Raw genomic sequence first — 60,948 nt, forward strand, 5'->3', positions numbered from 1 at the left:
TGGGAGTGGGACACTGGGCACTGTAGTGGGAAAATGTACTTCTATTATTTCCTTGATATTCTCTAGGTCTATGTATGTACTCTGCTCTGGGGGCTACTTTAATTATAAATTTTTAATGCATTTATGTCCGAGGGGTTACTTCAATCAAGCATTGTCTTCTCATGATTTCATTCAGCCACTGTCTTCTAGGATATTCAATCAGCTGAAACAGTCAAACAGTATAGAGATGGTGTGTTTTGGGGCACATGTATTTGGTTAAAGACTTGCAACAATGTCTTTAAACATCTGTTGCCTAATAAAGCTGATCATCACCAATCAACTCATCGAACACTTCAACAACAGTAACACACTTAGGTCTGGGTTAATTATTATGTATGTGGTAAACCATTTTGTACAGCTGTATTTTAATGAGATGTAAACACTTCTGACAGAGAAGACTGTAACCCATTGTCTCTGAAGATACAAAAAGGCTTCTCCAGCTCACATCCTTACTTCTTTTATTCACTTCATGTGAGGGGAGAGCTCCGGGTTTACCTGTATTTGTTTTCTGTAATAAACTTGTTGCTACTTCATCGGTGTACCCTGGGATTTACTAAAACCACTACAGCACAGTCTGCTGGCGCCCGCAGTCCTGCCTGAGCGGCTCAGTCTCTGCCACCTGCACTTTGCCCACAGCGGGCTCTTCGGGCTGCTCTCATGCACAAGTAAGACACTCTACTGACGCGCACGGCTGCATTGTGCTGTGTGTTACAAGGACAGCGCTGATAACGGCAGCAGCATCTTCCTCTGTCTTTGTCTCTCGGGTGTCCTGAAGACGCAGCAGGAGCAGCGCAGCGCCTTTCTGGGGAGAAGCGCCGATGTTCAGGAGGCCGAGCCTTGGTGTCGTGTGCCGTGTTGTCCTTGATTTAAAGAGCTGTGTGTTCAGTGTGATGCTCGTGTTGTTGGTGCTCCAGTGAGGCTCTATGGACCCCCTGCGAGGCTGTGCCCCCCCACGCCCTGCTGCTCTGAGGAGGCGCTGCACTCGCGTCCTGGGGCTGGACGGACACACTGTCAGACACATGCACTGCTGTAGTTTTTTCAGTTATTTTCAATGTATTTGACTTTTATGTTGGTGAGCAGTTTTGCTTTAATCACGTTTGTTTTGTTGTTTTGTGCACATGTTTATTTAAAGTTACGTTTTTTTTGTTCTTAATTTTGTTAAATCACAAAGATTTTAAAGTTTTTAATCATAAGTATTAAAAATTTGAATCGTTTTTTTTATGTAATGTAAAATACTATACACAATAAAACAGTAGTCTGTGTGTGTCACACTGAGATGGGCACAGAAAATACACATCTTTACATATGGAATCTAATGTCCTCAGAAATGTAGTGTGTGTATTAAACTACCATTATGTATACTCTAGTATCATGGTGCATTTATATTGTTTGTGTATATATAGACATACATTTTATATATGCACTATAGTCATTACTACTACAATATGTAGTACTATGGATATACATTACTATTATATGTATATTGAAGTATAGTAGCATCTATACTGTTCATTATAATAGTATATACACAATTGTAGTATAAATCTATATATATGCACACACTTGGATTATTATATACACTGGATTGTTGTATTAGTGTATAAACTATTATAATATTCTTAGTGTAACATACACTATTGTAGTATTACTATACAGAGACTACATTTTATAATGTATATTCACATGGTATATTATAGTAGTGTATATATACATTATAGTAGGATTAGTATGTAATAAAGTATATATATTACTGTATTAGTACATGCATTGACTTATATATGGACTACTAGTTTAATGAGAATATTATATGTACTATAGTAGTATTGAGATGTACTGTGGTGTATATAATACTACTACTAATCAATATTGATTACACAGTATAATGTTACTAGTTACTAAAAATGCATTAATATACTAGTGTATATAACATGGTTGTAATACTATTACAGTACATTGAAGTTATTGCTACTAGAATTATACATATATTAAGAGCACACTATAATATGCATATATAATTGATGTGTGTATTAGTAATACTACATCTCCAGTACTATGTACATATATATACACACACACTAATCCTATGATGAGATGTACACAGTCCTATTATATATACACATACACACTATTAGAAAAGAGTATAGTAGCTATGCACTGTAGTATATTCACTGCTATACAAGATATATATATATACACTAATAAAGTGGGTATATACAATGTAGAGCTATACACTATCATCTATAACTGGTATAATAGTAGTATCTGGATGTTTTAAGTGTATGTATACTAGTAGCAGGATACATATACTAGTATAAAATTGTGTGTGTATTTGTGTATATATAGAGAGAAACGCTACTATGCAAAATATATATACAATCTATTGTATTGTTTATGTATTTAATAGTATTGTTATAATACACTACATTTCTGAGGACATTAGATTCCATATGTAAAGATGTGTGTATTTTCTGTGCCCATCTCAGTGTGACACACACACTACAGCAGTGTATGTGTCTGACAGTGTGTCCGTCCAGCCCCAGGACGCGAGTGCAGCGCCTCCTCAGAGCAGCAGGGCGTGGGGGGGCACAGCCTCGCAGGGGGTCCATAGAGCCTCACTGGAGCACCAACAACACGAGCATCACACTGAACACACAGCTCTTTAAATCAAGGACAACACGGCACACGACACCAAGGCTCGGCCTCCTGAACATCGGCGCTTCTCCCCAGAAAGGCGCTGCGCTGCTCCTGCTGCGTCTTCAGGACACCCGAGAGACAAAGACAGAGGAAGATGCTGCTGCCGTTATCAGCGCTGTCCTTGTAACACACAGCACAATGCAGCCGTGCGCGTCAGTAGAGTGTCTTACTTGTGCATGAGAGCAGCCCGAAGAGCCCGCTGTGGGCAAAGTGCAGGTGGCAGAGACTGAGCCGCTCAGGCAGGACTGCGGGCGCCAGCAGACTGTGCTGTAGTGGTTTTAGTAAATCCCAGGGTACACCGATGAAGTAGCAACAAGTTTATTACAGAAAACAAATACAGGTAAACCCGGAGCTCTCCCCTCACATGAAGTGAATAAAAGAAGTAAGGATGTGAGCTGGAGAAGCCTTTTTGTATCTTCAGAGACAATGGGTTACAGTCTTCTCTGTCAGAAGTGTTTACATCTCATTAAAATACAGCTGTACAAAATGGTTTACCACATACATAATAATTAACCCAGACCTAAGTGTGTTACTGTTGTTGAAGTGTTCGATGAGTTGATTGGTGATGATCAGCTTTATTAGGCAACAGATGTTTAAAGACATTGTTGCAAGTCTTTAACCAAATACATGTGCCCCAAAACACACCATCTCTATACTGTTTGACTGTTTCAGCTGATTGAATATCCTAGAAGACAGTGGCTGAATGAAATCATGAGAAGACAATGCTTGATTGAAGTAACCCCTCGGACATAAATGCATTAAAAATTTATAATTAAAGTAGCCCCCAGAGCAGAGTACATACATAGACCTAGAGAATATCAAGGAAATAATAGAAGTACATTTTCCCACTACAGTGCCCAGTGTCCCACTCCCACCTTCCGGCGAGCAGAGGGGCTCGGTCTGCTGCCACGGGGCCCCAGGGCTGGTGTGGCTGGGAAATGAGCCTCCATCCATGGGATGGATATACATTAGTATAGGAGATAAGAACATAAGAAAGTTTACAAACGAAGGAGGCCATTCGACCCATCGTGCTCGTTTGGTGTCCATTAATAACTAAGTGATCCAAGGATATACATTAATATAGAGATACATACCAAGGTGTACATATTATTTGGGTAGAACCAAGGTGACTCACATTCATATAGTTTATCAGCAAAACAAAGAATATGTGAATGTTATTATATAATTAAGTGATCTACTGCACCCTTTGATTGTACCAGGAGCAAAGGGAACTCGCTTTAATCCCACTCAGATCCCTTCCACAATAAATGGGAGAATAACTTCAACACGGGCGTGCATAGAGGATGTTCTGCCCTATCACAGGCAAGGGTCTTTATTATAAAATACAGACAAAAACAAAATCATTTACTGGTTACTAAAAACACAAAGTTAACGTCTGCCAATCGCTGTGAAATAAACTCCTTCCCGATAGCACCCAGAGAGATACGCCATCAAAGGCGGCACTGCTCCCGAATAAAACGCGCTGAAAAGAAACCAATACAAATACATTTAAAGTGTTTCACAGAAAATAGGTAAAGTGTAGAAAATCTTGAACTTCATTATAAAGACACATCAAAAATACCACACCAAAAACGGGGCAGTGACACCCGAGAAGAGATTCTAACACTTGGGCTATAGATTACATTATATTCGTATCGCAAAAATGCAAAACGTTATACACAAGGGTAGATATTATTTCAGTTCACAAAGCGATATATAGTCAATTAAAAAAGCAGCGCAAAAGAATAAGACCGTTAAAAAGAAACCAACAAAACTAAAGTGGAAACAAAACAGTGGCCAACGCGTTTCCTGTAGAAGAAAGAAAAACAAGCGTGACCACCAACATCGTTTTAAACAATACCAAAACCATAACACACAATCAAACATACAGAACCTCGGGTCAAGCACAACGAAATAAAACCAGATCCAGTGTAGCGAAAGCAATGCAGTGCTGCGGAGTCCATCCGTATGTGAACAAACACAAACACACGCCTTATCAGCCCAGACGGAAACACAAGTACAATGCAAGATCAAACAGAAATCGCATTAAACACGTAACGTTTCCAACTTAATTAAAGTGGTCTGTTTAAAGCTTATTCTTATAAAGCAAAGTGAATGGCAAATGACCCAAAAGAGCGCACTTACCGTGAGACGCGTTGTTGTCCGAGTCGACAGTTGCTTTTCACGCAGCGCACACAATGGCAGCACCGTTCTGCACATGCGCACTAAACGCGTCTCAGCGCAGCCGCTGCTGCTCAGACAGACTCCGCTTTAATGACAGTGTCTGATGTGAACAAACTGCGCCGTTTCTCTGCGCCGATCGGTGCGAGTCCGTCTGACTGAGTGCAGCGCGCCTGCGCCGTGACGCCACCGCCGTCTGCCTTCCTCAGACACGTCCACGGTGCTGCTGTCAGCTAGGGGTGCGCCAATTAGCGGCTAATGAGCCAATTAGCGGCTGATGAGCCAATTAGCGGCTGACGCAGGAGAGCTTGACACGGGAAGAGGCGCGTCTCTCTCTGCTGGCGTGGTGGCTCAGCGGGCTACGCGTAGCTTCAACCCCAGGGCTCGCAGTTAGAGCCTCTAGTCCCTGTGGCCCCTGGCCTCTCCATGAGAATCCAGATCGAGGCCCAGGCGGGGGTCTGGCTTCTGATGGGGCGAGTTTCGGTGGCGGTCGTTCTCTGCCACGTCGGCTGATTTTGGGGGATCGCCGTTTTCGGGCGGTTCCCCAAAAGCTGGGCTTCAAATGGGTTTTCAAAGTGGGTTCAACAAAATCAGCTCAATTGTAAAAACTGGCGCCTTTTATCCCTGGGGAAGCGGATGGCCGCTGTGCGCTGGAGGGACTCGAGTCAACAGGGGGTGTGGACAGTATGAACACAACAAATCACCCAGTGCAATGTACCGATTTTCAGAAAGACCCTTTGATGTCAGAGCTGAGGTTCGAGCCGCTGCGCTGACGCTGGGGGGCTATAATGTACAGACTACAGGTATAAGGTGTCTGCCAAGAAATAAATCATGTAGATGTCTGACATGACATGACTAGGCTATACAGGATATCTAAATCAAAAAGGCACAAACAAGAATAAAAAGGTACATAATATCCACACGTACATTCCTTAAATAATTCATAAAAGGCAATATATTAAAATGGCAAAAGCTGTTCTGTTCTGTCCTGTCCTGTCTTGTCTGTGTTATAAAACCAGTAGACAATGTGCAACACACCTGAGATGGAAGAGCTGACCATCGCACTCCCGCTACACAACCATTAACTAACACACAATCAGACATGCACGCAATTGCACTTTATTAAATATAACATACAAGGCGACAATCAGGGTAACAGGAGTCGAGACCTGCAATTGATACGGTCATCGGGGATTTGTTTCCGACAGCAGAGGTGAAACCTTAAACCCGCAGGTCCAATAGATGCGCACTGCTGTTATTGGGTGTGAAGAGACATGGAGTAATAATCGGTGCTGCTTCACTGGAGTGCTTTACTGCAGGCGGACAGTCTGCTCACTCATTGGTCGTAGCTGTGGAAGAAAGACCGGAGCGCTGGGGCAATATTAGGGTTTCATTAGCCTTACCCACTGTGACCCGCAGCCAGGATCGTAAGTGAGAAAACAGCGCCCTCTGCTGGGCAGATGGGTCTATGGCATTTTGCCTTTGTATAAGAACAGCGTCTGCCCAGGCGTAACAAATTAAAAGCTTTATAGTGGGGAAGTGAGGGAGTGGCAGACCCGGGACGTCGACCTGTCCCCTCTCCAACACGGGCGCTGTACAGGTCCCGTAACAGAGAGCCGGTGTGGAATGACAACCAGACGAGATGTGTAGCTGGGGCAGACACTAACCCCACTACTGTGCCATCGTGATGTAAATTTGGCGTTTCATTGTATTGGATGGTGTTGTTACCACACCCATGGAATGGAACCTCATATCCAATTGTTTTTAATAATTATCATCATACAAAGTCCAGTAAGCCTCTATCTACCCAGTAAAAATCACATTAAAAACAGCCTACTTGTATTAAGCTGGAAAAGTCACGTTTCAAGTGTATACTTATAAAGCAAAGTGAATGGCAAATGAGCCAAAAGAGCGCACTTTACAGTTGCTTTTCACGCAGCACCGTTCTGCACATGCGCACTAAGCGCGTCTCAGCGCAGCCGCTGCTGCTCAACAGACTCCGCTTTGATGTCAGTGTCATTACTACACGTTTGAACACAACAGACCAATAGGACACGGCGGCGTCACACACACTAGACGCCGGGAGCGCACGATGTATCCAGCGGATTCATTCCCGAACATCACTACCATCACCCGCCGCAGAGCCTCCGTGTCCCTACAGTGACAACAGCCGCAGATCTGCAGTGTATACGCTCCCCTCACCCGCATCATGTAGCCAATTATACCGCCTTGAGTTTTTGTGGGAATAAGGTGTCATTTTACAGAGTTGTTGTGTAAACATTGTCAGGGGGACATTTTCCTCATCAGGGATCAGACAGTGAACGGAACGATGGATAATCAGCTCCAGTTTAACGTGATTTATCTTGATATTCAAGAGTAGACATGACAACTAAATATCCAAGTTCATACTCACAGCCCTCAATTGTGATTTCCTTCTCCACCTTCCTCGTCTGTAAGGAACGGTAATTCAAATTGGCCTAATTACATTTAAATAGGCTGTAAGCAAGATCAATCACATTACATATTCCAACAGTCTATACATAACATAGACAGCTAGGCTATATTATAAATATTTCAATACACTGTTGGCCAGTGTTGCACTTTATGAATGAAGAAAACGTAGTCCACCCCAGTGCAACACATGTATTGTTCCTGTAAACACAATCAAATCACTGTATCGATCGCATACAACAACGTAACGAAAATAAAAAACGAAAATGGTCGTAAAGATGTTTAATTAGATTATAGAAAAGTATATAAATGACAGCTTACCTGTAAGCACCGCACTGATATCTCACGTCTTCTATTGACTTGCTTACTAATGCGTCAGTGACGTACTCCAGTGAAAGCAGAAGTAACTATCGCCACCTGCTGGTCGGAAGCTACTATACAAATGATACATTATACACATGGATTATACACATTTTAAGATGTACCATGGGGGTGCAATGTCATTGTGTTCAGCTTACACAGTGCCAAAGAAGCATATGACTCTGTGTAAAATCTGCATAAGTCTGAGATCAATTATATTGAACACCACCACATGGATGAAGTGGGAATTTTGCCCAGAGTGAGCATACGTGGGAGGAGCTCACAGAGCCACAGTCAGTGAGGTGGGATATTGTCATGTGTGCAGCATGTCAAGAGAAGGTGTTCTTTACTGCTGACCCATACAATACAGCACACCTAACTGCATTCCCGACCTCTTGCACAATAGAATTGTACACCCTGAAGAGAGAGAGCTGTTGAGGCCTGATATGCCAAAGTTTGAACCAAAGTTTGCTTTTTATATGTAATTCGTTTTTTTGTCATAACCAGCTTGGTCCTGAGTATCTTCAGAGGACTTGATTCATATTTACTGTAAAATATTTCCAGTTTCATTTGATGTATCAATAACATTACTGTAACTGAATATAGTAAACATTTTTACTATATTAACATTGCTGTTGAGTGAAATTGTTTCTGAGTCACCCAAGGAACATCAGCTCATTCTGGGGAGAAATGTCTACTGACCATTTACACTTTATTTTACAAACAAGCAGAAGAAGACAAAGAGAGTAAACAGGGCTGACCATGTCATATTGATGCTCATTGTTTGTGTGTATTGTGCCATTGTGGCTGATACAAAGAACGCATGTTAATTGGTTTGAAAAAGTTAATTCTGTTTGGAGAAATTTGTTAAGTTAGTAAGTCTTTATTATATATAGTATTCGATAAAATGATGACAGCTGAGCAAAATTAAATTGAGAGCTGACATGGCGTTTAGTTTGAAACACAGTTCGAACACACTTAAGTATGTTTGGGGTCAGACTTGTGTCAGACTTGTTCTGCAGCATTTCAAACATCTGTCCCATGAGCTGGGCAGGAGTCACAACACTGCTGAAGGCCCGCGGTGCTTTATCTCTTGCCCCCCAGGTGCTGAAGGTTATTGGCAACAGAACTGAGCAATGACTGGATTCTGCATGGATGTGCAGGTTGCAGCTCCGCCCAGCTCAGCTGCTGCCTGGGGAGTACATAAGAAGTGGAAATTGGCATTCAAAGCAATTTTTATTGAAGCGAAGGTTAACTTCTCTCTCTCTTTCTCCCTCTTCATCTTTCTACCCCTGTGCTGTGCGGCGCTGGAGACGCAGGTGTTGGTGGCACCAGGGTCAGGGTCCTGCTGTTCATGAGTCCTCAGAGTGGATCAGAGCGTGGGAGGAGCACAGGCAGATGGGAAATCCCCACTAACAGCATGTCCACCTGGGTTTGTCTGCTGTGCCTGGCTGTGCTGTCTATGGCAGCGGTCTCCGTAGCAAGGCCACCATTCATCACTGCAGAGGACACCACATTGTCAGGGGTTCGATTTTTGAGACAGAAAGATAAAATTGTGTTCTGTTTGCATTTGCTAAAGTACCTGCAAACAACTTGGGCAGCGCATGTGATGGATTTTTGCAGGTTGTTGATAAAACCACGGTAAAGACACATTGCTCAAGATGTTTTGTGATCAGCCCATTATAAATCAGTGTGTGTGTGTGTGTGTGTGTGATCTTGTTGCCACCAACACCAACTGTTGAGAATAAATGCAGCCCACAAGTTTTTTCAGCCTTAGTGAAATCAAAGTGGCCTCTGTTTGGCCTCTGTTTAAAGGTACTGTGTGAGATTCAGATTGTCAGATTTGTCCAGTGTTTCTCAATTCTGTTGAGAGTGCTGGTGCTTTAAGTGGTGTCCTCCCCATGCAGGAACTGAGCCCCAGAAGGGTCTGCTTCCATTCCACAGGCTGTCAACTCCTCACTGGTCACTACGGTTGTGTTTATATATTTTTATATATTAACTAACAGGATGCCTGTTGTGTCCACTCATGTCCACTCATGTCGCTACAGAAACAATCTCAGACCAAGCAGGAGGGACCACAGCTTGAGCAAAGCCTTGGGAATTGAGGCAGGAACAGAGCCAGAACAGACGGGGGGATATTAGAGTGGTCGAGGGGTGACTGTCAGCATGGAGACCCAGCCTGCTGTAAGAGGGGGCTGCACAGTTTAGATGAGGCACTTCCATGAGTCATAGGTCAGGATGAAGACGTACGAACAGAAGAAAAGGGCAGGAGGCCATACTGAATTGTCTAGTTTGTTTGTCATGTGTTCATGTGTCGTGAGTGTCTCTCATATCTTTCCATGTGTTACGTAGCTCTGGCTGTACTTTGCAGTGAGTGTGTAGTGTGCAGTGTGCAGCGTCCCAAGTGTCTCTGCTCTGACTGCTCCTTTCTGTCTGCAGGGGCGCCATACTGGATGATGCCAGAGAAGATGGAAAGGACGCTCAGTGTTCCCGCGGCCAATACAGCGAAGTTCCGGTGCGCGGCGGGGGGGATCCCGCCACATGAGGTGGCTGAAAAATGGCATGGATCTCCAGCTGCAGGATCGCATGGGTGGCTATAAGGTAAAGGCACTGCCCACTGACCCTGGCACAGCAGTCACTGACCTTTGAATGTTCTTGCCTCAATTGTTTTCATCTTTGCTCAGCTGTATTCTTGATTTTAATTTAATCAAACAATTAATTAAATAATTAAGAATGAATACATTGTAGGAACCATAGTCGAAAACAAAGTGAACTCACCACAATTAGGATGAAAGTTGATCAATGTGAACAGATGACTCACAGACACTTTATATATACACTCCTACTAACATACGAGGACATGTAAATCCTATTTTTAGAAACGGGGATGTTTTCTTTAAAATATACAGTACATATATTATATAAATTTACCCGGGGGGCGAAACAGATACAGGTATTTGAGACCTCACTTGTTAAAGAGAATTCACAGTTAAAAAGGTCAAATTTCAATGTTCAATGTTTTGATATGTTTTGACTCTACTTCGGTCTATGAACTTCAAATAGGTCAGTTAAATTCCACACAAACCTGGACTACAAACAATCTTCCAAGCCCTTATCTGCTGAATTTGCTCAAACACCAATACAGTCAACACTGTCCTGTTTGTATTTAATGGCAGAAGAGCTTGTTACCTCCCAGAAGAAAATTCTCTCTCTGTTGCAGCCCAAGGGACTCACCTGCACTACTACTTCTCTCTCCTTTTGGCTCCAGCCACTCAATTTTTATAACCAGCAAAGATCATTAAGCAAAAGAGGATGCAGGTGAGGGCAGTCTACAGCGGGAAACACGGACAGCGCCCCAACCCAGCACAAGTGGGCGTTTCTCCAGTGTGCAGCGCAGCTATGAAGAAAACATGGGATTCATCAAACAACTCAAAATCATAAAGAAAAATATAATCAAGTGGAAAAATCCCAAACCATAATAGGAGAAACTATTTAAAAATAACCAAAAGCTAAAAGAATAGTGAATAATCAATAAAAGAAACAAAAGTAAAAATGAACACTGAGTGAACATTAAAATACCACCTATTTTGATGGCACCAGTAGCTGATTATTTGCTTGTATGCATGCTACAATGATGGGCAGGCAACAAGCTCTTCTTCCATGAGATGCAGACAGGACAGTGTTGACTGTATCTGTGTTTGAGGAAATTCAGCAGATAAACAAGGGAAGGATGGAGAAGTCAGTAATGGTAAGAAGAGGAATACATTCTGACAATATACAAACAAGACAGTGTTGACTCTATCTGTGTTTGAGCAAATTCTTCAGATAATGGCTATTCCAGGTTTTTGTGCAATTAAACTGACCTATTTGAAGTTCATAGTCCACAGTTATACAAGAACAAGGTATAGTCAAAATACTGTCCCAGCTTCTAAAAATATGGTTGACATGGCCTCATGTCTTGGTGAAAAGGGTTAGGTATCTAATGTTAAATATACAATGTACATTGAGTGTATAAAATGGGGTTTAAGATTATTAAGAAATATCCTTGCTTTTGTAGGGATGCATAACAGAAAATACATGCATGACTGTAAACAAAATGTACTATTCAAAAATCCCAGGTGGGGGCACTGCTGTTGTACCCTTGAGCAAGGTACTTTACCTAGATTGCTCCAGTAAATGCCCAGCTGTATAAATGGGTAAATGTATTAAAAATAATGTGATATGTTGTAACAATTGTAAGTCACCCTAGATATGGGTGTCTGCAAAGAAATCAAGTAATAATTATAATAGTACACCACTGGTAATAAAGTAATTTCTAAACTAAAGTGGTTTCTTGTCTTTAGTAGTTTCCCTGTTCAAATGCTTAACAACCTGTAAACAAATGGAACTGTGGTTCACATTATTTTAAAGGCATATTTAATCATAACTAACTATTTATAAATACGGCTATTAACAAATAACAAATATCCTATTAACTATTAACAGGCAAGTAACTGGAGTTTACGGATACGTTTACTACTAGTTTGTTAATGGTTAATGCAGATGTATTCATGGGTTTACTCCATATGTTTATATCAAACTAGGTTTATTTTTGAAACTGAGAAAAGTTATACATCAAGTAACAAACAGTATATTAACTATTTACAAACTGTTAATATGCTAGTAACTAATGTATATTAATTTCCTAGTGACAAATAATATATTAACTGATAATTAACTGTTAACTAGTGTTTATTAATACAATAAATTGTATTAATGTCATACGATAAAATATATTTTGCAATGAAGGCTACATATATGGTACGTTACGGTATATTTTGAAATATGTACACTCACCTAAAGGATTATTAGGAACACCTGTTCAATTTCTCATTAATGCAATTATCTAACCAACCAATCACATGGCAGTTGCTTCAATGCATTTAGGGGTGTGGTCCTGGTCAAGACAATCTCCTGAACTCCAAACTGAATGTCTGAATGGGAAAGAAAGGTGATTTAAGCAATTTTGAGCGTGGCATGGTTGTTGGTGCCAGACAGGCCGGTTTGAGTATTTCACAATCTGCTCAGTTACTGGGATTTTCACGCACAACCATTTCTAGGGTTTACAAAGAATGGTGTGAAAAGAGAAAAACATCCAGTATGCGGCAGTCCTGTGGACGAAAATGCCTTGTTGATGCTAGAGGTCAGAGGAGAATGGGCCGACTGATTCAAGCTGATAGAAGAGCAACTTTGACTGAAATAACCACTCGTTACAACCGAGGTATGCAGCAAAGCATTTGTGAAGCCACAACACGTACAACCTTGAGGCGGATGGGCTACAACAGCAGAAGACCCCACCGGGTACCACTCATCTCCACTACAAATAGGAAAAAGAGGCAACAATTTGCACAAGCTCACCAAAATTGGACAGTTGAAGACTGGAAAAATGTTGCCTGGTCTGATGAGTCTCGATTTCTGTTAAGACATTCAGATGGTAGAGTCAGAATTTGGCGTAAACAGAATGAGAACATGGATCCATCATGCCTTGTTACCACTGTGCAGGCTGGTGGTGGTGGTGTAATGGTGTGGGGGATGTTTTCTTGGCACACTTTAGGCCCCTTAGTGCCAATTGGGCATCGTTTAAATGCCACGGCCTACCTGAGCATTGTTTCTGACCATGTCCATCCCTTTATGACCACCATGTACCCATCCTCTGATGGCTACTTCCAGCAGGATAATGCACCATGTCACAAAGGTCGAATCATTTCAAATTGGTTTCTTGAACATGACAATGAGTTCACTGTACTAAACTGGCCCCCACAGTCACCAGATCTCAACCCAATAGAGCATCTTTGGGATGTGGTGGAACGGGAGCTTCGTGCCCTGGATGTGCATCCCACAAATCTCCATCAACTGCAAGATGCTATCCTATCAATATGGGCCAACATTTCTAAAGAATGCTTTCAGCACCTTGTTGAATCAATGCCACGTAGAATTAAGGCAGTTCTGAAGGCGAAAGGGGGTCAAACACAGTATTAGTATGGTGTTCCTAATAATCCTTTAGGTGAGTGTATGTATATTGTCAAATCATATATAAACACCTACAAGTAATCCAAAGAGGCTATATTGTCACACAGGATACAATAAGGAAGATTCTATGTGGTATTGATCCAATACTACAAAGAATGTATAACATTACTATATAAGCCATTCAGGTTATACATTTTGGAGTTGTGTAAGACACTTTGCACATTTTTTTGCACAGTCAGTTTTGTGTTTTAAGGAGAAAGTTTGAGATTCAAAGTACAAATGTTAAGATTTCAAGTAGAAATTTTGAGAATTTAAGTTGAAAATTTTGAGTTTTAAAGGATTTTGCCTATAAGCCCATACCTATAAGCTCATAGTAGTAATAACAGTAATTTGTATTATTATTATTATTATTATTATTATTATTACTATGACTCCTGCTCCTACTCCTACTCCAACTGTTAAAATAAATGCAAAGACAAAGTTGAACTTTTGGAAATTTTAAAAACATTTTTAATTAAATCAACAATATAAACTTGAAACTGCAGTGGATTCACAATAATTAAACAGGACTCAGGCCCAGGGCAGTATTTTAAAAGTGGCATTCTTGCCCAGGCGGAAGGCAGCATACAGAGGCTCAGAAAAGCTGGTAGTGAAGGTGTGGAGGAGGGTTTTTGCATCTGAGATGTTGTAAAATGACAGCATACCACCCCCTTTATTGAGGTGTACCCCTATTTTAGCTGAGGGGGGGATACGGACGGGGGTTTTCTTATTGTTGTGCATGGCTTCACAATTGGACTGAGTGCAGTGCAGGGCCCAGGATTGCGACCCTCCCAGTTGGCTTTCAGGTCCATCTCCCTTCCTCATGATGCTGCCATAGGTAACGCCAATCCAGATGTCTGTCCCGCTCCACTCGATGGCCCAGCTCAGGTTGTCATCTTTTAACTTCTCCCGACAGAGGACCTGAGGAAGTTTATTGAATCGTGCCGGATTCTGAGAGTAATGCTGGTCAGTGTCACTCATCATGGCTTCATTTTCTGACTCCATCTTGATTAATTTGAAGGCAGTGTTTTCATTCAGACTGAGATGGAGCATGTCTGATCAGAAAGAGGAAGGGAAACGACAGAGAAAGAACATCAGGGAAGACAGGGATGAGGGAGGGAAGATTTCTGATACATTTAAAACTTCCCTTAATTAAAATATCTGACCCGGTGTAGCAAAATGAGATGTAAATATTTTTTTAAATAAAAAACTATAATAAATTTAACACTAATTAATCATTATCATTGTAACTTGCAGAGTTCAATTCATGCTTCACACAAAGTACGAATAATTGCGCTATAAGAGATTCAGCCAATAAGGATGCTGCAAGTGTAACAGTCTTGGCAGTCTTTTCATATGGCAAGGTCACAGCAGTGAGTCTCCATTAATACATTGTGATCGTATAGTGATGGCTATCGTATTAGTTGTTTAGAAATAATCAGTTCACATAAAACAGTATGCAATCTGTTTAAATCAATTAGTGACATTACCATTACTAAATCAGAAATAACTACTCTCAAGAAGGTAATACTTAAGTAAGTAAAAATAAGCAGCGAGTCTCCAGTAAACTGCTGCCGATTTACAGAAGTAACACAAAATGGATGCCGCACAGGAACGTAACCCTTTAAATGCCAGGTTGCATTTAATAACTTTTAAACACTAATTTCAGCATTTATTTAATACCATTTGGATGCCCTAGGTTAATACCCTATTAACTCTGTTACACAAGCAAGGGATACCAGACCTAGATAGCTATGAAAGGCTGTATCCCAATGATGGTGTCCCAGGGCACCCTTCACCAGGTGAAGTTCACCAAGTTTATTTACCCACTGCAGTGTCCACCAATAACACACAAAACAGTGCAGGTATTTACAATGAAAAATACTAAAATAAATAAAGAAACAAATAACTGTCCCCTTTTCTGTATTGAAAATTACAATAAAATAACCAAAATAAGACTTTTCCTATTAAATATTAAATATTCAATACCATGAATGTGTTTGAAAAGCAAGATTGCAAAATGAAAAAAGGTACAATTCAATTTACTTAGAACCGCCAGAAGCAATGACATTGACAACTACATAGAAAACAATACTATTTTGCTTATGAAGTATAGTGTTTATTTATTTACATTCATCAGAAAATACTTAGATTTTATGTAACTAATTAAGTCAGTCTGCACCCATGAATGAACCAGAATGGGAAATATGGGTCTTGCAAAGTGGAAGGCACAGAAGTTTGTATGTTTTATCATACATTCAAAAACCGTTCTCAAAGGGATTACGTGATTACTTGACCCAAGGGAGAACTTTCAGAAATGGGGAGGATGTAAAGCCATGAGTGCGTATAGCAGCCAGTCATCCAATTAAATGAGGACCCTCACACAACAGAGGTGCAAGGGCTCCAAGATGGCATCCATGCACTTTGAAAATGTGTGGGGAGCAAGTGACAGTCTGAATGGGAGGACACAAAACTCAAACACTCTGCCCTAAAATGCAAGCAAAGACATATACAGTGACCAGGACGAATAGGGAAGTGAAAGTAAGCATCGTGAAACAACTGCCCAGTCAAATGGACAGAGAGATGGAGCGATGCATGAGCATTTTGTACCTGAAGGTAGCTATTCAGATGCCTCAGATCCTCTTGAAGGATGAGAATTTCTTGGAACAGGAAGTATTTGGAACAGAAGCCCTCGTGGAGGTCAGAGGAGGGCACTTTGTGAATGGTGCCCTTGGAGAGCCATTACCTCCGACAGGAGAGCAGAGCATTGGAGAGGGTGCTTCACTGTAGTCCACACCATTCTCCAAAAGCATGGCATGCAAATCAGAGATTGGAGAGAGTAAACATAATTTGGAGCACCTAGGAGTTGGTGGCCTGAGAGCTTCCCTGGAGGATCTGTCACTTCCTTGGTGACAATGAGACAGTGGCCTTGCCTGCAAATGCTGACGCATATTACATCTATGCCCCAGCCAGGTAGGACTTCTGTAGGCCACTCATGCTCCCCCTCAGACGCTCCCCCTCCAGAGGCACAGCATCAGGATGCCACAGGGGAGACCTAGCAGTCCACGAGAACAGGAACAGATGGCAGCCTACTGCACCGGGGACGAGAGCACCAGGGTTAACAACATGTTGCGCTGAAACCTCATGAACTCCACTACCTAGCTAGGCAAAGCTAAGCTGAAGGGGTGGGGTGTTAGGGGGACAGGAGCAATCCCGGGACTGACACCAGGAATGGTGATGCCTGAGTCGAGAATGACCACGGGGGCTCTCCACAGGCTCGAGCGTGCTGAGCCAGTCAAAGAAGAACTGTCTGAAGAGGTTCTGAACCCAAGTTTGCAGGTGAAGTGGTGGAGGAGCTTGCATTCTCTGCTGGGGAAGGTATCATGTACAGGTCCCAAGCACAAGACACAGAACTCACAAAGGTCTGCAGCTGGTAGCTAGGGAGGCAGTTGTAGGCTTCTAAGATGTTGATGATATCAATCATGTCAAGGAACTTGAGGGCATTGATTACATTGGGGATTTTTTTTTTTGAGTATATCAAGATCTGACTGACAAATCTTGAGAAAAAAAATAAATTAGACATCGGGCCTCAATGAAAATGCGTCAACATCGAGTGAACCTTAAGAGGAAGCTCAACAAATCGAGGGAAAACCAATGGAATGGACATCAGGAATCTCAACCTCAGTATGAGCAGAGCCTTGTTGAGTAAAAATGACTCAACATCAACGTCGGGAAAAGTTGTCAGACCGAGCACAAACATATTGGGGCAACTGTGCAGCCACACAGCAATCCATGCTCAAGGTCAATGGCACTCCCACAGATATGTGGAGGCATGCAGTAGACTGATAGACCCCTATCAGAATCCTCCACACACCAACAGAGTACTCAGACACAGACCCACAGTGGAGTTGGAGTGCTGTCATGTGTAAGCTCCACGGGCGGCGGCTAGGTGAAAATCGAGCCCGGTACCCCCAGTGACTGTGTCTGATTTCCCTGCAATAAAAAAGGACACTGGCAGAGACACATACAGTGGCACTCACCACTCCAGCAAAGCAAGGGAGGGGAATGGAAATCCAATACAATCTTATTAACCCTGAAAAAATATTATTACATTTTTTTCTGAAATTCGTCCTGAATTCTGCTCTTTTTACATTTTTCTATTCCTGTAGAGATATGTCCTGGCTTTTTCTTTCGGCCCAATACTAATGGAACACTTCACATAAGAAAGGGAAATAAGAAAGAAGAGAATAAGAAAAGAAAAGTCCACTAAAGTACATAATAATAATAATAATAATAATAATAATAATAATAATAATAATAATAACATATTAAATAATTTAAAAGATGAGACAATTAACATGTCTGTTAAATTAAGTTACTATGTTTAAGTGTTTTTTTATATAAATAAAATAAAGCTGTAGCGTTACAAAATTACAAATGAAACGTAAACCTGAGATTCCTTCTTCTTCCAAATGAATATTTATTTATTTATCTGGGGTGCAATTACATTATGGCTTGTTATATTTACAACTCTGTAATGCATGGACATTGATGACGATAATTATTATTTTATTTAATAATAATAATAACAATCACTTACTTCAATGTGTTTGGTCTCTTCAGATTTGGTTCAAGAGCTCAGAAGTCTTCTTCAGATAAGGATTGTTGTTCTTCCCAGAGAAACAGTCCTTTATATAGAGCGAAGAGGAATGATGATGAAACAACATTGTCATGCTTTGACCTTACTTTGGAATCACTACATGGTTCCAGGGGAAAACCTATTTTACTTCATAGCTGTTAATCAGATGGATTTCAAAACAGTTTCTTGCAGTTATTTTGAGGGCCATGTTCGTACTGGTTTTTGTATATAATAATTGGTGGCTTGGCAAGTGTTGCTTTATTATTAGATTTTTTTATATGAAATGACATTTTCTCTCTCTTTTGAACTAACATGTGAATTTAAAATATATATATTTCAAGGCATTACAGATATAACATGTTTACATATAATACATGGTAGATGTACTAGGATAAGGACTAATCATGTACTAAGACATAACAAAAGTAATGCATTTTACTGATCATATTGTGCATTTATTTGTCATACTTGTTTATACAGCTACTGTGCTCGAACTACCTGTCTGTAGGAATGTCTTTCCAGAGATGCTAAAATCCCACTTTACAGACATAAAACTGAAATATATCTAAAATAAATGCCTACATCTAGTAAGTGGAAAAACATTTCATAAAATCTACAGACCTTAAAATATTTAATATCCACAAGCCAGACAATAACCACCCTGCAGTTTACATGTTGAGACATCCACTACTTGCCTCGTCCCGCCAACACAGCAGTCCCTCCAAAGAGCTGATGAATACATTCCTCCTCACTATAAATACAGTGCCTCAGGCCATAACACTAAAAGACCTTCAAAGAGTAACTGCAGGTCTGTAATCTGAAAATTCCTGCCACATGCACAGCAGACCAAACCTACTCAAAGTCTTCTTCCCAATCCCGTAAGTTCTCACTGTATTACTGACAAGCGACATCATACTATGAGCCTCCCAGATTATTATTCCACCACCCCTTGCCCATGTACTGTATGTCACCAGGACATTGTCTAAACAAAACATCTTTTTAGAGGAAAAGGTCTGGTTTACTGGCATTGACAAGCAAGTTAAATATATGGTCAAATCCTTTATCCCTTGCAAGGTATGTTGTTGTTGTCAATGACAAATATTTCAGGTATCCATTGGTGGAATTTGTGACCTCCACATCAGCGATCACCATGCTTCTCGTGCTGGACAAGATCTTCTCCTCCTTCGGTACCCCACAAGAAGTCAAGAGTGATAATGACCCACCCTTCATGAGTGAGCAGCTCATCTTTTACTTGGGTTTCCACTATCACCAGATTACTCCATACTGACCTGAAGCCAACGCAATTGTTGAATGTTTCACGAGAGCCCTGCAAAAGACCACATCTGCTGCCATAGTTGTTGGTAAGGCTCAGAAACAGGAAACATACATTCCTGAGAAACTATTCTATAGAAACTATGTCATATCTCACAAAACCACTAATACCAGCTGAGTTACTTTTCGGTCGCCCACTCCACACTCAATTGCCAGAACTCATACCACCTGAAGATCACAGAGGACCCAGTCTACATGACTAACCTTCTGGAGAAATGCAAAACAAAGACATACATTGATTCTCACACTCATGCCAAGTTGTCTTCTATCAGACCCAGTGATGTTGTTCTTTGCCACCATAATGATGAAAAACTGTTCACCTTTTGACCACACACTTTTAAACTGTTATAATGACCAATGGCCACTGCTACCTTGAATGGCCACCAATTTATAGGCAAGTAATCTCTTTTCAAGCGCAGTCTACATTCCGGTTGTCCTGTCCTCCACCTGTTCGAAGACGACAGCAGCGGAGGATGATACTCCACCACCACTTCTGTGGCCAGGTGTCTTTTATACAGGTAACGAGCTGAGATTAGGAGCACTCTCTTAAAGGGAGTGCTCCTAATCTCAGCTCGTTACCTGTATAACAGACACCTGTCCACAGAAGCAATCAATCAATCAGATTCCAAACTCTCCACCATGGCCAAGACCAAAGAGCTGTCCAAGGATGTCAGGGACAAGATTGTAGACCTACACAAGGCTGGAATGGGCTACAAGACCATCGCCAAGCAGCTTGGTGAGAAGGTGACAACAGTTGGTGCGATTATTCGCTAATGGAAGAAACACAAAATAACTGTCAGTCTCCCTCGGTCTGGGGCTCCATGCAAGATCTCACCTCGTGGAGTTTCAATGATCATGAGAACGGTGAGAAATCAGCCCAGAACTACACGGGAGGATCTTGTTAATGATCTCAAGGCAGCTGGGACCATAGTCACCAAGAAAACAATTGGTAACACACTACGCCGTGAAGGACTGAAATCCTGCAGCGCCCGCAAGGTCCCCCTGCTCAAGAAAGCACATGTACAGGCCCGTCTGAAGTTTGCCAATGAACATCTGAATGATTAAGGGGAGAACTGGGTGAAAGTGTTGTGGTCAGATGAGACCAAAATCGAGCTCTTTGGCATCAACTCAACTCGCCGTGTTTGAAGGAGGAGGAATGACCCCAAGAACACCATCCCCACCGTCAAACATGGAGGTGGAAACATTATGCTTTGGGGGTGTTTTTCTGTAAGGGGACAGGACAACTGCACCGCATCAAAGGGACGATGGATGGGGCCATGTACCGTCAAATCTTGGGTGAGAACCTCCTTCCCTCAGCCAGGGCATTGAAAATGGGTCGTGGATGGGTATTCCAGCATGACAATGACCCAAAACACACAGCCAAGGCAACAAAGGAGTGGCTCAAGAAGAAGCACATTAAGGTCCTGGAGTGGCCTAGCCAGTCTCCAGACCTTAATCCCATAGAAAATCTGTGGAGGGAGCTGAAGGTTCGAGTTGCCAAACGTCAGCCTCGAAACCTTAATAACTTGGAGAGGATCTTCAAAAAGGAGGACACAATCCCTCCTGAGATGTGTGCAAACCTGGTGGCCAACTACAAGAAACGTCTGACATCTGAGATTGCCAACAAGTGTTTTGCCACCAAGTACTAAGTCGAAGGGGTCAAATACTTATTTCCCTCATTAACATGCAAATCAATGTATAACTTTTTTGAAATGCATTTTTCTGGATTTGTTTGTTGTTATTCTGTCTCTCACTGTTAAAATACACCTACCATTAAAATTATAGACTGATCATTCTTTGTCAGTGGGCAAACATACAAAATCAGCAGGGGATCAAATACTTTTTTCCCTCACTGTACATTAACAAATACATACTGTATTAAACAAAGGTTCAGGATTTACATTAAAGACAATGTAAAGCTGAAGTGAAGAGAAAAGTTTTGCATTGTCCTTTCTTTGAAAACCTGCATGGTTCCACTGAAAAAAAATATCAATGTCGTGTTCGTAAATCAGCTTGACATCAAAATAGTTTCTTCCAGTTCCAACTTAAGGCTCATGTTCGCACAGGTTTTTGCATAAGAATGATTGCTGCTTTGGCAAGTGTTATGATTAGCTTTCCATCATGAAGTTTCTCCTATGTGAAAAAAAAAAAAGATTCTTGAGCAAGAATTAGTGAAAGAAAAAACATCCTTTCATAGATTTTGTGTATATATATACACTACCGGTCAAAAGTTTTAGAACACCTCCATTATTGAAGTTTTTATTGAAATGCATGCAGTTTATTGTTTCAGTGTACTGTGAAATTAAAGCTTAGAACAAATAAATAATTGGAGATAAAATAGAAATCATGGAATCATTTTGTTTAACAAAATTTAACCCCTTAAGCTGACAAACCCCTCTGGTACCCTTAAAAGTGCATCAAATCCGTGTGCTTCTCTTTAATCCCATGTGTACTCTTTACTGTTGTATTGTTTGTCAAGTGTTTGGTATCCCATGAAAGCTGAGACTTACAGCTTTCTAATGACGTGAGGCATTCTTTGATGTTAAAAAGTGGGTTTTAATGCCCCCCGCCCCTCCCCCAATCTCTTTAATTTGAGAATAAAACATGGTGGTAGACAAGAGAATAAGCTTTCAAACGATGTGCACATTGTAGGAATACAGTGTCACTTCTATGCACAGGAGCTGCGTGTAACACTGCCAAATAATGCTTAAGAGGGTGTAGTAACAGCATTTTCAAATTAGATCTCTGAAATGTACATTATTTTTCAGTTTTTGGTAAGTCAAATAGCTACAATGGATCTGTTAATGGACATACTTTTGCAATATTTGTCCGTATTGAGAGTGTTCATATGACCTAGTGGGATTTATATACAGCTTGGATAGTTTGGGGATGTTTGAGGGTATTACCATGACAATACCATGAAAAATATCTTCCATAAATGTAGTAGAATAAGTGTACTAAGTCACCAAACTAAGGGAGATTTATCCTCCTTATTTTCCTGTATCCCAGAACATTTTACAATGGTTTTCATTTTACTAAGTAAGTAAACTAATTTCTGATGATTCACAAAGGTAAATGAAGCATGCAAGGACTGAATAGAACTGCATCGCTCAGCTATAATATGTGGGAATGTTTCAACACAGTATAATCATAAATCTCAAAAAAATACCCACATCTAAATCTTTTGTAGTAATTTGTGTATTACTTTAGTATAAATACATGTTAATTTGGATTCATATGTTGTTTTTTTCTGACTATGTGTACGAAAAGACACAAATTCGCCTGTTTTCTTATTGGAAATGATTAAATTTCAAAATATCACTGTCCTGGTTACAAAAGCAAGGTTTGTGGGGAATAATAGCCATTTTCTATACTTTGGAAGCATAAGCAATTAGGAAATTTCACTTACAACCCAGGAACAAAAATTGTGTTACATAGTGTAATTAGTGTCAGTTTTTTGTCCTTAATCAGTGAATTGACACACTTAAAGAAAGCTGAGACTGTAGTCCCTGTTTTAAGCAGCTGTTTTTAACACACTACTTTGTGTATTATTCTATAAATGTATCAAATCAATTATATATAGAAAAACAAGAACATTATTTTAGGTAGTTTAAACACATTTTTACATTTCCCCACTGCAATTTTAGTAATAGAAAAAAAAAATTGTACTATTATGTAAGTCATTTTTTAATTATTAATAAGATACATAGTGTTGGGCTTTTATTACTGACATGGTCATTTAAGTAATATGTTTCTACTAATCATTGTTTATATAAAGGTAAAATCACTGTGAGGGAATAAAGAACAAGTATAAAGTAACATGTATAATAATAATAATAATAATAATAATAATAATAATAATAATAATAATAACAACAACAACCATGAAAAACTAACATTTTTCCACATAAAGTTTCAGTAAAAAACAAAAACTCAAACTGACTTTTTCAAACATCAGGGGGTTTGAGAACTTCTTGTTACATTAGAGTACATTCCTATAGATACCTGGAAGGCTTCAATCAAATACTAACATGCTCCGGCTGGAGTTGCTATAATTGGCTCTCACTGCATTTGGAGGTATTTTGTTCATTCTCCTTATTTCAGTATAGAATGGTGATTATTGAATTTGCTGTCAACACAACAGAGCTTTCACAACAGTGAAGTGTAACATTCTTAGACATGTTAGCGCAAAGACATCATAAGACTTTTTTATTGGGCCTGTTAAGTCATACGACCTCATTTTGCCAAATGCATACTGTGAACGCCGGACACAAAGGGGAGTGAGAGAGAGTCTCAAGTTCCGGTAGTGTCCGGGCTTTATTAACATTCAGGTCCGTTCAGGGGACACAGACAGACAGGGGAAAAACAAAAGCAAAACAAAGACACAAACGTCCACAAAACAGGGTGCTCCGGGCAGTCAGGGGTTGTAGAAGTGTTCTCCTTCTCTCTGGTTAGCTGCCTCCGTCGGGGAGGGAGAAGGATTAAATAGACAGGGCACAGCTGCCGCTGATGTCACAATCGCCTCGGTGCTCATTGCCCGCAGCCGTGAGTCCACAGCCTGTTAGCGAGGGAGCGGACAACACAGCTGCGGCACATGAGCACCTAATCAGTGGACGTCAGCAGCAGCCATGCCGTGACAGACAGTGGCCTGTCACACATACATTTATAGACATTCCTCAATTCGAAATTTAGGCTTGTGATAAACAAGGTATCTTTGATGGGATACAGCTTTGAATCTCTGTGTTTTACAGTATATGTCTGCACTCACTAAAGCATGACAGATAACACTTCCATGCTGGTCTTCACAGACCCCAAAATAGCAAAATGAGCACAGAGCAGGAATCAGTCAGACAGATGCAATGCCCACCCTTCAAAGAGACTCCAACTGAAGTTTCAATATCAAGATTTTTTGTAACATACACTACTGCTCAAAAGTTTTAGAACACACCCATTTTTCCTGTTTTATAGAAATTTAAGCAGTTCAAGTCCAGTGAATAACCTGAAATGGTACAAAGGTCAGCGGTAAACTGCCAGAGGTTTAAAAAAAGTTTAGGTTACCAAAAACTGAAATATAATGTACATTTCAGAGTTAGATACTGTGTTACTACACCCTCTTAAGCATTAAGTGTCCTAAAACTTTTGACCGGTAGCATAGGTTTTCAAAATACTCACCATAATCCATAAACCAGGGAAACAAACCCAAATGCAAACTACAAACTAGTAACGCAAGCTATAGGTGTTTTCTTTTTGAGTTTGATAACAAACAAGAAAAGGTTACTTAAAACGAAATTAATGAAACTCACTTAATTCTAGCTCAAAACCAAAACATGGAGAGGTCATGTTTGGTCTTCAAAGAAAGACATAATGATAATTTGTTAAAAGGAATTATCATCATCTTAAATTATCCTCACCTAACATAGTCCTCAGACCAAAGTTTCTGGGGAATTTCCATAGAGCCAGTGGCAGAAAAAGGCTGCTAGGAGGTTTGATGATGTTTCTTAATCCAGAACTAAAGAGAGAAATAATTGCAGCTCAATCCTTACCTCAAAACAAGACAAAGTACTGCAATATGTCATCCCACTATCTATATTCAAATTGCAAAACAATAACTTCTCCACCAAGAACATCCTGGAACCCTGGTGACCAAGTCCTCACTACATTATTACACTACTGTAGAAAGGTGTATATGGGTGTAGAAGTATCTGCAGGTTAACAATCTCTGTACTTTGTCACATACTCTCCATACTTGCACATGTTCACCACAAGGGTGCGTACTGTCACCGCTTTTCTTCATTCTTCTCATTAATGACTGCCAGAGTGGCCGTAACAACTGCCATCTTGTCAAATTTGCAGATGACACAGCTCTCCTCTCACTCCTTACAAGGTCTGAGCAGGACCACGGCCCCACCCTTCTGGATTTCATGAGCTGGGGAGACAGTGCACTGCTGGGGCTGAATGTCTCAAAAACAAAAGAAAATATAATTGATTTCAAAAAGAAAACCCCACAGGATGTCCCCGGTCATCATCCATGGTGAGGAAGTGGACATTGTAGACCAGAACAAAGATCTTGGCACCATCTTCAATAGTACTCTGAAGTTTGATCAAAACACAGACGCCATCATCAAAAAGGCTCACCAGAGACTTTCTTAGGAAACTCATTCAGTGTCCATAAATCTATAATGCAAACTTCCTATAGTTATCTCATTGAGAGTATTCTGTGCTTTTTGATCACTTACTGGTTCACATCCCTTAGCCTCAAGAACAGGGACCACCTACAAGCCATCGTGAGCACTTGCTCCAAGATTACCGCTGTGCCTTTTAGGAGTCTGGCCTCTTTTCATGAGCTGCAGGTCAGGAAAAAGGCACATAACATCCTGGGGGACAGCACTCATCTTCTCCACCCCCAGTTCCAGCTGCTCCCCCTCCGTCTCAAGTGCTCCACTAACAGACACAGGGCATCGTTTGTCCCAGAGGCCATTCGTCTGGTTAATAGGGCTATGAAATATACTATAAGAGACCCAGTGGCATCCTCAGGACAAATTAGATCATTTTAGATATTTGAGCCCGTAATACTGCACTTTGCATTTCATACAGATGCCTCCAGAGTATCGACTATCGTTTTTTTTCACTTTCACTGTTATTATTACTTTTATATGCGCTGTGTTTTGCTGTGTTTATTTAGGTGTTATCTTGCTTTTGGTGGGTATATGCGGAATGTTGGCCTCTTTGAAGCAGCACTGTCAACTTAAAATGCAAATTATATTGTATTATATTGTATTGTACTCCCGATTGTATTGTACAACATGCAGGTAAGTACATTTCCGAGTACTCTTCAAAGGATTAGATGCATTATATTTGTCCAAACATGGGCTCTGATCTGCAGGAACGAGTACCATCATACCTTATTTATTCTCATGTTTGTGCCTGGAGGCAAAACACATTTTCTCTCTTTTAAAACTCAGCATCTCATCAATCCTGCATTTCTCTACTCTATCCTTACCAGTTGCATGTTCATCTGAAACAGCCTAATTTATGCCTCAATGGTTCTCAGTTTTGGTGCTGGGGCCCCCCTATGCCTTCCGGTGAAGTAAGAACATTTACAGTTGTGAGTGTGCATGTGTGTGTGTATGCATTTGGGCTTGTGAGAGAATGGGCTGCACTGACAGTTCCTTAAGTGTCTTCCATATAATATTAATGAGAGTGTGTTTACTTTAACATTAATAAGGAAAATATATTTGGAGGCCTTTGAGAAAAAGTATAAAACTGAATAATGAATAAATGTTTTTTCTTTATGGAGAAATCATTGTTTTGATTTATTTTAATGCATCTTTAAAGAAACATGTGGGAAGTGGTCACCCGACAATACAAGAGCGTGCACTCAGGGTGTCGGGTTTAAGACTTATTTATACATAGGACTGAAGACGCATGCTGTCTTAGCTGGTCTTGAAGATGCCAGAGACGATGTAGTCTTGGTGCGTCCCATCGATCAGGCCTGTCCCATTGTTGTGGACAAACCAACAGGCAACTTCCTCTCCGTTCTTCACGTCCGTGTGGAAGTCTTTCTGCCAGCCCCTGCAGGAATAACACAGCTGTAACAGCCTGGGGGTGCCAAAGAGAGGGAGAGGGGGCAGGTAGGTGTCCCTCTGTCTCTCTCTCGCTCTCTCACTCTCTATCTCTCTTTGTGTCTCTGTCTCTGTCTCTCTCTCTGTCTCTCTCTCTCCCCATCTCTCTTACTCTGCACCACAATAGTGAATGTGTTCACGCCCAGACCCTGCTGTACCATGATTGGTTTACCTGGTGACAGTGAGATGCTGTCCCTTCACCAGCATGGTGGCATCCGGCTTGTCAGACGTCTCTCCGGACCGCAGCTCACTGACCTGGAAACTCAGGCCGTGGTAGAACTGCCCTGCAGGGGGGAGGGGGGCGAGAGGAGACAGTGTTGAACTGACCCAAGCAGCTGCTGCCTGAGCATTGCTAACCCACACAAACACTTCATCACACACACAGGCACTCAGTCACACACACTCATACACACGGATGCTTTCCCAAAATATCTCGCACTCTCACACAAGCCTGGGTCGACAGGAGCAGCAGGGTCAGGGAGCGGCTTACCCAGCAGGCCGTGGGTGGCGGGGGAGAGCAGGTGGCTGTCCAGGGTATAGAAGCCCAGGTAGTCCCGATGGGTGGGGTGCTTACTCCAGACCTTATGCAGGATGACCACAAATTTCACCGAGTCCTTCAGGGACACAGTCAGGCTGCGCTCCTTGTCCATCTGCAGGTCGAAGCTGGAGGGAAAGACAGGGAGCAGGACACACATATTCAGGCTTGTGCACATACATATACCGTACATATACAAACAAACACACAGGCACACACACGCACACACACGTACACACACGTACACACACGTACACACACGTACACACACGCACACACACACACGCACACGCACACGCACACACACCAGGTCAGCAGGATTCCTGGTCCTGTACTCTACTGTCTCTCAGGACCAGGGCTGGAGACCCTGCTGGACTGGACTGGACTGGATTGTACTGTCTGTGGTGTTCTGGCCTGTACTGGACTCTACTGTCTGCTACAGTGGGCACCAGGCTGGACTCACTTGGGCTGCTTGAGTGTCAGGGACTCGTCCCAGGAGAGCTCCAGCCCGGTTTGCGCATCCAGAAGCTCGATGCCCTGTGTGGACACGTCCAGCCTGAGGCCCAGGCTCTGGCTCATGATGCCGAAGCGCCAGAAGTAGGTGCCCACCCTGCCACTGGGGTCCGGGTGCTTGTCCGCGATAGTCTGCCCATTCACCACCGTGCCTGCAGATAAAGCATCCATTTTCTCACCCACACTTTTTCACAGTCTAGGGGTCGTTACTTAAAAGTTACTAAAAGTAACAGTAAAATACAATATTACAAGGGGATATCAGACGTGAGCAGATGTGCAGGGCCTGCAGCCAATCAGATTATTGACCTGTGTGTGTATCAGTGTGTGTCTGTGGCTGTGTGCATGCATGTGTGTGTGTGTGTGTGTGTGTGTGTGTGTGTGTGCGTGTATGTGTGTGCGTGTGTATGTCATGCCCCTGGGAGAGCTCACCTGTCTGGGGGTCTCTGACCAGGTTTAAGATGACCCCTGGGCTCTCGTCAATGTTGAAGCACAGAGTGTCGTTTTGATTGGGCGGCTGCACGATGAAGTGAGGGTCACTGTCCACTGCACAGATACACACACATTAGACACACATTTACAGGTCAACTGGGCTCAGGAGAGAAGCAGTAAGCGTGCACACATAGACACACCTCTCTCAGGAAAAAACCTTTGACACAGTGTAGACAACCAGGCCCCAATCTATCTCCCACAACTGTCTCCTCAGGTTTAATCCAACTTCTAAGGGAATTCTACACAGACAGGACATGTGTGTGCATAGGGAAAAAAACTCTTTGTCATTCATAGATTCATACATTCATACATACATTCATTCTAAACAACTGCTTCCTCCAGAGCAGGGTCACAGTAAGCTGGAACCTGGTGCACACAGGGCCCAAGGCAGGGTTCTGAATGCCAGGTCATTGCAGAGCAGTACTAACACACAAACACATACGCACAACCACTAACTTTCTGATCTCCTTGCTACTGTAACAACCATATTGCCTGGAGGGGAGGCAACTATAACAATCTAACATCCATAAGTGTTTTAGTTTTTCTCTCCGCATACCTAATGGTTGATTTAATCTTGGTTTCTTTTGTGTTGGATAACTATTTTAAACTGTTGAAGGTTAATTCATTTATTTTATTTTTCATTTTTTTGTAGAATGTATGCTCTGTGGCTAACCTGCGAAGGGCGCTATACAAATAAAAATGGATTCATTCATTGATTTAATATCCACGGATAAACCCAGGGATGCAAATAATTAGGCTATATTCAGTTCTAACCTAATCAAATGAATATTGAAAATAAATATATATAACTGCAAAAAAATGTTGCTAATGAGAATGTCAAAATGCTTTATTATACTTTACATTAATTTATTATACAATATATTTTCATTAGATTTATCCTAGGCCTTAACTGAAGGACCCGATGGCACGCCACTGTAACACACACACACACACACACACACACACGCACGCACGCACGCACAAAATACACACAGGCAGACACCCAAGGCCAGAATCAAACATAAATACAGTACATATACATACAATAAGCATACATATAATAAACATACATACAATAAACAACCTTAAAAGGCAAACTGCAATCAGTGCATTATACACTCACCTAAAGGATTATTAGGAACACCATACTAATACTGTGTTTGACCCCCTTTCGCCTTCAGAACTGCCTTAATTCTACGTGGCATTGATTCAACAAGGTGCTGAAAGCATTCTTTAGAAATGTTGGCCCATATTGATAGGATAGCATCTTGCATTTGATGGAGATTTGTGGGATGCACATCCAGGGCACGAAGCTCCCGTTCCACCACATCCCAAAGATGCTCTATTGGGTTGAGATCTGGTGACTGTGGGGGCCAGTTTAGTACAGTGAACTCATTGTCATGTTCAAGAAACCAATTTGAAATGATTCGACCTTTGTGACATGGTGCATTAACCTGCTGGAAGTAGCCATCAGAGGATGGGTACATGGTGGTCATAAAGGGATGGACATGGTCACAAACAATGCTCAGGTAGGCCGTGGCATTTAAACGATGCCCAATTGGCACTAAGGGGCCTAAAGTGTGCCAAGAAAACATCCCCCACACCATTACACCACCACCACCAGCCTGCACAGTGGTAACAAGGCATGATGGATCCATGTTCTCATTCTGTTTACGCCAAATTCTGACTCTACCATCTGAATGTCTCAACAGAAATCGAGACTCATCAGACCAGGCAACATTTTTCCAGTCTTCAGCTGTCCAATTTTGGTGAGCTTGTGCAAATTGTAGCCTCTTTTTCCTATTTGTAGTGGAGATGAGTGGTACCCGGTGGGGTCTTCTGCTGTTGTAGCCCATCCGCCTCAAGGTTGTACGTGTTGTGGCTTCACAAATGCTTTGCTGCATACCTCGGTTGTAACGAGTGGTTATTTCAGTCAAAGTTGCTCTTCTATCAGCTTGAATCAGTCGGCCCATTCTCCTCTGACCTCTAGCATCAACAAGGCATTCTCGCCCACAGGACTGCCGCATACTGGATGTTTTTCCCTTTTCACACCATTCTTTGTAAACCCTAGAAAGGGTTGTGCGTGAAAATCCCAGTAACTGAGCAGATTGTGAAATACTCAGACCGGCCCGTCTGGCACCAACAACCATGCCACGCTCAAAATTGCTTAAATCACCTTTCTTTCCCATTCAGACATTCAGTTTGGAGTTCAGGAGATTGTCTTGACCAGGACCACACCCCTAAATGCATTGAAGCAACTGCCATGTGATTGGTTGGTTAGATAATTGCATTAATGAGAAATTGAACAGGTGTTCCTAATAATCCTTTAGGTGAGTGTATATAAATACATACATACATAGATAACTTACCAGCGGTGACTGATACTCGGGTGAGATGCCTGTAGCCAGTACCTGAAGCCAAGAAAAAAAACAAAGATCCCACAGATGTGCCCTTGTCAAAGTCGCTCAGATCCTTACGCTTGCCCATTTTTCCTGCTTCTAACACATCAGCTTTGAGGACAAAATGTTCACTTGCTGCCTAATATATCCCACCCACTGACAGGTGCCATGATAACGAGATTATCAGTGTTATTCACTTCACCTGTCAGTGCTCATAATGTTATGGCTGATCGGTGTAAATATATATATATACACACAATACAAAATATTACAATACAATTTGAACATATGTCAGTATTTACGCTTTTGAAAATAGATTTGTGGGGGTGTATTGCTTAAGTTCTGTGCTTGACCTCAGCCCTAAGCAATAAGGTGCTCTGATCCAATTATTTTGTGCTATATAAAGACTGACTGAATTACTGATTTATTTATTTTATCATGATTGATGGGTCACTGTGCCCCCCTCCCCCCTGGAGAGAGCCTGTGAATGCTGGACTGACCCTAGGGAAATCTTACCTCGTTGGGTGAAGCTTACCCTCTGATCTGCAGGAGAAAAAGAAGAGAGAAGACAAGATGTGAAACTCTGTTGCTCCTCCCAACGACTCCACACATCCTGGCTAGTACAGTACAACACAGTGAAGTTAATACAGAACAGTACAGTAAAAACACAATGACATTAATACAGACTAATACAACACAGTGAAATTAATACAGAACAGCACCACACAACACAACACCTCCCCACAGTCTCTACGTCAGTCAGCATTGAGGCTGTACAGTCTGTTCCCCCCGACCCAAATCCCACACACCTTCAGTCAGCTTGTCAGCAAGCATCAGGTTATCCCTGTTGTGCTTGGGTGGTTTGGTGACGACCATGGAGGTGAGCGGCGTGACAAAGCTGTACTTGAGGGACAGCTCCAGGGCGCGCGCCGTCTTGTTCGCTCTCTCTTCCGGTGAGCCGCTGCCCCTGCCGGCACACACAGCAATCCACACCGGTCTGAGGGGCTTTCAATATTGGTCTTTTTTACACTTCCATACTGGGAGGGTTCTAGATGTAGCCATGTGTTTGTTTGTTTGTTTGTTTTACTCATGGTGTGTTCTAGATATTTTTTAATTCTTCAATTTCTGGCATGTCAGTGTTCTAGATTGTGTGTGTGTATCGCCTTACATAATGGTTCTAGAGTTTTTTAAGTATTTCACCATGACCTTGTGTTCTTGTTGACATTGAGTCTTAGCTAATTGTTAACCCTTTAACAAATAACCAGTTCTATGACAAGTTGAAACCATGACTGAAGTCATAATCTGTAAGTCAGCTGAGGAGCAGTCATGCTGGGAGGTATGGACCTCTTCTTGAGCAGCTGCTGGATGGTGAGGTAGGCCCACAGGCGCTCTGTGAACTCCCCGAAGATGTAGCTCTGGTTCCTGAAGGCTTTCTCTGAGTCCTGCACACTGGCCTGGGCCTGCAGCTGTAGCTCCTGCACTGCCTGAACAGGGAACAAGAGGACAGTGTGCAGGGGCATCAGTACAGAGGACAGAGAGGTCAGGACACAGGACAGAGGAGTCAAGAAAGGGCTCAACACTACACTACAGTACCCTGCACTGTACTGTCCTCAACTGTAGTGTACTGTACTGTTCTGAACTGCTCTGTTCTACATTGCAAGGCACTGTACTGTAACATACTGCTCACTTTCTCTCTCACTCTGAAGGAGACAGAAAATCAGACTTTTATTCAGTCAGTCAATCAGTCTGTCTCACTATTTGTCTGTCTATCTGTTTTGCTGTGTGGCCTTACCCCCTGCGCCTTGACCTCCACCAGGAAGTTGTCCAGGTCGTTGTCGGAGATGTGTCCAGCCACCACAATCTCAGAGCCATTGTAAAGCTGTTTGAAGGTGTTGTCTGTCAGGGAGTCCACTGCATTCTCGGGGTACTGCAGCTCAATGTCAGACAGCAGGGGGTTGGCCACTTCATTGTAGAAGCCCTGTGAACACATGGGCACACGATAATACGCAAGGATGAGGCACACCAGGCAAACACACAGACAAACACAAATTCACACACAGACAGACTGACAAACACTCACACCACACAATCACACACACATACACCCGCACAGAGAGGCACACACTTGAAGCTGTATCGCCGCGTCTGAGTCCTCGTAGATCCTGCGTGCCACACCGTTGTTCTCCGCCGCCATCTTCTCCAGAAAGGCCAGCTTGATGTCGTAGCCGAACCCCAGGCAGTACAGGGTCATATTGCCCCCAATCGCGTTGTGCACGTTCTTCTGGATCCTGTCCGGGTCTGTCTCCCCTGTCAATCGTGGGAAAATCTAAATTTTCATCATGCACCGACAGAACTGAATAACGACCACTTTAATTTCACCCCTACGGAGATGGCGCGGAACATGGGAGTCATCTGTGACCATAACCTATCCTTAGAATCACACATTCAGAATGTGTTGAGATCCTCTTTTTTCAATCTGTAAAATACCTGCAAAGGGCGCTATACTAAATACAATTTGATTGATTGATTGAACCACCCACTCATTCCATTACTGAAGACCCCCATACCAATCCTGCTCCCTAGTCCTCCCCCCCTCCTCCTCCCCTGTTTCCCACACTGTTCCTGGACTTTACACCACCCTTTACCCTTGTCCTCCCGCACCTTCTTCCTCACCTGGACTGTAGATGACCCCATTTGCCCTAGTCCACTACGCCACTGCAGACCCTGTCCTACTTCCCCCCTCCCCTATTTACCTGGCCCAGTATTCATTCCTGCCCCCCTCCCTCCTGCTCACCTGAGGCGGGGTTCCCGTCGGTCAACAGGATGATGAGGGACACACTGTGGTCAGGCAGTCGGCCGGCAGCCTTGTCCTGCTCCAGCATGCGCACTGACTCCAGCACCGCCTGGTTTATGTCTGTGCCTGTGTGGGGGGGCAGACAGGGGGCAGAGGTCAGTCTTTTACAAGCACAAGCACACACACACTCTCAATCTTTCACATTTATGACAGATATTAACAGAGATATTTATATGAGGTTTCTCTACATTTCCTGTGCTGTGTGCCTCCATCTCACCTCCCTTAGCATCAATACCCTTCACAAACTCCTTGGCCTCTGCGATGTTCTTGGGCGTGGCTGGGCTCAGCGAGGGTTGCCACTTTCGGAAGCCGTGGTCGAACACAAGGAGGGCAAAGTAGTCGTCCACGTAGATTTCGCCCAGGATGGCATCGAGGGCCTCACGGGTCTGCAGGCAAGAGAGACGTCAAGACGTGCAATGTGGATGTGGTCAGATGTCCCTCAACCCATTCAGATTCAAAGCATTAATGAGCATGACATGGTGGGAGGGGTTTGTCATCACAGATATGTGGATTCTGTCCCAACTCAGAACAAAATGACAATTTAACAGAACTCATGATTGGCTTCCTTCTTTTGGCTTGTTGAAATGGCTCAGCTGCCACAACGAGCGAAGAATGAAACCATCTGATATTGTTTTAAATTGAACTTGCAATGTACCCCAGCTTTTTTTAAATAAATTCAAGAAGATCAGGACAAATTATTACTTCAATTAATTAATTAATTATTAATTAAAATGATTTAATGATTCAATTAAGTAATTAAAAGGAGGGCAATCCCCCCAACCCCCAAGAGCAAGGATGAGAAAGCCCTGTACTAGTGTTTATGCATTTTAACTACTTATTCTCTGTTAGAGCATGTATGTGTATCCAAACGCACAAAGTGAAGTTAAAGTCACTGTTCAGTTGTGCGCACTGCCAATGTGCCAACTGCCAACAAAGACAGTGAATTAAATGGTTTAGGCAGCATCTTTGCTCCATTGTGTTTTTCTGTTGGCCCATCAGGGATGAATTAACACAGGCATTAAAAAATACGTGATGTGACAACAGAAATGTTGCAAAGACGCCACTAAAACTAGTTTTTAAAAAGTGGGCATATTTACTTAACTACGTTAACTATTTAGCCATTGCAAACTGTGTAATGAATTTTTTATACATCGTGTATGCCCTTCTGTTTCTCTCTCCACTCCATCTATCCTCTCTTTCCTCCCACTTCCCTCTCCCCACCCCAACAACCCCCCCACAGAACTCACCTGGCGGATCTTTGTCCCATACATAGAGCCACTTTCATCAATGACAAAAACCACGTTCTTCCTCACGCGTGGTAAATTGCTCGGAGCAAAATGGTGCACAAAATAACCATTCACTATCTGAGGGGAGAGAGAGAGTAGAGAGAGGGCAGAGAGAGAGAGTGGGAGGAGGGAGGCAGAGATAGAAAAAGAGATGGACAGGTGGCGGGACATAATGTCAGTGAAGCAAAACAATGTTTTCAGAGTAGTCAGTCATTTAATTTCAATGCAAGCACACACACCCCTCACTCCCCCTCTCTCTATCCATCCCTCTGCCTTGTCTACATCTTTCCCTCCCTCTCTATACCACTCCCACTTCTCCTGACCTGGATGTCCCCAGCGTCTTTCACTCTCTTGACATCGTAGGTGATGAAGAAGTTTCCGTCAATAAGGGTGGAGGGGCAGCCGACACAACTGCGCTGCTTCTCCATGGTGGGGGAAAACGACACGTGAGCCTGAGCACGGAGAGAGAGAGAGAGAGAGAGAGAGAGAGAGAGAGGGAAGGAGAGAAGGGTTTGGGGGGAGAGAGAGAGAAAGAGATAGAGGGGATCTGTTAAGGATCACAGCTATTAGGATCCGTCATGCAATTACCAGCTACTATAGTTACAGCCAACAAACTGGTAGAACTACCATGAACATTACTACTGTAACCTTTACCACTACTAATACTAATACTGCTATACTGCCACTAATTAGACTAACAGCACAATAATGTAGTAAGGACTGCTAGTAAAGTGACAGAAGGGCGGTGCCGTCTCTCTCGCAGCCGGCAGACTCAGCACAGTACCGTGTTCTCACTGACTGTCTTCTCCACCAGGGGGAGCAGTTCATTGGTGATGAAGGTTCCATGTGCGTTCAGAAAGGCGATGCCCTGGGGTTCAAACACGTCTACGATGATCTGGGGGAGGGGGTGGGGGGTGCAGGAGAGAAAGAGAAGAGTTTACATCAGAGAGAATATGAGTTTATATTATATTTATATATGCCTCCCACTTTTCTCTCTTCTTCCACTGCTCTCTAATGCCTTTCTTCCTCCTTATGCATATCTATCTTCTCCCTCTCCCACTTTCTCTCTCTCCCTCCTCTCTCCTTCTCCCCACTAGACATGCCTCCTTCTAATTCAAATCCTCTTCAACTCAATATACCATGCCCAGGGCTGTAACTAGGGTAGGGCAAACAGTGCAGTCGCCCAGGGCACAATTCTGCGGGGGGCAGAAAAATTACAGAAATGTATTGTCAACATGCAACATTCAACTGCAGCTGTAGATCACGTGAAAGCTTATGATGTCATATACTTAGATTTTCTAAAAGCTTTTGATAAGGTTCCACACCAAAGACTGATCCTCAAATTGGAAGCTGTAGGCATTCAGGGTAATGTAAGTCGCCCTGGACAATAATAATAATGTAAGTAGATGGATTATGAACTGGTTGATGTATAGGAAACAGAGGGTGTCGATTAGAGGAGTTGCTTCTAACTGAAGTGAAGTTGTTAGTGGAGTTCCACAGGGATCAGTACTAGGGCCTTTGCTTTTTCTAATCTATATTAATGATCTGGACTCTGGGATAGTTAGCAAACTTGTCTAATTGTCTCGACAGCACAGGCTATTCAACGGGACTTAGATAATATTCAGTTGTGGGCCGACACCAGGGAGATGAAATTCAATGTGGACAAGTGCAAGGTATTACATGCAGGTAAAAAAAAATGTCCACTATTATTACACTATGGGAGGAGCACAAAAATGCTTACTTGCCTTGGTGCCAAAAAACCTAGTTACGGCTCAGACCGTGCCCCCCTGATAGTCCCAACCCCTCCCACTCTGCCATAGTCCATACCAGCCACCAAGCCCCTAGCACTCTTTCACACCCACCCACTCCCTTGTCAAGATTTCCATCTCAACCCTGCCTCTCCAGACCTCCCTGACCTCGAAGTGCTGGAGCAGTTGCTTGGGTCGGACCCGGATCATCATCTCGTACTGCCCCATGTGCCTCTGCAGCAGCTCCTCATAGGTCAGCTGAAAGGTCACTTTGCTGGCCGCCGCGATGTTCACTGACACAGAGAACTTCTCCATCTTGCGGCCAGATGCCCTGTGAATGTCCACACAGGGACACAACAGACACAAAGCAGTGAGGGGAGAAGAGAGGTGGATGGGTTGACAGACAGAAAGACAGACATATCGATAGATAAGTAGATAGATTGATAAATAGATAGAAAGATGGAGAAATGGAAAGACAGAGAGATGGAGAATGGGAGAAACAGAGACAGAGAGACAAAGAGAAAGCGCAACAGAGATGCAGAAATTGAGAGATGGAGAGACAGACACAGAGGTGTGATTTTCATGGCCTGTGTTTACAGTTTTACAGTATTACTATTTTCACACTGAAAATGGTTCTGTGAACACAATATCGCAAATCATTAGTTTAGGTACCAAAAGACAATTTCAACAAATCTATCAGCATTATTCACCTATTTTCACACAAATTTCAAATTAACCCACTTTTGCTAAACCCAGCACACAGTCCTCTTCATAAAGCACAGCCTTCACCAGTGACACCTCATGTGATCGTGTAGAAAGCACTGTCATTCAATATACCAAACTCCAATCAATAAAGCTCAACACTATTAACACACTGTCCTCAAGGTGCAAACACAATTAAACTTAATTGTTCAAAGAGCAATCAGAACTTTGGTATGAATGAAAAGGCCACAGGTTAGCTCATCTGGGTTTTGCAACATCACTCTCTGTGCAGCCATCAGCCACCATGGTGTCCTCCACCATCTGCTCACGTTCCTTGATGGTCTACAGGATGCTCTGTTCCAACAGGAGCACAGGGAGCCAGGGCGCCCAGAGCAGCCCAGTTAAATTGTCAATTGGGACAATTTCAGTTTCCACCATTCTGCGCTGGTCTGTAACTGGTTCAATGACAACCCAACAGTCTCTAAAGTGAGTGTCTCATTTTGTCTGAGACTACTGAGGTTTGGTCAGTAAGGTGTGGGTTCTTTATTTGTGTTTATTGTTTGGAGTAAATGCACTCTAATTTCAGGAAACGTGTGTAAATGGTTCTGAAGAACTGTAATTGTGACCCTTAAAACACCCCTCATCATGGTCCTGAGGGGTCAGTCTGGCTTTAAAGCACAGCAGTTAGTGGACAGTGCTGTCAGTGGACAGGGGTGGAGCTCTTACTTGACCAGCCCGGCGGTCTGTCTCTGCCTCACAGCCTGCTGATACTGCTGCTTGGCCTGCTCTTTCTCCTTCACCTGGCCCAGGTACGTCACTCCATCAATCACCCTGACCGCAGAGAGAGAGATGGGGGGGCAGGGTTCAAACCACAGTGTGTGTTAACAGTAGCTTCACAGGAATTTTTAATTTGTAAATATATAACTAAATAAAAACTCCATAAAAGTGAATAAAACAGTATTACTGGACTAGGCTGGGGAGGGCTGTGTTGGACTGGATTAGTCTTGACTGGACTGTACCATACTGGACTGGACTGAATGAATCTGTAGTATACAGGACTGGACTGGATTAATCTGGACTGGACTGCACTGGGTTACTGACATGCTGAAGTTGGTGATGAAGGCCGTCTTTGGCAACTCCATGTCAAACAAGACCTCATGGGAAACATTGCCTCGGTTGACCGCTCGACTGGTCATCACATTGTGGGCGAAGTGAGAGGTCACCTTACAGTCCACCTTCACACTGTACACATCTATATCTGACGCACCCTGGAGAGAGAGAGAGAGAGAAAGAGACAGAGAGAGAGACAGAGACAGAGAGAGAGAGAGGAGTACTGAACATGCTACCCAGCTCTTAGGGCTTGCTGTGGTTGCTGGTGTGTTTGTGTCCCAATGTGGAGTGCTATCTGATCTGTTCCCCCCCGCAGACATCTCAAGACGTCCTGCAACCACATGAACTCACCTCTTGCCCACCACCCCACCTCAAATGACCCCAAACCTCTGCGGACTCTGCCCCCATCCTTGGATACAGTGGGCAGACACACACACACACACAATACTCTATACACAGCATTCTCCATAAAAACAAACAACATTTGCCAGAACCTCTGTTATGGTTCAAGATGACAGAAGCAGACCTGAAACAATGTCTCTGATTCCACTATGAGTCGTGTGTCCAAAGGGGGGACTGTAGTGGGAAAATTTACTTCTATTATTTTCTTAATATTCTTTGTATTATTAATTGATTCATGTTGTTAATTCAGTTCTGTCTGTAATGTAAATCATTAGTTTGTATTTACCCCTTTCTGGGAACTACTTTAATTATTATTTTCCTAAAACATTTTAGTCTGTTGTTTCTTACCAAACTAAGGATGCTACAGAAATCTACCAAATTCATGTGACCCTTCCTCTGACTTAAGGTTCATTGTTTCTTGAATTGTATACAACTACTTCTACCAACCATTGTCTTTTCAAATATTCAATGAACCATTGTTTTTGCATACTTCATCAATTACTGTACTATTATGCATGTGGTAAACTGAAACCTATATAACTGGCTTTAATGAGATCACTTCTGATAGAAAAAAAATGTAACCTATTGTTCATCACAAGATACAAATAGGCTTCTTCCAACTCTCATTGCTAGTTATTTTCTTCACTTCGTGTGAGAGGAGAGCTCCAGGTTAACCTGTATTTATGTTTTTTGTAATAAACGTGTATCCTGGGATTTACTGAAACCACTACAACTCTATACACCAACATGTGTATAAATCAGCATATGGATAGTGACACACACATACACTCACACTCACACAAACTCACAGACAGTACAGAACAAACTCACACAGTATGGGCATACTCACCACATCAGGAGAGCTCCTCTTCTGTTAAATAAATACATACATAAACAAACAAACACACAAATTAATCAATTAATTAACCAATGTTTAAATAATGCATCAAAACAAACTACAACAACAGAAAAACAACAGAATACATCACAGTGTTCATTTTTTCAGGAGCAGAATGTACATGCCCTCTTACTAAAGTACTTGAGTACATTTGCGTGAATGTTGCAAATGCAGGACAGTATTTTATGGCTCGAGTATCTGAGTATCTGAGTCAAGTTTTACACAACCGACCACAATGCTGCACACTGGGAGACACACCTCCTGACATTAACACCTGACTGTCTCTACCACCTCGCTATTACGTGTCTATGTATGTGATGATGGTTTGTTCATTTACAGTAAGGTTGTTGCACATTGTGTATTAAGGTGCATTAATGACTGACAAACTGTGTGAGCTGCCTTGGATAGAGATGTCTGCAAACCTGACTCATTAACTATCTAAATAAATAAATGATAGACTCATAGATTAATAGATACATAATAGTTAAATACAAACATACATACATACATGTTATAATGAATTCAGCCTATTTGACAGCAGTATATGGGCACAGGTATAGCTCTGAGTGATGTCACAGTCATTAGTCAGGAGAAGAGCAGACAAGTCTCTTAAAAGCAAATTACCTTGAGGATTCTGCCTCCTGTGTCTGAGAGAGCCTGTCAGAGTGAAAGAGAGAGAAGGAGAAAAAAGACAAAAGTGTAAAAGAAAGACAGAATGAAAGAGGGGGGGACATAAAAATGTCAAACATTAAACAAAAATACGTGCCTACATGCCTACATACATACATAACTGGAGCACAGAAAAAACATCTACCCGTGCTTACAGAGTTAACAGCACTGACCACCAACTGAGTGCATCAGGGTGCCCAGTCCAGGGTGGCCAGTGCACAAACACAGTGCGGGAGCAGACAAGCAAGCGTACCTTCAAACCTGAGTCCTCTGGGATCACCAAGTGGGCAGGGGTCACAGCTGGCAGCCACAGCCCCAACAGCAGCAGCGGGGGCAGCAGCCTGGACATGGCGAGAGACGGGGGGCTGCTATAACCCTACAAAAGCGGACGTAGGAACGAATAGGAGATTATCCAACGAGAAAAGGAGAACCAGAGAGAGCTTGTTGAGCTGAGCTCTGGCGTAATGACTGTGGGCTCAGTATTTATATAGGAGGGACCCAGCCAGCCTCCCCTCCTCTCCCCGTGCCGTGCACTGCCGAGCTCAGCAGCCTCTCACTGTCCATACCAGAGCAACGACCCCACGCCTGTTCACCCAGCCTGCACTGATTGTGGACAAAAAGTAAAATGTACTTTGCCTTCCGTGGATGGAATGAACACCTGATTATGAATTATGTCCACAAAATGATGAAAGGAAAACTACATTTTGTGCACAAAATGTAAAAGTTGCATTTCATTTCACGGTCAAAATGAAAACACTGTTTCATCAGATTCAGCCTTAAGAAAGAGAGACTGTGTGGGTGTGTTTTGATTGAACAACTAAAACTCATCAGTTAATTAGATAATTGAGCTATAAAAAAAAACCTCACTTCTGTTTCTTAATAAAGCTTGTTAATTAAGTTCTTTACAGCTGTGAATTAATTCAGATTATGCATATGTCTACAAACACATTCATATACACAAACACACAAGCACACATACATACATAGAGACTCTCATACTGCACTTTACCCCAGAGGACAGAGCAAACAATCCTTCCCACAGCTTCTCGTGTTTTTTGGTTTTGTTTTGTTTTTTTAGGCGAGAGTGCATCCAGCCCCACTACAGGCAGCCCAGAACTCCACTGTTTCTATAGACTGAAAAAAACTCAGAGATTACATAGATAACCTTAAACAAATAAGACCTTCAATACACAGTAAATACTCTTTTCATTTATATTTATATTTATATTTAACAAAATGTTATATTTATTTTATATCTGTTTAAATATAATAAATATATAAATAAATGGATATATACCTTGAGGGACATTTATTTATTCCAACATTTTTCAAAAATGTGTCTATCTGCTTACTTATTTATGTATTCCTAAATGTATTTATTAGTTGATTTATTAATTAATTATCTTATTTCTCCATTGCCACTTAGCTTTTCTCTTAAATGTTCCAATTTGTATTCACTTTCTTTTTACATTTTAATGTTTTTGCATTTTACCATTCCAAAACCGCTGCAGAAAATGAATCCTTTTGAAACTTAGTTCCTTTCTGTTGATTTCAAATATATAAATTAAACTATTGTTATTGAGATTTGAAAATGTTAGGAACTCAGGGGTTTGGGGAAATTGGCTAATTGTTTAGTGTTTTGTGTTTAGAGTTTTGAGTGCATGAGATGTATTTTCAGAAAACTGTAAAAGAACCCCTTCTTTCTAATGTCCCACTGCAGAACTAAATTTCATATTTCTAGAGTTTTAAAGCTGACTCAGTTTCTCTTTGGACCTGGCAAGGCCTGACTCAGCCTTCTCAACAGTATAGATTATTTATATCATTTCAAATATAGTTATCTTTGCTCTGCATTCTATTGTTGCCCTGCATCTTGTAGTTTTACAGAACTTGACCAAGAGGTTATTCATTCATAAAGTCAATGTAGTAAGTAATTTAAATGTCTCTTGTTAATTAGTTACAATTTGCTTAGTAAGTTTGTTTGCACCAATCAAGAAGGAAAGAATTGTCTTCTCTGTCTCATAAAATACGAGATGTAACTTAGAATTGTTGAGACTGTCTGAGGAAGCTTCTCCTGTCAGGCTCCCCTGCAGCTGATGGAATAAAGAATCAACCTTCTACCACACAGCGAGGCTCATGCTATTTTCTGCAACTCTTTACCCACCACATTAAGATATGGTAGATCGAATTAAAATTAAAATGTAGTTTTATTTGAGAAGGAAAAGTCACTACGGCTAAAGAGAGAGGGGTTTGTTTGTCTATATTCGATCTGCAAAATATGCCATTCAGCTGCAATCAGGGAAGAAAACAGCTGGTTTGGTTCAAGGTCCGTTTCAGTCCTGTCCACAGTCCCACACTGCAAGTGTCCCACTTCTCTCTGTCTGTCTAATTTAAGGTGACTAAATAATTGTAGGTCAAGTTGGCCATTTTAAAAAGCGGGATTATTGTTGTTTTTAATTAAAACCTTGTAAAAGTACACATTGCTATTGATCCGAGTATTAGTAGAAGTATATTTGAATTATTATGTTGTATAGGCTACATCTCAATCAGACACGGAACCCATGCAAAACTTCCAGGCTAGCAATCCAATTCTGAAATTGCGGTTCGCTCACACACTTGCTCAGTCAACATATTCAGCAAACATTTACCGTCATTTCTTTATTTTAGTTACTATTGTGAATTTTGAAAAGCAATTTCATTTACTTTTCAGTAATAATGCTCTCCAATGCCAAGGCATACGGTAATTCATGACGAGATAAACACTAAGCGAAACCATTTTAATTGGTTCATAAGCCAATAACTAAATATGTATAACTTTCAGAAACTTACTGCACATTTTTCTGAAGTGTGACGAAAGATTTTATAGTAATTTGAAATAAATCAGGATACTTGTCACTGTGTAATTAACACTTTTGTCATCATATGAATTCAAATGAAATTAGAATTGGCTGTCTGAAAAAAGCTTATTGTACTTCAATTGAACTGTTTTCACAAGTTAACATTTCCCACAGTAACTAGCCAGACAGATAATCATCAGTCTACTGATCCAGGTTAACATTAAGTAACTGCTGTAATTGTAAACAAATAAGTCTATATTGATATGATGCAAAAACAATATCATTAACATGCCATAAAAGTAGCAATAAGGATGCTATAGCTCTATGCCTCTGCTTGCCTTATTAATTGCTAATGTAAGTCTACTTCTCTTTGAGACATGAAATGTTATAGCAATCACAGATCCGTTTCCACTATGTGTTGTTGTTGTTGTTTGATGGTAGATAATATTTGATATAATTTATTATACACTTATTTGGCTTTACATGCTAAACAGATGTGAGAGATTAACACAAGATAAAGATGAAGGTGGATTGGCATTTCATCAGCACCCTCCCCAACCCCCCCCCCCCCCGCTTTCTGTTATTTTCATGCGCACATTACTACCTAATATGAGAACATTTAATAAAACCACTTTAAACGCTGTGCTAAGTTATGTTATACTATGTTCTATTTTCTCTCTATTGGCTGAAATGTATTTGAGTGACTTAGAGAAAAAATATTAAACCAATATAATGGGGGAAAAAATGATTAAACGTTTTTCTTTATGGGAGAAATCATGGTATATTGATTTATTTGTATGCATCTGTAAAAAATAAAAATAAAACAACACATGGGAAGTGGTCACCCGAGAATATAAGAGCGTGCACTCAGGGTGTTAGGTTTAAAGCTTTTATTTATCCATAGGTCTGAAGACGCACACTGTCTTAGCTGGTCTTGAAGATGCCAGAGACGATGTAGTCTCGGTGCGTTCCATCGATCAGGCCTGTCCCATTGTTGTGGACAAACCAACAGGCAACTTCCTGTCCGTTCTTCACGTCTGTGCGGAAGTCTTTCTGCCAGCCCCTGCAGGAATAACACAGCTGTAACAGCCTGGGGGTGGGGGGGGGGTTGCAAAGAGAGGGAGAGGGGGCAAATAGGCGTCCCTCTGTCTCTCTCTCTGTCTGCCTTTGTCTCTCTCTGTCTCCATCTCTTTATCTCTGCACCACGGTAGTGATTGGACAGCGTGTGTGTTCACACCCACACCCTGCTGCACTATGATTGGTTTACCTGGTGACAGTGAGATGCTGTCCCTTCACCAGCATGGTGGCATCCGGCTTGTCAGACGTCTCTCCGGACCGCAGCTCACTGACCTGGAAACTCAGGCCGTGGTAGAACTGCCCTGCAGGGGGGAGGGGGGCAAGAGGAGACAGTGTTGAACTGACCCGAGCAGCTGCTGCCTGAGCATTGCTAACCCACACAAACACTTCATCACACACACAGGCACTCAGTCACACACACTCATACACACGGATGCTTTCCCAAAATATCTCACACTCTCACACAAGCCTGGGTCGACAGGAGCAGCAGGGTCAGGGAGCGGCTTACCCAGCAGGCCGTGGGTGGCGGGGGAGAGCAGGTGGCTGTCCAGGGTATAGAAGCCCAGGTAGTCCCGATGGGTGGGGTGCTTACTCCAGACCTTATGCAGGATGACCACAAATTTCACCGAGTCCTTCAGGGACACAGTCAGGCTGCGCTCCTTGTCCATCTGCAGGTCGAAGCTGGAGGGAGAGACAGGGAGCAGGACACACATATTCAGGCTTGTGCACATACATATACCGTACATATACAAACAAAGACACACACACACGCACACGCACACACACCAGGTCAGCAGGATTCCTGGTCCTGTACTCTACTGTCTCTCAGGACCAGGGCTGGAGACCCTGCTGGACTGGACTGGACTGGATTGTACTGTCTGTGGTGTTCTGGCCTGTACTGGACTCTACTGTCTGCTACAGTGGGCACCAGGCTGGACTCACTTGGTCTGCTTGAGTGTCAGGGACTCGTCCCAGGAGAGCTCCAGTCTGCTCTGACCATGCAGCAGCTCGATGCCCTGTGTGGACACGTCCAGCCTGAGGCCCAGGCTCTGGCTCACGATGCCGAAGCGCCAGAAGTAGGTGCCCACCCTGCCGCTGGGGTCCAGGTGCTTGTCCGCGATAGTCTGCCCATTCACCACCGTGCCTGCAGATAAAGCGCACAGCTGGTCACTATGGGCCCCGGGCCCCCAGGTCAAAGGTCAAAGCTGCATCTATTTTCTCACCCACACTTTTGCAAAGTCTAGGAGGCGTCATTTTGCAAAAAGTAATTAATTAAATATAGTACAATACAATATAGTAAGGGGATATCAGACTCCTGATGTGTGCAGGGCCTGGAGCCAATCAGATTATTGACCTACCTGTGTGTGTTTCAGTGTGTGTCTGTGTCTGTGTGCGTGCATGTGTGTGTTTGTCTCTGTGTGTGCATGGGTGTGTGTATAACTGTTTGTATGCATTGTATGCATGTGTGTGTGTATGTGTTTGTGTGTACATCGTGCCCCATTGGAGAGCTCACCTGTCTGGGGGTCTCTGACCAGGTTGAAGATGACCCCCGGGCTCTCGTCAATGTTGAAGCACAGAGTGTCGTTTTGATTGGGCGGCTGCACGATGAAGTGAGGGTCACTGTCCACTGCACAGACACACAGAGACACACAATATTAAAATTTACCAGGCATCTGGGCTGTGGAGAGAAGCAGTCAGTGTGCACACGTAGACATACAGCTCCTCCCTCAGGAAAAAAACATTGCACGCAGGCACACACACACACAAACTTATAGCACAGTAACACAGCGGTTCCGTTTGGTCATGGCCTTCAACAACATACAGATACTCTGCCTCACACCCATACATTCACACATCGCACACACTGGCAGCACACACGCATTATGACACGGGCTATACCTCAACAAAGTAAACAACCAGGGCTTGGTTTGTCAATTTTGTGGCGCCAATCAAAGCTCAGTTTAGAGGCCCCTCCTCCTCTACCTGTCATTGCCAATTCAGTGTTTCTACACACCATATAAAATTAAAATAATAATAATATAATAATTCACAAGAGGTATTAATTCTAAAGATACCTAAATTCATCATAAAGTTATAAACTAAGGACAAACAAATAGATTTTCTTTTATTGTTTTGTTTGTCACATCAGATAATGCCCGACACCATTAGAAGTACTGGATGCCAAACACTCGGCGAACAACACAATGGTGAAAAGTACACTTGATATTAAACATAAACACATGTTTTGGGTACCCTTTTAAGGTTACTAGCGCCTTAAATCAGCTTAAGGGGTTAAATGGAAAATGTTATGTAATAAAAATAATCTCCACAGGGGAGAGAGTTCAAGAGTTTAGGAGATACTGAAAGCACTATCACCACTGGATTATTATTATTATTATTGTGGCGTCCAAGAGGGCACTAAATTAATAACTGAAATAAACAGAAACTAAGAGGATACCAGGATACTTGCATTATTTTTTTATTTATGTCTTGCCAGTAACAACTGTATAGCATAATAAATGATTTTGTTAATTCCCTGCAATGTGTCTGTACTTTACTGTGCTATGCACATATACGAAAAGTGTGAACAATTGTGAAGGTGTTCTAACATTAACAGTATGCGTCGGCGTTCAGCATTTGAGCAGTTACTTCCTGTATGTCTTAGTACTTAGTACTTAGTCAAGATGCTGCTAAAGAGCATACGCATGTTAGATCTAATCAATTGTTGAAGCTTCTGTGGTCACATGGTAGAAAAAAGCCTGGGTTGTTTACGGACGTAGCCTTGGTTTAAAGCCTTCAGATTGTTCTGATTACACTGCATGGAAGTATGCTATGTTTTGATACCAAGCATTATGGCTTCATATGAGAAAATAAGGATTTTGTTGCAATTCAGGCTGTAATGTAATACTACTATTAAGCAGTACACAACTGCGTGGTTTGTGTGTTGGGAAACCACGCCACTGCAAACAACTTCATCCAAGTACCAGAAAGTAAAACCTCATGACAATCTATACACTTGCACAGCAAGCTAGCTATTTTCGGTTCTAACCTTATCAAATAAATAGGCCTATATGTAAGACCTATTTTCTTCATTCCCTCAATCATACCTGTAATACAATAACATGTTCAAATTAAGATTAAAATGCAGCCAGCTAGCTGCCATTTAAAACCGCCATAACATTCATATTTGAAGATTAAATCAAGCCTACGGTCCTTTTGAACAAAGCGATCTACTGCCCAATCTAACAGTTTTCCTTTTCCGTTGTATAACTGCCATGAAAAAGGCAAAGCTAACAGGTTCGCAATAACATCGATGGCTTCTCCACCAGTCGCCATTTCCCTGATGAAAGTTAGCTGAGGCTTTCTGATCCAATATAGGCCACCCACCCCAGCGCAGTGGTCTATGACAGGAACTAATTGAAGGCCCAGAATGAAGTAAAACATTTGAAAATATAAGTCCACCCACAACACTTTAAAATATGATTGGCTACTCATACAATCACTCCAAGTTTATAGCGGTTTACAGTTATATAGCAGCTTATTGTTGAAGGAGTCCACACCATATTCTTTCCCTATTAACATCATTTGAGAATTTTTGATAGGATAATGCACTCTTACACACACATTGAAGACGGTGGGAGGATTCACTCTAAGGCTACATATTTTAATGACTTGGGGGTAGTGGCCACAACAGGAACCCTGTTCTCCGGCACCACAGTGCAGAGATCCTATCACATCACTAAAAGGCCCAGGCCCTTAAGTGAGGCTTGAGATCGCTACACTACCCTCTGGCACGCAACAATATAACAAACATATATACAATAAACGCAATCAGTGCATTTTATATATATACATACATAAATGGATACAATATATATATATATAATAACAAAGTCCAACTTACCACTGCTGACTGGTGGTAGGCTGGAATACCTGTAGGCAAAACCTGAAGCCAAGAAGAATATAAGACAAAATATTATGCAACTATTTGAATGTAAATCAGTGTTTATACTTTTGAAAACAGAATTCAGATGAAATGTGTATGCATATAATTATTTTATTTTTGTGTGTGTGGGGGGGTATTGCTTAAGTTCTTAAGCCAACTCTCCTGCCCTGCCACAGTTATTCTCAACTGAATGCTTACATTTGACTCATGAAGTATTTAATGTACGCATTGACTTCTGCCTCAGCTCTGTACTCTGCTCCAGTTATTGTGTGCTATATAGAGACTGATTGAATGACTGATTTATTTTTTGATCACGATTGGTGGGTCACTGTGACCCCCTGTGAATGCTGGACTGTCCCAAGGGAAATCTTACTTTGTTGGACAGGGGGGGGAGGTACTCTCTGATCTGCAGGAGAAAAAGAAGAGAGAATACAAGATGTGAAACTCTGCTGCTCCCCACCATGGCTGCACATAGTCTGATCAGTGAAGTTAATACAGAACAGCACCACACAACACAACACCGCCCCACAGGCAAGTGAAGGGCCAAGCTGCTTGTCTCTACGAAAGTCAGCATTGAGGCTGTACAGTCAGTCTCCCCCGACCCCTATCCCACACACCTTCAGTCAGCTTATCAGCAAGCATCAGGTCATCCCTGTTGTCCTTGGGTGGTTTGGTGACGACCATGGAGGTGAGCGGCGTGACAAAGCTGTACTTGAGGGACAGCTCAAGGGCGCGTGCCGTCTTGTTCGCTCTCTCTTCCGGTGAGCCGCTGCCCCTGCCGGCACACACAGCAATCCACACCGGTCTGAGGGGCTTTCTATGTTGGTCTTTTTTTACACTTCCATACTGGGAGGGTTCTAGATGTAGGTGTGTTTGGGTTTTTTTCTCATGGTGTGTGTTAAATTCTTGTATTTCTTGTCAGTGTTCTAGATTGTGTGTGTATATTTCTTTACATGTTCTAATGGGTCTAGAGTTGTTTATGTATTTAATCATGTGTTTAACATTACCTTGTGTTCTTGTTGACATTGAGTCTTAGCTACTTGTTAACCCTTTAACAAATAACCAGTTCTATGACTAGTTGAAACCCTGATTGAAGTCATAATCTGTGAGTCAGCTGAGGAGCAGTCATGCTGGGAGGTACGGACCTCTTCCTGAGCAGCTGCTGGATGGTGAGGTAGGCCCACAGGCGCTCTGTGAACTCCCCAAAGATGTAGCTCTGGTTCCTGAAGACTTTCTCTGAGTCCTGCACACTGGCCTGGGCCTGCAGCTGTAGCTCCTGCACTGCCTGAACAGGGAACAGGAGGACAGTGTGCAGGGGCATCAGGACAGGGGCAGAGGGGTCAGGACACAGGACAGAGGAGTCAAGAAAGGGCTCAACACTACACTACAGTACCTTGCACTGTACTGTCCTCAACTGTAGTGTACTGTACTATCCGGCACTGCTCTGTTCTACATTACAAGGCACTGATGTAGACAGAAAATCAGACTTTTATTCAGTCAGTCAGTCAGTCAGTCAATCAGTCTGTCTATCTGTCTTTCTGTCTGTCTGCCTGCTTGTCAATGTGGCCTTACCCCCTGCGCCTTGACCTCCACCAGGAAGTTGTCCAGGTCGTTGTCGGAGATGTGTCCAGCCACCACAATCTCAGAGCCATTGTAAAGCTGTTTGAAGGTGTTGTCTGTCAGGGAGTCCACTGCATTCTCGGGGTACTGCAGCTCAATGTCAGACAGCAGGGGGTTGGCCACTTCATTGTAGAAGCCCTGTGAACACATGGACACACGATAATACGCAAGAATAAGGCACACCAGGCAAACACACAGACAAACACACACACACACACACACTTGAAGCTGTATCGCCGCGTCCGAGTCCTCGTAGATCCTGCGTGCCACACCGTTGTTCTCCGCCGCCATCTTCTCCAGAAAGGCCAGCTTGACGTCATAGCCGAACCCCAGACAGTACAGGGTCATGTTGCCACCAATCGCATTGAGCACATTCTCCCGGATCCTTTCCGGGTTCGTCTCCCCTGTCATTTTAGGGGACAGACATCTTAATCTCCATCATGCGCTCACAGAACTGAATAACTACTTCACCCTACAGAGATGGCGCGAAACCTGGGAATCATCTGCGATCATAACCTATCCTTAGAATCACACATTCAGAATGTGTCGAGATCCTCCTTCCTCCAGCTTAGAAACACTGCAAAATTAAGACAATTACTCTCATTACTGAGAATATGATACATGCATTTGTTACATCTAGATTGGATTACTGTAATGCCATTCTGTCAGGTAGCACAAATAGAGCTATTTCTGCACTTCAGTTAGTTCAAAATGCTGCTGCTAGGATCTTAACTTCATTTAAGATAAGGCTGCCTGTGCGCTACAGGATAGATTTCAAATTTCTCTTATTATCATTTAAATCACTGAAGGGACTGGCACATCCTTACTTAAAGATCTTCTTATCAAATACACTCCAGGTCGGCTGTTGAGATCCCAGGAAGCCGGTTACATAGTGGTCCCAAAAATACACAAGAACAATGCAGATGGCAGTGCATTTAGGTATAGGGCCCCCCAACTATGGAACGACGATGCCCTGTTAGGCATCCTGTTCCCCACATCCTAATCTTCTTGTTAATTGTATCATATAACTTTAATGTCTGGAGGGGAGGAAACCATTAGGCCTAAGCCTTAAGCTGTGGACCCCTAGAGAGTTCTTGTTTTTCTTTCCTCTGTGCCTAATGGTTAATTTAATTTAATTTAACTATTCATGGTTTATTTATTTGTTTATCCATTATTTGTTTGTTTTCAATCAGTAAAATACTCTACCCTGCGAAGTTCATTATACTAACTGCAAATTGATTGATTGATTGATTGATTGATTGAACCATCCACTAATTCCATTACTGTAGCACCTCCCCCACCCCCACCCCACCCCCACAATCCTGCTCCCTAGTCCTTCCATCCTCTCAACCTGTTCCCCAAATTGTTCCTGGACTTTACTACCCCTCCTCCTTCAATTCTTTCCTGGAATGTAGACGACCCCATTTGCCCTACTCCACTTCACGCGCGCAGACCCTATCCTACTTTCCCCGTGCCCTCTTTACCTGACCCCTAATCATTCCTGTCCCGCCACGCTCACCTGAGACGGGTTCCCCGTCGGTCAGCAGGATGATGATGGACACGCTGTGATCAGGCAGTTGGCCGGCAGCCTTGTCCTGCTCCAGCATGCGCACTGACTCCAGCACCGCCTGGTTTATGTTTGTTGCTGGGGTGGGGTGGCAGAGAAGGGGCAGAGGTCAGTCCCTAATAAACACACATCCCTAATAAACACACATACACACACATGCACACACGCATGCTCGCACGCTCGCAACAGATATTGACAGACATATTTATGAGGAGTTTCTGCATTTCCTGTGCTGTGCTGTATAGTACTGTACTGTGCTCTGCTGTGCTGTGTGCCTCCGTCTCACCTCCCCTAGCATTGATACCCTTCACAAACTCCTTGGCCTCTGCGATGTTCTTGGGCGTGGCTGGGCTCAGCGAGGGTCGCCACGTTCGGAAGCCGTGGTCGAACACAAGGAGGGCAAAGTAGTCGTCCATGTGGATTTCGCTCAGGATGGCGTCAAGGGCCTCACGGGTCTGCGGACAAGAGAGACGTCAAAACGCTCAATGTAAACGCTGTCAGATGTCCTCCTGAACTGACAACCCCCTGATCCCCCAAAACCCCAGGCCCAACCCACTCAGATTCTAAATGTTGTTTCATGCACTCCCCACGAACATGACATGGTGGGAGGGGTTTGTCATCACAGAAGTGTGGATTCTGTCCCAACTCAGCACAAAATGACTCAACAGACAATTTAATTGAACTTATGATTGGCTTCTTTTGAAATGACTCAGTTGCCACAACAACAGATAATTAAAGTGTCTGATATTGTTTTAAATTGAACTTGCAATCAACTGTTGTAAAATACAGATTAGGACAAATTACTTTAATTAACGGTTCAATTAAGTAATTAAAAGGAGGGCAATCCCTCCTTTGAGAGGGATTGAGAGAAGAGCTGTACTAGAGCTTAGGCATTTTCCACTTATTATTTATCAGAGGATGTATGTGTATCCAAACACACAAGGTGAAGTGAAAGTTATTGTTCAGTTGTGCGCACTGCCAATGTGCCAACCACCATCAAAGACAGTGAATTAAATGGTTTAGGCAGAATCTTTGCTGCATTGTCTTTTCTGTTGTCGCGTCAGGGATGATGTAACACAGGCGTTACGACAGAAAAACACAACGGAGCAAAGCTGCCACTGAAAATACTTTTTGAAAAGTGGGCATATTTCCTTAACTACATAAACTAATTAGCCTTTGCAAACTCTGCAATGAATTTTGATAAATCCTGCACACCCGTGTCTCTCTCTTTCTCCATTCCCTCTATCCTCTATTTCCTCTCTCTTTTCTCTTCCCTCACCCCACCCCAACAACCCCCTCTGCCCCTGGAGAAATCACCTGGCGCATCTTTGTCCCATACATAGAGCCACTTTCATCGATGACAAACACCACGTTCTTCCTCACACGCGGTAAATCGCTAGGAGCGAAATGGTGCACAAAATACCCATTCATTATCTGAGGGGAGAGAGAGAGAGAGAGAGAGAGAGAGAGAGAGGAGAGGACAGAGAGAGATAGAGTGGGACAAAAGGAGGCAGAGATGAAGAAAAAGAGAGGGACAGAGGGAGGGAAAATGTCAGTAAAGCAAAACAATGTTTCAGAGTAGTCAGTCATTTAATTTCAATGCAAGCACACACACCACTCACTCCCCCTCTCTCAGTCCCTCCCTCTGCCTTATCTACATCTTTCCCTCCCTCTCTCTACCACTCCCACTTCTCCTGACCTGGATCTCGCCAGCATCTCTCTCTCTCTTGACATCGTAGGTGATGAAGAAGTCTCCGTCAATAAGGGTGGAGGGGCAGCCGACACAACTGCGCTGCTTCTCCATGGTGGGGGAAAATGACACGTGAGCCTGAGTATGGAGAGAGAGAGAGAGAGAGAGAGAGAGAGAGAGAGAGAGAGAGAGAGAGAGAGAGAGAGAGGGGGAAGGAGAGAAGGGGTTGGAGAGAGGAAGAGAAAGAGGGGATCTGTTAAGGATCACACCTATTAGAATCTGTCTTGCAATTACCAGCTACTATAGCTACAGCCAACCAACTGCTAGAACTACCATGAACATTACTACTGTAACCTTAACCTTTACCACTACTAATACTGCTACTGCTTCCACTATTATTTCCACTAATTAGACTAACAGCACAATAATGTAGTAAGGACTGCTAGTAAAGTGACAGAAGGGCGGTGCCGTCTCTCTCGCAGCCGGCAGACTCAGCACAGTACCGTGTTCTCACTGACTGTCTTCTCCACCAGGGGGAGCAGTTCATTGGAGATGAAGGTTCCATGTGCGTTCAGAAAGGCGATGCCCTGGGGTTCAAACACGTCTACAACGATCTGGGGGAGGGGGTGGGGGGTGCAGGAGAGAAAGAGAAGAGTTTACATGTATGAAAGTACACTACTGGTCAAAGGTTTTAGAACACCTACATTTTTCCAGTTGTTATTGAAATGTAAGCAGTTTAATGTCCCAATGTACTGTTCAATTAAAGCATAGAACAAATAATCAATTGGAGATAAAAAATAAATCTTGGGATTGTTTTGTTTAACAAAATGTAACCCCTTAAACTAACAAACCCCTCCGGTACCCTTAAAAGGGCACCAAATCCGAGTGCTTTCTCTTTAATCCCATGTGTGCTCTTCACTGTTCTGTTGTTTGCCAAGTCTTTGGACTCCCAGCTTTCTAACGATGTGAAGAATTCTCTGATGTTTTTATGCCCCCCTGCATTTACCCCCACTCCAAATTCTGAAATGGGGGGTTGGGGGTATACTTGCCCTGATTAGGAGTACAAAATCTAAGAAAATATTGACAATTATGACATATTCTTGAATCAGACAGTCTACTGATCAAAACAAGACCATCCACATCGCCGTAGAGAGCTCAAAATGGAAAACTCTAAATTTGCTGAAACACAAAACAAGCCTACTTATAAAGAAATCTGATCAAAACAGAGGATCGAGTGATCTGTGACAGTTTGAATGAGTTCCTTCCCCCCCCCCATTCCCCGTTTACCCCCCAGGCACTGAATGACAGCGGGCAAAACGGAAACTAAATTGGATGTGTTTGAGAATGAAACACACTGGTAGCCAAGAGAATAAGCTTTCAAATGATGTGCCACATTGTAGGAGTACAGTGTAACATTTATGCACAGGAGCTGCGTGTAACACTGCAAAATAATGCTTAAGAGTGTGTAGTAACAGAATATAACTCTGAAACACACATTATTTTTCAGTTTTTGGCAACCTAAACTTTTTTTTAAATCTCTGGCAGTTTACCAATTACCTTTGGACCATTTCAGGTTATTCACTGGACTTGAAATGCTTAAATTACATTAAAACTGGAAAAATGGGTAGTGTATATACTTCCATCTTCAGTATGGACCTCAAAGTGCTGGAGCAGTTGCTTGGGTCGGACCCGGATCATCATCTCGTACTGTCCCATGTGCCTCTGCAGCAGCTCCTCATAGGTCAGCTGGAAGGTCACTTTGCTGGCCGCCGCGATGTTCACTGACACCGAGAACTTCTCCATCTTGCGGCCAGATGCCCTGCACATGTCCACACAGGGACACAACAGACACAAAGCAGTGACGGGGGAAAGAGAGGTAGAAGGTTTGACAGACAGATAAATAGATAGATACACAGATAGAGAGATAGAGAGATGGAGAAATGGAGAGATGGAGAGATAGACACAGAGGTGTGATTTTCATGAACTGAGATGTGAGATATGAATTACAGTTTATCACAACTGACACACTGAAATTAAATTGGTTCTGTGAACACAATGTCCCAAACCATTAGTTTAGGTACCAAAAGAAAAACTATTTCAACAAAACTTTCAGCATTATTCACCTGTTTCCACACAAATGTCAGATGAATTAAACTGTTCTTGGAAAAAACACGTTTCTATTCACAAAGCACAGCCTTCACCAGTGACACCTCATGTGGTCGTGTAGAAAGCATTGTCATTCAATATACCAAACTCTAATAAAGCTCAACACTATTAACACTATTAACTGTCTTCAAAGTGCAAACACTATGAAACTTAATTGTTCAACAAGCAATCAGAACTACAGGGCAATGTGGTCCCAAGTGTGGAAAAAGGCAAAACAGGTGAATAGACAAAGGGTCGGAAGCCAGCAAACAGGACTATAATGGAAATCCAGGAACCGTCGTCGTAGAAGCAAGATAAGGTGAAGAGATCAGGCAAACAATACAGGGCAGGCAAATCCAGGAATCGGTAAGACGAGGATACAAGCAAGGGACAGGAACACACAGAGAGCAGATCATAAATAGGTATGCATAGACTGTCACACAGACAGGCAAACAAGACTTTGCACTGAAGTCTGGAAACAAAGGTCTATATATACAAGGGGCTAATTCATTTTGTCTGAGACTTCTGAGGTTTGCCCAGTATGCTGTGGGTTCTTTGTTTGTGTTTATTGTTCGGAGTAAATGCACTCTAATGTAAATGGTTGTGAAGAATGGTAATTGTGACCCTTAAACACCCCTCATCATGGCCCTGAGGTGTCAGTCTGGCTTTAAAGCACAGCAGTTAGTGGACAGTGGACAGTGCTGTCAGTGGACAGGGGTGGTGCTCTTACTTGACCAGTCCGGCGGTCTGTCCCTGGCTCACAGCCTTCTGGTACTGCTGCTTGGCCTGCTCTTTCTCCTTCACCTGGCCCAGGTACGTCACTCCATCAATCACCCTGACCGCAGAGAGAGAGGTGGGGGGGCAGGGTTCAAACCACAGGTTGTGTTGACAATAGCTTCACAGGAAGCTTTCTTTATGATAATTTTTTCATTTGTGAATTTTTTAAAAATTTTAAACTCCATAAAAATAAATAAAACAGCATCACTGGACTGGGCGAGGGAGGGCTGTGTTGGACTGGAATTGACTGGACTGGATTAATCTGGAGTGTACTGGACTGAACTGGACTGGACTGGGTTACTGACATGCTGAAGTGTATAAAACAGTATTACTGGACTGGGCTGGGGAGGGCTGTGTTGGACTGGATTATTCTTGACTGGACTGTACCATACTGGACTGGACTGAATGAATCTGTAGTATACAGGACTGGACTGGATTAATCTGGACTGGACTGCACTGGGTTACTGACATGCTGAAGTTGGTGATGAAGGCCGTCTTTGGCAACTCCATGTCAAACAAGACCTCATGTGAAACATTGCCTCGGTTGACTGCTCGACTGGTTATCACATTGTGGGCGAAGCGAGAGGTCACCTTACAGTCCACCTTCACACTGTACACATCTATATCTGATGCACCCTGGAGAGAGAGAGAGAGAGAGAGAGAGAGAGAGGGAGAAGTACTGAACATGCACTACCAAGAGTGATTTCTTGACATTCTTACCACAAGAATTTTCTTGTAACAAGAAAACATGCTTAGTTATTCCAACAGCACAAGCAAAAACTTCCACTCTGCCTCGTGCGATGCTCTGTACAGGTTCACGTGCATAATTCAAAGCACGAGCAAGAATTCAGAGGAGACAGGTTTTATTTTATTGTTTTATATTTGAAAAAATAACTAAGGAAGATGGAGCACCAATGATCAGCGATTAGGTGTGTGTGACTGAATCTCTACACAACGGGATCACTCAAACTGCTGTCAATATTTCTCTGACACAAAATGAAGACAACTTTAGTGTGATTGCAGACCTTATTGGGGGGAAGTAACTTCCAACGCATGCTTGAATTAGCTTTCAAAAGTGGAAAGCACTAACAGATAATTAGATAACACAGACCATTAACCTGTTCATTTAGTTATTTCGTGAAAGTATTTTTTATTAAATATTGTTTTATTGCTGTTGTGAGTTAACTAATTATATGTACAAATCCTGTATTTGAATGCTGTTTCACAAAATTATATTGGAGTTAACACATTCATTTCAAACTCAGAACTCTACAATGGCATGTAAACATATTCATATTAGTCCTATTACAGATTAAAAACTCAATGACATAGATACAATGTTTTGTGTAATACGTCTCGTATAAAATAAGTTAACTTTGCCATCTGCTCACACAAACTGCATGAGAGGACTTATCTTATACTGTACAATAAGGAACACCCCAAATACAAAATATGAACTTGAGTAATTTCAATAAAAATATCTGTCAGTCCATATTGTGAAATCATCTGCCAGTGTAACATTGTGCCATCTTCAACAATGACGTAATTGAATCATGAACAAACTCACACAGTATCCGCATACTCACCACATCAGGAGAGCTCCGCTTCTGTTAAATAAATACACAAATTAATTAAATAACCAATAATTAAATAATGTATCAAAACAAAATAAACAGAAAAACAACAGAACGCATCACAGTGTTCATTTTTTGATGAGCAGAATGTACATGGCCTCTTATTAAAGCACTCGAATACATTTGCGTGAATGTTGCAAGTACAGAACAGTATTGTATGGCTACAGTGTCTGAACATAAACGATGCTGCCCTTGTTCACTGTCTCTGCTCTTTCTCCCCCTAGTGGCAGAGTGGGACACCTGATTGTCTCCAGAGTAGATGCATAAATACAGGGGTTTTCAAGCCGGACCTGGAGTACCCCCTGCCCTGCTGGTTTTTGTTCCAACCTAGGTCTTAATTACTTAACTGAATGGTATATTGCTTTGTTAGGGCAATTAAGGATTCAATTAAGACCTCACAAAAACCAGCAGGGCTGGGGGTACTCCAGGACCGGTTTGAAAATCCCTGACTAAATACATATACACTCACCTAAAGGATTATTAGGAACACCATACTAATACTGTGTTTGACCCCCTTTCAGAACTGCCTTAATTCTATGTGGCATTGATTCAACAAGGTGCTGAAAGCATTCTTTAGAAATGTTGGCCCATATTGATAGGATAACATCTTGCAGTTGATGGAGATTAGTGGGATGCACATCCAGGGCACGAAGCTCCCGTTCCACCACATCCCAAAGATGCTCTATTGGGTTGAGATCTGGTGACTGTGGGGGCCAGTTTAGTACAGTGAACTCATTGTCATGTTCAAGATTTGAAATTTGAAATGATTCGACCTTTGTGACATGGTGCATTATCCTGCTGGAAGTAGCCATCAGAGGATGCGTACATGGTGGTCATAAAGGGATGGACATGGTCAGAAACAATGCTCAGGTAGGCCGTGGCATTTAAACGATGCCCAATTGGCACTAAGGGGCCTAAAGTGTGCCAAGAAAACATCCCCCACACCATTACACCACCACCACCAGCCTGCACAGTGGTAACAAGGCATGATGGATCCATGTTCTCATTCTGTTTACGCCAAATTCTGACTCTACCATCTGAATGTCTCAACAGAAATCGAGACTCATCAGACCAGGCAACATTTTTCCAGTCTTCAACTGTCCAATTTTGGTGAGCTTGTGCAAATTGTAGCCTCTTTTTCCTATTTGTAGTGGAGATGAGTGGTACCCGGTGGGGTCTTCTGCTGTTGTAGCCCATGCGCCTCAAGGTTGTACGTGTTGTGGCTTCACAAATGCTTTGCTGCATACCTCGGTTGTAACGAGTGGTTATTTCAGTCAAAGTTGCTCTTCTATCAGCTTGAATCCGTCGGCCCATTCTCCTCTGACCTCTAGCAGCAACAAGGCATTTTCGCCCACAGGACTGCCGCATACTGGATGTTTTTCCCTTTTCACACCATTCTTTGTAAACCCTAGAAAGGGTTGTGCGTGAAAATCCCAGTAACTGAGCAGATTGTGAAATACTCAGACCGGCCCGTCTGGCACCAACAACCATGCCACGCTCAAAATTGCTTAAATCACCTTTCTTTCCCATTCAGACATTCAGTTTGGAGTTCAAGAGATTGTCTTGACAAGGACCACACCCCTAAATGCATTGAAGCAACTGCCATGTGATTGGTTGGTTAGATAATTGCATTAATGAGAAATTGAACAGGTGTTCCTAATAATCCTTTAGGTGAGTGTATATTATAATGAGTAATTCAGCCTATTTGACAGCAGTACATGGGCACAGGTATAGCTCTGAATGATGTCACAGTCATTAGTCAGGAGAAGAGCAAACGAGTCTCTTAGCAGCAAATTACCTTTAGAATTCTGCCCCCTGTGTCTGAGAGAGCCTGGGGGGAGGAAGAAAAAGAGGGGTGAGAAGGCTTTAAAAGCTGGAAATAATAATAAAGTTTGTTCCAATTAAGGAATCGGGAGAGATGAAAAAAGAGAATGAAAGAAATAAAAAGAAAGAGGTGGGGAAAGGTACAAATTTAAAACATGAAACAAAAATACACACATAATTAATAATATAACTGTAGCACAGAAAAAAAACATCTACCCGTGCTTACAGAGTTAACCACACTGACCACCAACTGCGTGCATCAGGGTGCCCAGTCCAGGGTGGCCAGTGCACAAACACAGTGCAGGAGCAGACAAGCAAGCGTACCTTCAAACCTGAGTCCTCTGGGATCACCAAGTGGGCAGGGGTCACAGCTGGCAGCCACAGCCCCAACAGCAGCAGCGGAAGCAGCAGCCTGGACATGGCGAGAGACGGGGGGCTGCTATAACCCTACAAAAGCGGACGTAGGAACGAACAGGAGATCCAACGAGAAAATGAGAACCAGAGAGAGCTTGGTGAGCTGTGCTCTGGTGTAATGACTGTGGGCTCAGTATTTATATAGGAGGGACATAGCCAGCCTCCCCTCCTCTCCCCACGTCAGGGCACTGCCCAACTCAGCAGCCTCTCACTGTCCATACCAGAGCAACGACCCCATGCCTGTTCACCCAGCCTGCACTGATGCCAGAGCGGAGTGAGTGAGTGTGTGTGTGTGTGTGTGTGTGTGTGTGTGTGTATATGAGGGATGACAACAAAGTATGTAATTGTGTGTCTGAGTGTGCTTGGGTGTATGGATATGTGCTAGTGTGTGTGTGGTTTGTTTACTGGGTTGTGTTTATTTTATTCCACTGATTTCCAGTAAATAAACC

The 60,948-nt window shown here is 42.6% G+C and overlaps 2 protein-coding genes and 2 long non-coding RNA genes across 5 annotated transcripts; all 4 read right to left on the reverse strand.

Annotated features, from left to right (window-relative positions):
* Positions 1-8,420: 8,420 nt before the first annotated feature.
* Positions 8,421-9,181, reverse strand: LOC136718354 (uncharacterized). Its single transcript, XR_010805279.1, has 2 exons — positions 9,016-9,181; positions 8,421-8,917 (listed from the first exon to the last, which is right to left on the reverse strand). It is a non-coding gene; the product is annotated as an uncharacterized LOC136718354 (long non-coding RNA).
* Positions 9,182-14,215: 5,034 nt separating this feature from the next.
* On the reverse strand, positions 14,216-19,194 carry LOC136718309 (uncharacterized). 2 transcript variants are annotated; one of them, XR_010805272.1, is made up of 3 exons: positions 19,108-19,194; positions 18,374-18,461; positions 14,216-14,828 (listed from the first exon to the last, which is right to left on the reverse strand). It is a non-coding gene; the product is annotated as an uncharacterized LOC136718309 (long non-coding RNA). The 2 variants fall into 2 exon arrangements; XR_010805273.1 differs by lacking the exon at positions 19,108-19,194 and adding an exon at positions 19,034-19,094.
* A 7,853-nt stretch (positions 19,195-27,047) lies between these two features.
* Positions 27,048-41,443, reverse strand: LOC136718035 (inter-alpha-trypsin inhibitor heavy chain H3-like). Its single transcript, XM_066695647.1, has 22 exons — positions 41,225-41,443; positions 40,927-40,959; positions 40,255-40,275; positions 38,994-39,160; positions 38,619-38,723; positions 37,359-37,521; positions 36,227-36,337; positions 35,766-35,894; positions 35,404-35,520; positions 34,374-34,542; positions 34,097-34,222; positions 33,428-33,609; positions 33,095-33,280; positions 32,647-32,786; positions 32,112-32,269; positions 31,819-31,845; positions 31,273-31,314; positions 28,844-28,957; positions 28,365-28,566; positions 27,857-28,029; positions 27,539-27,650; positions 27,048-27,316 (listed from the first exon to the last, which is right to left on the reverse strand). Exons 1-22 carry the CDS (start codon positions 41,318-41,320, stop codon positions 27,178-27,180), a joined length of 2,712 nt encoding a protein of 903 aa, XP_066551744.1. The 5' UTR covers positions 41,321-41,443; the 3' UTR covers positions 27,048-27,177.
* Positions 41,444-44,680: 3,237 nt separating this feature from the next.
* LOC136717909 (inter-alpha-trypsin inhibitor heavy chain H3) lies at positions 44,681-60,602 on the reverse strand. Its single transcript, XM_066695482.1, has 22 exons — positions 60,410-60,602; positions 60,060-60,092; positions 58,214-58,234; positions 57,097-57,263; positions 56,581-56,685; positions 55,362-55,524; positions 54,209-54,319; positions 53,715-53,843; positions 53,333-53,449; positions 52,302-52,470; positions 51,968-52,093; positions 50,671-50,852; positions 50,401-50,586; positions 49,974-50,113; positions 49,446-49,603; positions 49,202-49,234; positions 48,787-48,828; positions 46,396-46,509; positions 45,825-46,026; positions 45,391-45,563; positions 45,073-45,184; positions 44,681-44,868 (listed from the first exon to the last, which is right to left on the reverse strand). The coding sequence occupies exons 1-22, from the start codon at positions 60,503-60,505 to the stop codon at positions 44,730-44,732; spliced, it is 2,718 nt and encodes a 905-aa protein (XP_066551579.1). The 5' UTR covers positions 60,506-60,602; the 3' UTR covers positions 44,681-44,729.
* Positions 60,603-60,948: the final 346 nt, after the last annotated feature.

This window comes from Amia ocellicauda, chromosome 22, assembly GCF_036373705.1.
Source record: "Amia ocellicauda isolate fAmiCal2 chromosome 22, fAmiCal2.hap1, whole genome shotgun sequence".
In the NCBI taxonomy this organism is placed as follows: Eukaryota; Metazoa; Chordata; class Actinopteri; order Amiiformes; family Amiidae; genus Amia; species Amia ocellicauda.

Coding starts and splice junctions, on each gene's coding strand:
- LOC136718035 (XM_066695647.1), bottom strand. CDS start 41,320: ATGTCCAGGCTGCTGCCCCCGCTGCTGCTGTTGGGGCTGTGGCTGCCA. Junction 35,895..36,226: donor AGACAGTCAGTGAGAACACG/GTACTGTGCTGA, acceptor CTCCGTGCTCAG/GCTCACGTGTCGTTTTCCCC. Junction 28,958..31,272: donor CCGAGTATCAGTCACCGCTG/GTAAGTTATCTA, acceptor GTATCTGTGCAG/TGGACAGTGACCCTCACTTC.
- LOC136717909 (XM_066695482.1), bottom strand. CDS start 60,505: ATGTCCAGGCTGCTGCTTCCGCTGCTGCTGTTGGGGCTGTGGCTGCCA. Junction 54,320..55,361: donor AACTGCTCCAGCACTTTGAG/GTCCATACTGAA, acceptor CCCCTCCCCCAG/ATCGTTGTAGACGTGTTTGA. Junction 46,027..46,395: donor GGTCAGAGACCCCCAGACAG/GTGAGCTCTCCA, acceptor CTTTATCTGCAG/GCACGGTGGTGAATGGGCAG.